Source organism: Populus alba, chromosome 8 (genome assembly GCF_005239225.2).
Source record: "Populus alba chromosome 8, ASM523922v2, whole genome shotgun sequence".
NCBI lineage: Eukaryota > Viridiplantae > Streptophyta > Magnoliopsida > Malpighiales > Salicaceae > Populus > Populus alba.
Genome location: NC_133291.1, coordinates 13,798,558 through 13,859,505, shown reverse-complemented (window position 1 = coordinate 13,859,505; position 60,948 = coordinate 13,798,558). Strand labels below are relative to the sequence as shown.

General features: G+C 32.5%; 6 protein-coding genes across 10 annotated transcripts in view; 2 read left to right on the top strand and 4 right to left on the bottom strand.

The window, feature by feature from the left end:
• Positions 1 to 8,070: 8,070 nt before the first annotated feature.
• On the bottom strand, positions 8,071 to 14,500 carry LOC118061025 (chaperone protein dnaJ 16). Of its 3 annotated transcripts, none has more exons than XM_035074370.2 (12): positions 14,079 to 14,500; positions 13,399 to 13,522; positions 13,106 to 13,188; positions 12,863 to 12,974; positions 12,676 to 12,780; positions 9,906 to 9,956; positions 9,403 to 9,492; positions 9,190 to 9,298; positions 8,941 to 9,089; positions 8,808 to 8,861; positions 8,489 to 8,712; positions 8,071 to 8,388 (listed from the first exon to the last, which is right to left on the bottom strand). In XM_035074370.2, the coding sequence occupies exons 1-11, from the start codon at positions 14,207 to 14,209 to the stop codon at positions 8,494 to 8,496; spliced, it is 1,227 nt and encodes a 408-aa protein (XP_034930261.1). In that variant the 5' UTR covers positions 14,210 to 14,500; the 3' UTR covers positions 8,071 to 8,388; positions 8,489 to 8,493. The 3 variants fall into 3 exon arrangements, with proteins under 3 accessions (XP_034930261.1, XP_034930263.1, XP_034930260.1); XM_035074372.2 differs by adding an exon at positions 13,629 to 13,974 and having other exon boundaries at positions 8,071 to 8,712; positions 14,079 to 14,220; XM_035074369.2 differs by having other exon boundaries at positions 8,071 to 8,712.
• Positions 14,501 to 17,288: 2,788 nt separating this feature from the next.
• Positions 17,289 to 18,732, bottom strand: LOC118061134 (zinc finger protein 5). The gene has a single exon (XM_035074530.2). It carries the CDS (start codon positions 18,444 to 18,446, stop codon positions 17,676 to 17,678), a length of 771 nt encoding a protein of 256 aa, XP_034930421.1. The 5' UTR covers positions 18,447 to 18,732; the 3' UTR covers positions 17,289 to 17,675.
• Positions 18,733 to 24,459: 5,727 nt separating this feature from the next.
• LOC118061024 (uncharacterized) lies at positions 24,460 to 29,707 on the bottom strand. Of its 2 annotated transcripts, XM_035074367.2 has the most exons (8): positions 29,599 to 29,671; positions 29,357 to 29,434; positions 28,937 to 29,076; positions 28,776 to 28,825; positions 28,104 to 28,684; positions 26,949 to 27,029; positions 26,273 to 26,335; positions 24,460 to 24,743 (listed from the first exon to the last, which is right to left on the bottom strand). In XM_035074367.2, exons 2-8 carry the CDS (start codon positions 29,408 to 29,410, stop codon positions 24,687 to 24,689), a joined length of 1,026 nt encoding a protein of 341 aa, XP_034930258.1. In that variant the 5' UTR covers positions 29,411 to 29,434; positions 29,599 to 29,671; the 3' UTR covers positions 24,460 to 24,686. The 2 variants fall into 2 exon arrangements, with proteins under 2 accessions (XP_034930258.1, XP_034930255.1); XM_035074364.2 differs by having other exon boundaries at positions 29,357 to 29,707.
• Positions 29,708 to 33,172: 3,465 nt separating this feature from the next.
• Positions 33,173 to 39,812, bottom strand: LOC118061116 (mitochondrial-processing peptidase subunit alpha). Of its 2 annotated transcripts, none has more exons than XM_035074517.2 (13): positions 39,595 to 39,812; positions 39,093 to 39,332; positions 38,693 to 38,989; positions 38,428 to 38,589; positions 38,149 to 38,316; positions 37,970 to 38,056; positions 37,740 to 37,806; positions 37,380 to 37,477; positions 36,360 to 36,432; positions 36,192 to 36,262; positions 36,017 to 36,066; positions 33,648 to 33,760; positions 33,173 to 33,561 (listed from the first exon to the last, which is right to left on the bottom strand). In XM_035074517.2, the coding sequence occupies exons 1-13, from the start codon at positions 39,631 to 39,633 to the stop codon at positions 33,509 to 33,511; spliced, it is 1,518 nt and encodes a 505-aa protein (XP_034930408.1). In that variant the 5' UTR covers positions 39,634 to 39,812; the 3' UTR covers positions 33,173 to 33,508. The 2 variants fall into 2 exon arrangements, with proteins under 2 accessions (XP_034930408.1, XP_034930407.1); XM_035074516.2 differs by having other exon boundaries at positions 38,428 to 38,595; positions 39,595 to 39,811.
• Positions 39,813 to 51,578: 11,766 nt separating this feature from the next.
• Positions 51,579 to 52,866, top strand: LOC118061133 (non-functional NADPH-dependent codeinone reductase 2). The gene is made up of 4 exons (XM_035074529.2): positions 51,579 to 51,907; positions 51,987 to 52,230; positions 52,338 to 52,517; positions 52,642 to 52,866. Exons 1-4 carry the CDS (start codon positions 51,579 to 51,581, stop codon positions 52,864 to 52,866), a joined length of 978 nt encoding a protein of 325 aa, XP_034930420.2.
• A 7,507-nt stretch (positions 52,867 to 60,373) lies between these two features.
• LOC118061132 (two-component response regulator ARR5) overlaps positions 60,374 to 60,948 on the top strand; it is a 1,496-nt gene continuing 921 nt past the window's right edge. The window contains exons 1-2 of the mRNA XM_035074528.2: positions 60,374 to 60,653; positions 60,743 to 60,870. Of these exons, the coding sequence (XP_034930419.1) occupies positions 60,476 to 60,653; positions 60,743 to 60,870 (306 nt within the window). The 5' untranslated portion in view covers positions 60,374 to 60,475. The remainder of the gene's footprint in view (positions 60,654 to 60,742; positions 60,871 to 60,948) is intronic.

The following is a 60,948-nucleotide window of genomic DNA, read 5'->3' as shown; positions in this document are numbered from 1 at the left end:
TTTTTCTCGGGTAGGTCACCCATACAATGAGACCATCTTTTTTCTTGGGTAGGTCACCCATACAATGAGACCATCATTTTTCTTGGGTTCGTCACCCATACAATGAGACCATCATTTTTCTTGGGTTCGTCACCCATACAATGAGACCATCATTTTTCTTGGGTTCGTCACCCATACAATGAGACCATCTTTTTTCTCGGGTTCGTCACCCATACAATGAGACCATCACTTTTTCTTGGGTTCGTCACCCATACAATGAGACCATCTTTTTTCTCGGGTTCGTCACCCATACAATGAGACCATCACTTTTCTTGGGTTCGTCACCCATACAATGAGACCATCATTTTTCTCGGGTTCGTCACCCATACAATGAGACCATCATTTTTCCTGGGTAGGTCACCCATACAATGAGACCATCATTTTTCCTGGGTAGGTCACCCATACAATGAGACCATCATTTTTCTTGGGTTCGTCACCCATACAATGAGACCATCATTTTTCTTGGGTTCGTCACCCATACAATGAGACCATCTTTTTTCCTGGGTAGGTCACCCATACAATGAGACCATCATTTTTCTTGGGTTCGTCACCCATACAATGAGACCATCTTTTTTCCTGGGTAGGTCACCCATACAATGAGACCATCATTTTTCTTGGGTTCGTCACCCATACAATGAGACCATCTTTTTTCTTGGGTTCGTCACCCATACAATGAGACCATCATTTTTCTGGGTAGGTCACCCATACAATGAGACCATCATTTTTCTGGGTAGGTCACCCATACAATGAGACCATCATTTTTCTTGGGAAGGTCACCCATACAATGAGACCATCATTTTTCCTGGGTAGGTCACCCATACAATGAGACCATCATTTTTCTTGGGAAGGTCACCCATACAATGAGACCATCATTTTTCCTGGGTAGGTCACCCATACAATGAGACCATTATTTTTCTGGGTAGGTCACCCATACAATGAGACCATTATTTTTCTTGGGTAGGTCACCCATCACAATGAGACCATTATCTTTTCTGGGTAGGTCACCCATAAGAATGAGACCATTCTCCATCTTTTTTTACCTGGGTAGGTCACCCATAAGAATAAGGCCATTCCTTCCCCTGGGTAGGTCACCCAAAGAATGAGACCACTCTTCCTTTTTCCTTGGGTAGGTCACCCATAAAAATGAGACCATTCTCCATTTTTTTTACCTGGGTAGGTCACCCATAAGAATGAGGCCATTCCTCCCCCTGGGTAGGTCACCCAAAGAATGAGACCACTCTTCCTTTTTCCACTTGGGTAGGTCACCCATCACAATGAGACCATTATCTTTTCTGGGTAGGTCACCCATAAGAATGAGACCATTCTCCATTTTTTTTTTTTTTTTACCTGGGTAGGTCACCCATAAGAATGAGGCCATTCCTTCCCCTGGGTAGGTCACCCAAAGAATGAGACCACTCTTCCTTTTTTCCTTGGGTAGGTCACCCATCACAATGAGACCATTATTTTTTCTGGGTAGGTCACCCATAAGAATGAGACCATTCTCCATTTTTTTTACTTGGGTAGGTCACCCAAAGAATGAGACCACTCTTTCCCTTTTCCATCGGGCAGGTCACCCATCATAATGAGACATACACACATTTTTTGTATTGATTATGGGTAAAGGAATCGCCAGATGGGGTTCCAGGTTAAAGGAGATCACCAGATGGGATCTCGGATGGATTTCCATATTGATCAAACTAAAGTAAGAATTCAGAGGATCGCTGGATAAGGATCTCGAGATGACTAAGTTTTGATCATAGTTTTTGGGCTAAGGAGGATTGTTATAAAGGACAAAGTTTCAGATCAATCAAGCTTCGACCAGATCAGTTTCAGGAGTTCCGTTTTGGGTTTATCTTTATAAACACTTACTGCGCAAAACCCATGCTCCGTAAGTATTATAAAGAGGGGGCATCTGTTGTAACCCATTTTTGGGTCCCCCTGAAAAAATAAAAAATAAATAGCCAAAAGAGGTTAGAAAAATAACCGGAGGCAGAAGCGCCCAGAAAACAGTCAGAAAAATGGTCAAGGAATTTAAAAAATACAAGGATTAAATTTTTTGACAGTATATTCTTGAAGGATGAAAGCCCTATTGAGAAGGAAAATTTGAAATTTTGAGGAGAAAAGCCCAAATTTGGATTTTTTTATGGGCTTAATTGGATTTTTATTTGAATTTATAGAAGATTTGATTCCAAGAAAAATTGATTTTTAAGTCAATTTGGGCTTTAATTAGAAGAAATTAAAGTTCTGGGGCCAAATTATGATTTTTAGGAATTTATTAAGTCAAATCAGGGGCTTAATTGCATAAATATTGAAGTTTAATGGCCAATTAGGGACTTAATTGAGAAAATCCGAAACCAGGGACCAAATTGGAAGAGGCGCGTAAATGGAGGGGCTGCTAATTTTTCGGTTCAGGGGCCTAATTGAAGAAATTGAAAGTTTATTGATCAATTAGGGGCTCAATTGCTTAAATCAGAGGCCAAGGACCAAAGTGAAAAAGGCGGCCAACAAGAGGGGCGGGGACCAAATTTGGGGGACTGATTTGAAGTTTGGCCATTTAAATGAAACGGCGCGTTTTATCCAAAACGACGCCGTTTCATATATTAAAAAAAAAAAAAAAAAAAAAAAAAAAAAAAAGAGGACCGGAACGGTGTCGTTTTGAACGACACTGTTCCTCTTCTTCTTTTCCCCCCCGAACCTGCAACAGAAGAAGAAAACCGTTTTCAAAAACCATCCCGCGCCTCTCTCTCTCCTCGCCCCCACCACCTTTAGATGTTGGCCGACCATCCGTTACACCCGATGGTCCCCCACGGTTCTGCCCCTATAAAAAGAGAAGAAAACCGAAGAGAAAAAAGGAGGAAGAGACCCCGAGAGGAATAGAGAGAGAGACCCCGAGAGGAATAGAGAGAGAGAGACCCGAAGGGAGGAGAGAGAGAGAAAACCGCCTGAACCGCCGTCCGTAAGCCAAGCTGCCACCGTCTCCGCAGCAGCACCGCCACCAAGCCGTCGTCTCCGCCGTGCCAGGTACGCTTCTCTCTCCCCTGCACATTTTTTTTCTTTTTGTTTCTTAAATTTCGTCTCCTGCATGCAGAGGCGTTCTGCATGCAGGGGACGAGGGGGGGAAATAATTCCCCCCCCTGCGTTTTTTAATTGCTCTGGGCCAGATGTTGTCTGGCCCAGAATTATGTGGACCGGGCCAGAGAGATCTGGCCCAGTCCGGAGGTCTGGGCCGGGTCCGGCCCAGACCGAGGTTAATTATTTTTTGGGCCGAGTTCGGCCCAGTACTTTTGGGCCGAGGTCGGCCCGGTACTTGTTGGGCCGAGGTCGGCCCAACGACTGTGGGCTGGGTCCGGCCCAGTTTAGTTTGGGCCGGCCCACCCCTTTTAATATATAAATATATTATAATTATATTTTATTATTATTATTATTATTATTATTATTATTATTATTATTATTATTATTATTATTATATATGTGTATATATGTTATATATATAAAAAATGTATTTATATATATAAAAAAAAAAAATATTTCGAAAAAAAATAAAAATAAAAATATTGTTGATTTTTCTGCATATGTTTGTCAAAAATGTTTTAATTCTGGTTTGTATTTTTTATACTGTAAAGATACAAAACCAGTGTTATAAATACCCGGTTTTCGTCAAAAACATCAAAGATTTTCAGAATAAAAAATGTTTTTGCTTTCAAAAAAATTCTAAAAAGTCCCTAAAAATGTTGTTGATTTTTCTGCATATTTTTTATCAAAAATGGATTAATATTGGGTTGTATTTTTATACCGTAAGGATACAAGCTCAGTATTAAAATACCTGATTTTCGCCAAAGCATAAAAAAAATAATATTTTCCAAAAATTGTTTTTGTTTTAAAATACGGCCTAGTCTCTCCAATATATACATATAAATATTATAACATCATATTTTCATACAACAAAGAAAATTTTCAAAACAATATATGTATTAACATGCATTTTGGCTTTAATAACCAGTTTATTCAAGCCATGAGAACTAGGCCAATATTTCAAAAATTCTAAAAAAATCTTTTTGTTTTATTTTAATATTTGGGATTACGAATTTATACGTAAAACGTATTCCTAAGTATTATTAATAAAATTTTGGTATGGACGTTAGAACGGTTAGGATTTTTACCCGATAAGATAAAAGACCTTCTTACCGAGGAGGATTTTTCTTGAACCATAAACAGACCAACGACTAGAAGTATAATAACACCTTAGTTTTTATCAGACAATAAAACAATGCAGCTTACCTTAGGTAGGGCGTATTTGGGGTGCTAATACCTTCCCTTTACGCAACCAGTCCCCGTACCCGATCTCTGAGACCAGTTAGGTTCCTAGTGACCAAAATACTAGGTGGCGACTCCAAAGAACCAAAAATAAAACAAATTCGCCAGTCGAACCCGCATTTGATGAATATGATTTTTTTTTTTGGGGTGCGACATTGTTGATGATAAGTAGTTTCTTGCTGAATTTCAAATATGCATGGTGCATTACTTTGAGAGAATTGTTCACGAAGATCTTCCTAAACTTTATAAGTTGTAACATAATAAATCACACTGTCTGAGATTTCTAGATCGAAGGTGTTGATGATCCATGAGGGGACCATATCATTGTAACACGACCAAGTTGCATAACCATTAGGATCGATTTCTTTTGAGGGGGCTTTGATTGTGCCATTGACAAAACTTAACTTGTTCTTGAAATTCAAAGTCATAGTTATAACCCTTTTTCCAAACTAAATAGTTGTGATCCACTTTAAGGTTGTAACCTTTATATTTATGAGCTCTTAAAGTGATTCATTCTAAAGTTGTAACTGCCCATGATATACGAAATATGTGGGACATATAGCCATTAAAGCTTGATGGAATCTTTGGCTATAAATACTGTTATTTGATCCTTGTACTCACTAACTCAATTCCCTTTAGTTTTTACACCATCTACATAGAGTGAGTAGAGTTTGGAAGTGCCAAATATATATCAGAGAGAGCAAAAAAAAAAAAAAAAATCATGAGGAACATCAATGATTAGAGGTATTTAAAATTCCAATGTAATTTCTTCATTCGGTTTTGTAGAAAACGTTATGGATCAATGTATATACCACAAGATTAGTGGGAGTACAATTTGTTTTCTTGTTTTATATGTGGATGACATTTTGCTAGCAATCAATAATAAGGGCTTACTGCATGAGGTTAAACAATTCATCTTTAAAACTTTTTGATATGAAGGATATGTGTGAGGCATTTTATATTATTGGCATTAAAATCCATAGAGACAGATTTTGAGGTATCTTAGGTCTATCTCAGGAAACCTATATTAATAAAGTTTTAGAGAGATTTCAGATGAAGAATTATTCTCTAAGTGTAGCTCCTATTATGAATGGAGATAGGTTCAATTTGAATTAATGTTCGAAGAACGACCTTGAAAGGGAACAAATGAAGAACATTCCATATGCTTCTGCTATCGGAAGCCTTATGTATGCTTAAGTCTGTACAAGACCTTACATTGCATTTGTTGTATGAATGTTATGACAATATCAAAGTAATCCATGTTTAGACCACTGGAGAGCTACAAAAGAAAGTGATAAGGTACCTTCAAGGAACCAAAGACTATATGCTTATGTATAGACGAACAGACAATCTGGAAGTAATTGGCTACTCAGATTCTGACTTTGTTGGTTGTATTGATTCATGTAAATCAACATCAGGATATATATTTTTGATGATTGGTGGAGCTATATCATGGAGGAGTGCTAAGTATACTTTGACTGCCATTTCCACTATGAAAGGTGAGTTCGTCTTTTGTTTTAAGGCTACTTCACATGGTGTATGGCTTAAGAGTTTTATTTTTGGGCTTAGAATTATGGATTCTATCTATAGGACATTGAGAATGTTTTGCAATAATTTAGCTGCTGTTTTTATGGCTAAGATAAACAAAAATGAAAGTCAAAATAAACACATGGACATTACGTATTTAGCCATAAGAAAACGTATTAAAGAAAAGAAAGTGGTCATAGAGCACATTAACACTGAACTAATGATCGTGGATCCTTTGACTAAGGGTATGCCACCGTTGAAATTCAAGGATCATTTAGTGGATGTGGGACTTGATTCCATCATGTAATTTTTTTCATTGTTTGAACAATGTTATTTTCTTGAATATTCTGATATTTTTCTCATATTGATGTGCACCTTAATTTGATTTTGAGAAAAATTCATATATGTTAGACCAAGAATAAACATAACTTGTTGCCACTTAAATTATAATGTATAAGGAAATAAATACATAGTAACATATGGAAGATAATACTCATTAATTAGAGGACCTATCGCCATGATTCATTATTACTAAAACAGATTATCGATGGGTTTAAGATAAAATATTAGATAAAAAATGTGGACAAAGTGCGAGAATGTTGACCGTTTCTCACATAACCGTTTATAAGAATAGCTCTCCAACTCTTCTTTATATTTATGAGCTCTTAAAGTGATCCACTCTAAAGTTGTAACTACCATGATATACTAAATACATGGGACATGTAGTTATTAAAGTTTAATGGAAGCTTTGGCTATAAATACTGTTATTTGATCCTCATACTCACTAACTCAATTTTCTTCTATTTTTACACTATCTAAATAGAATAAGTAGAGTTTAGAAGTGCCAAATATATATAAGAGAGAGCAGCAAAAAAACATGAGGAACATCAATAGGTAGAGGTATTGTTTCCTTGTCATTAAGCCTTACGATTTTATTATAAACATTTTTATTCTGTATTATAGAATCGAATGATAATAATAACATTTTGCACCTTGGCATTGTTCTTCAGCAGGCTGGAGGATAAGCACGACAGTTCCCTGCATTTATAGTTCTTAAATTTCGTGGTTGTTAGTAATATTAATATAAATCAACAAGATACCACAAAATCACACCTTACCTGCAATGTGCCTTGCAATTGTTTTAGGATCCTTGCAGCTCCGAGGAGCATTGTAGCTTAAAAAGTTCTACGATCTTAAGCAATTTTGCCTTGTGTATCACATGGCTCAAAAATATTTTATAATGCCCACCACCATTTACATCTTATTCAAGCTCCATTCATTTTTGCAGGATTGCCCTAAGGGCTGTGAGGATGTGCTATGTTTTTATTAATATTATTATTAGAATTTAAATTTTGAATCAAATTATTAGAAGTAAAACGTTGATATTCCATGTTTGACCAGACCTGAAAACTGGCCTTAGTTTAACGTACGAAGCTTAGCTCAAAAATACGTATGGTTATGGAAACTGATATATTTTCCAAATTACGACCAATATTTAATATAAAATCTTCTATATTACATGTGCTCCATACATATTTATCATTTAATACATTTTATGCACATAGAAATCATTTTAAATTATTCACAAAGAAATAGATTTATTTGTTTGTTTAATTAAGCTTTTTTCTATTTAAAAATTGAACGATTTTACATAGAGTTTGATTAAAATAAAATTTAAATGATTGTGCTGAAATTAGGAATATAAAACACAGGAGCATCTGCCCTTGTTTTGCTTTCTTGAGATGAGTTCTTTCAATTTCTAATATTTGTATTACGTTTTTTTTTATCATTTGCTATTGATCATTGAAAACCACCATGGCATGCAAGTCCTTGATCATCACTGTCGCTAGAGGAGAAAAGGGCAACCTGGATTTTTATTATTTATTTACTTAATTATAGGTAATTACAGGGCAATCTGAAAAAAAAAAAAAAAAAAAAAAGAGCTTTTCTGTTTCTTCTATATTTGCCCTATCTATCCCAGCAATACGCTACACTCACGATCAACCTAGTATTCAAAAAAAGGAGGATCATTCAGTAGTTGCCACTGCCTATGATTGCACTATTAGCAACAACAGATTTTGACCAAGGAAAAACAGAAAAGGAGGGGAAATTACTGTTCCCACTTGAGCAGTACAAAGTCCATAAAGTGGTAGTGTTCTTCCATTTTAAAAACAGAAGCGCTGCCACCAGTTGATGAAAGGATCTTATGAATAAATGTTGCAATTTACAGGAATGCGTTCTTACAATGTGCGGGAAAGAACAGTAGAATGACCAAATGACTGAAAAATGGAATTTTACAATATCAATGAGATGTTTTCTTTCTTTGACAAGCTGCCAGAACATTGCAGCAAAGCAAAACAACCATCTGCATTTAACTTTGACACATGGTCAACAAATTGCTTGACCTCTTACTTCTCTTGCACGAGTGCCAGAACACGAGCAAATTAACGAGTGCATACGGGTTAATTCATTAGCACAAGCACATCAGATTCAGCTTCTCATGTACAGCTAGGATTTAGGGTTTCGCATTCGCAGTAGTAGTACAATTAGACTAATGTGAAAGGCAAGGACACAATATGCAACAAGAAAAAGCAAATGCTGATCTTACCATAATTAGCAAGGCTTTCTTTTGTCTACTTTTAAGTGGATGTTGAACCATTTCTTCTTCTTAGGTCTATCCCTTGTAGAAGGTTTCTTATCTCTTACTTGTGCGTCTTCTTTGGTCTCCCTGATGGAACCCTTATTCCTCCATTTACTTGAACTCTGCTTCATTGGCGGAGCAGTGGTGTAGGAGGCATGAATTTCATTCCTTTGTCTAAGGAACTCATCAATCTGCAAAACCAATATCAATAGTGTAATGTCAGAAACCATCAATGTATTCACACCTCATCCTCAGAGATATCAGCAACAAATTTTGACAAACTCACTGCTTGCATCTCTTGTGCATATCTACTGCTCATCTCGGTAAATTGTGCCAATACCTGTCAAAAGACCACACAAAAATTAGTAAAAAAGAGAGCAAGGGTATACAAATATAGACTGCTGAAGTTAAGTGCAGACCTCTCTATATTCAGTCTCAAACTTGGATATTTCTGCCCTCTTTGCAAGAATCTCAGCTTCAACAGCTCTAAGATTTGCCTTCTCTTCCATAAAAGGTGCAGCACAGAGAGCTTCTATTGAGTAACTTGCGCTTTTAAAAAAATTGTCACCTGGAAGAAAAGGCCAGAACCAGAAGGTTGCTGTCAGCCCATTCAAACATGTTTAATCAAAGAAGCATGGTGCCATAAACAAGAAAATTGTAGAACTGACCATAGACAGCAAAAACATGGGTGCCAGCCTTCAGTTCAGTTATTTCATATGGCTGAAACCCATCCAGTTTTTTGAAGAAGGCAGCATCAGCATCTTTTGCGGCTGCAATCTGAAACCACAACAATTCCAAAACCAAAATGAATAAGAATGAGCCAACTAAAAGACAAATATTAAGGCTGACACTTGACAATGATCTCTTAAATCACAGCTTACAGAGTTGACAGTGTGATCCAGCCGGTAAACAGGAAAACAAAGAAAGTACATTCCAGCAGATTTAACCTTTCCTGTTTTAGCACTGTCCTCCTACGCAAAAACACAAACCAGTAAAAATGGGTTAAAAGTAATGAAATTAAATGTGTTTACAGAATAATAGTAAATTAGATTCTATTGAGCTAGAAATTTGTCAAACATGCAAGGAACATGTTAAGGCAGATGAATTTCACAGATAACTTCCTTAGTAGTTGCTCCTGTTTTGACCAAGTAGTGTCCATCTTAATTAGGGATCTAGTCATCTATACTTCACTTGAGAGAAGTATAAATTCTCTTATGTGGGAAAATATCCAGTCTGCTGGTCGTGATATAATAAATAAAATCATGATGTTCTTTAAGATCCATCTAGGACTAGAATCAAAGCAAGAATATAGAAACTGTTGGATATGATTTTTACAAGATCAACATGAAAAGAAGAAAAAAAAACAGGGGAAAGTGCATCATACCTGCAGAGCAAGGCTTAATCCACCACTTTCTTCCTGATCAAAATACAACAACTGTACAAATGATAACCAATCAGTCAGCCTAATGATCATTTTTCATGCATAAATAAGTTATAGTAAGAGAAAATTGAATACTTGATGTCACTTGAGAACTCACTACTTGAGATAAACTGCTACAAATGGAATAAAAAATATGTGGACATCTGAAGATTGTTGGGAAACAGCAATTAGGAAGGTATGAGAAATTTATGGACTGGTTATAAATTCATTCAAACATATAAGTAAGTGTTTTGCCCCTCAAGGGTTTTTTTAACATAATTCCCATGAGAAACAGTTTCAAGTTACATAAACTGTATAAACCCATAAATCTGTTCCTACAACACAAAACCATAGAAGGCCCAAGCAATTAAAGGCAACATTGAACCATTTGGTGTATAATATGTTTCCCTTAAAGGCCAGGACATCTTATTTTCTCCTTAAAATAAAACTGATGGAGATGATTGAAGATTTTTTTTTTATGCCTCTAGTTATTCTAGTGAGTTGTATTTTCCATTTAGTTTCATCTACTTATTTTGTACTTTTGAGATTGAGACAACCCACCCCCACCACCCTCCCTCCATTTATCAAGGAGCAGATTTCCATGCCCCAAAATGAAACCAACAAATTCTAAATTCAGTGGTGTCTCAAAAGTGAAGGTCCCTGTGATTCTCTGTCACTAAAGAAAGGAGTAAAGAAAAACAAATGCAAAAACAACAGAACGTTTCAAACAGAGGTAAAGAAAATCAATTTTGATGATCAAGGAAAATGCAAAGCCATACAGGTAAAAGAAAAATGTTTACAGGAAACTCTCAGCATCAAATTAGGAACCAAATATCTTCTTCCATTTCTTATCAAAAATGAAAATTAACAAGACTCCACCAGTGGGGTTGTCATCTCCATTTCAGTATTTATTCAGCACCCACAAAGGCGATCAGAAAGCTCCTCTCTTGAAGAGCATCAAAATGCCCAAATAGACTGAGCAGTCAAGAATCCAGTAATATGGCAATTACTCGTTATTTTCCTATAGGAAAAATAAATCACGCACCTCCCACAAATCAATAAATTCACAATCAACTAAAGTTAAAGCCTAAACAGATTTTTTACCCGTGCTTCCAAACCATGAAAAGTTCCACTAACAGCGAGGAAGAAATAAAACGCTGGACTTTGAGTAGAAATGCTGTCTATTATTCATCAAAAACTACAGAGTACCAATCTACCAAAAATATACCTCTCCCCACAGTGTTACATATGCAATGTGCCTGTCTGCTTCAAAGAAAATTTGGGAAAATAAAAAGAGTAATCTGTGGATTCGCCCATCTGCACTTCGGTGACCACATTTTTGGCACTTCAGTGACTTGTGGTTCTCTGTTAGCGTGTCTTTTTTTGTCATTTAAGTCACTAAATTTAAATCCTCCAACTTTTAAATTATTTTAAAACTACATAACAATCCTTTTTTACAAACAAATGAATGTTCAGTTCACCACTGACACTTTTCGTACATGAAATCAATCAATATCTATACATTTTATAATCCAGTTACCTAACTGCACAACAAAAAAAGTGAAATATATTCATAAAAACAAGAAATACACTGCTTTTTATAATACAAAGAAAATCGTCCATGGCATAGAATACGTACATAACTGAGAAAACCATGCGAGTATTGATACATATTCGAGTTTGAGTTGATAGCATAAAATTGATCAATTGATAAAATTATAGCAATTAGAGAAAAATAAAAAAGTTGGACGACTGGTTTTAGCACACTTAACCAACGGAAAAGGGCAAATGCAAAAAAGGAAACCACAAGTGAATGAAGTTCAAAAAATTGAAACTCGATAACTTGAAATGGGCCAACCATGTGATTTTTTTACACTTTTCCCTAGAAAATTATAATACGTGCCATTATCCGATGCAATTCACAACTGACCAATTACTATACAAACTTAAATGCACCAAAAACCTGAATCAAGAGCACACAATCCTTGAACCAACTTCCTTTACTTGCTTCAGGTCAAAAACATGAGCACCCCTGCTAAGGAACATTCAATCACAAATGGCATTTCCGGAACTCCAATCTAAAACAAACATTCAGCATGCTCTTTTGACCTTTTCAGGCCGCTTTGCAGCACCATAATCTGTAACTTTTACACCATTTCTTTGAAAAGTCTCTTTCTCACCTCTTGTTTGGTATTGATGTGCAGTGGCTGCATGGCAGCTTTTGGGCCACTACAAAGTGTTCCACAATGAGTCAGTGTTTGAAGAAAGCATTGTTTTATCTAAAAAAACACTATTTTTCTAAAGGAAATAAGTAGGGGAGTGATTTTGCCAACAATCTCATTTTTGCTCTCTGATGGTAACAAGAGACATGCCTTTCATCAGAAGTTCTTCCCTGTATCTTGCTAATGGAAGATGATAATTACTCCTTGACTCCATTCAAAAGTTCTCATGCAAACTTAAAAGGGTGACATAAAATATGTTAAATGATTGCCAAGTTTAATGCTAGCAATATGTTCCTTTCTCGCACAAACTTTAACTTCATTCTCTCACACAAAGATGCTAGCACTATGTTCCCTTCTAGCACGAACCTTAACCTCATTCCCTCACACAAAGATGTTAGAAGTAGGCTCCGGAAGAATACAGTTTGGCATGGAAAAATTGTGAGAAAAATACACCGTACATATCCAACTTAAATAACAAAGGATTTGTGCCAAAGGGTTATGATAATTCAAACCTTGAACTTGCTTTTGTCAGATGATTGAACTCGACAGACAAATCCATCCCTTGCCTCCTCTTCTGTTATCGTGACAGAATAGAAGTGGGCACATTGCTTTTCAACCTGTTCAAAAATGTAGAATTTTACAATGAGCCCTAGTACAATCGCTAAAATTGACACATAAACCAGAAAAGAAATACCTCACCTTCCGACAAATAGGCAACCCAAGTGGAAGTGGATGAATATCAACAGCACCATTAAGCGCCTCCTCCAAGACAGTTGCTGATACAGTGGTCTTAATTGGTACTCCAAGTTTACTGTCATGCAAGAAACACTAAAATTAGAAATCAATACAAAACCATCACCATCATCATGATTCATGAGAATTATTCCAGAAATTAAAAAAAATAATAATAATTAACGTTACATGAATTCATTATAAACTTGCCTAAAGAGTGCCGCAAACATAGTATTTACAGCTCCCAAGCTTGAAAGATCTAGTTCAAGTTCTTGACTTTCCAATTCAACAGCCTGATCATAGAACAACAAGATCATGCTTCATATTACATCATCATATAAAAAATGTATAAAACTAAATGATTATAATTCTAACAGAAATTGAAGTGGCTGGTCAGATAGCCCAGAAACTGCAGAATGACCGCATTAAGCCAGAAGAAAGAAGATAATCTATGTTAACATTTGAATTTGATTTGTGTTTTATCTGCCACCAACACTTCTCACCTCAAAACCAGCTGAATCATATTGGCGCCGCTTGTCTGGATCAGACAATATATTATATGAAAATGTAACCTCTTTAAACATATCAGCTGCTTCAGGGTCATTTGAATTTTTGTCAGGATGGTATCTGAAATAGCATGTGAAAGAGAATTTCCACACCTTGATCAGCAATGGAAGAAACAAGGAGAAAAAAAGTAGAGGGTATTTTAAACAAAGCCAACCCATGATGCTACCTAACTATTCCGAGCCTGCCAAATCAAACCTTGCTTTCCAAACAAGTGATAAATTCCACTACCCGCTTGCTCGCTGGTCTCTTTGGAATCACCATAAACCAAATAGTGTCGCAAAAAGTCCTTCACTTACCTCTATATTTTGCTTAAACAATAAATTTTCATCTTGTAAAACCTCAACCTCAACCCAAATCCCAGATCCTTAACTGACGGTAGTAATGCAAATATTAAACCATCTCACAGAGATTAAATTAGGAAACAAACTCAAAATCTTTTGTAATTCCTCCCATTCTCACTCAAAACAGAATCATGCTCTGTTTCACTCCCCTCCTCTTACGGCTGACACACTCTGAGGATGAAATCAGATTCAGTAACAAAAGCTCTCAAAATCACCATAAATAAATAAAAATAAATGAATTTTCATCGCATCTAAAATAATAATAATAAACATACTTGAGAGCCATTTTACGGTAGGCGGACTTAATTTCCTGGTCAGTGGAGTTCCTGGAGATGGCAAGGACTTCATACGGGTCCCGCCGCACCGGCCCTGCTGCTGCATCCTGCTTCGATAGATGAGACGGCATTACGCTATTCTATTTATATGCAACAATAACCAACAAACCCTAAAAAATCACTACAGCAACCAAAGAAACAGCTAGATGCTTTTCTACATGCTCTCTCGACTTGTGTTGGGTAGAGAAAGTTGAGCGTGTAAGGAAACCCTATAGAGAGAAAGAATCCATGGATTGGGACCTCTCCTGAGTTGTAGCTTGGCGAGAGATAGCGATGGAGACAAACGAGCATAAGTTAGTCCCCTGTTTTTTCTAGCTTCTACTGTTTTAAAATAAAGCATCAAAAAATTAGTTAGTTAGAACTTAGAATCTTGAAAATCAGTTGTTTGAGAGTGAAAAATGATTTTTATAAAAAGTTGTTTAAAGATATATTAATTTTCAATTAAAAAAGTACGGGAAATGACTTTTTTTTTAGAAGAAATTCTGCTTGTTTTATTTTAAAGATAAAAAATAACCATACATATTTTAAAATTAACTGAATATAAATAATTTTTATTTTATTCATATTAATTAACTAATAGTTAATTATATAGTTAATAACTTTAAATATTTTAAAATTAACTAACCCCAATTATTATGTTTCAAGTATATTAGCTCTGTGAATCTTAATTAAAAATGTTCTGAGTATTGTTTCTTTTTTATTTATGTTTTTTATTATATTTATGTGTTTTTCAAAGAAAAATTCATTTTTTATTTTTTTTAAATATGTGATTCAAGTTATATATTTTATGATAATTTTAATTTAATTAACATCACTAGCAATATAGAACAATAGTTCATTATCAAACAATTTAATATGTTTAATGACACAACACAATATAGACTAAACAACTTAATATTTTATAAATACAAAGCAGTTAAATTGACATTGAAAATTAAGGTACAAAAAAAATATAAAAATAGATTTCTCGTAAAATAAATACACTAAGTAATTACTTCAATAAAAATATAGGGCCAAATAAAATAGTTCACTCCCTTTCCTAGTAATTTTTAAAAAAATATGGATTTTTTTTTAAACAACGTCATTAACAACATGCTACGTTGTTCTATTTCTAATAATATATTTTGGAACTCTCGAAATCAAATTCAATTAAAAGCTTTTAATAAAATCTTAAATTTAAAATTATTTGAGTATTAAAAATCAAGTTTTAAATTAAATTTAATCTCTAAAAATTATATAAAAATAAATTATAGATCAACCCTTCTGATTTACAATTTTAAATAGAAAAAATTTAATGTTAAAACAAGTTTTTCTAAAATACATTTTTACCAAATTGTTTTAGAAAACTTTGAAGAAATAAAATGAAGATAGCAAGAATAATATAAAAAATATTTCTTCTAAACATATAAACAAATTAAATTGAATTTAAATTAAATATTATAATCAGATTCAAGAATTAATTCCAATCAACCATCAATCCATTCCTTTTTCTTAATGTCTTGTGTTAGGTGTGTATGAATAAAAGTATCTAGAGGTGTGTAATACATTTTCTATGTAAGATATTGTTGGTTTTTTTTAAAAAAAAAAAAAAATTAAAAATAATTATTTTTTTTGTTTTAGATTAATAATTTTTAAATTAAAATAAGGAAAAGCGAAGAAGGAAAGGAAGGGAAATCATTTTATTTGTTTTATTTAAGAGAAATAAAAGATGGAGTTTTATTTTATTTATGTTTGTTGATAAAAAAGAAAAAAAAACAACATGTTTAATTAGTGTTTTGAATAAAGATGATAAATATAAAAAAATATTATGATATTCAAATAAAGAAAAGTGGCTTAATGTACTTTGCATTACTTCTTTTTTTATTCATTTCCATTTAATTAGCGTTTTAGGATATATATATATGAATTGGTGTATTTTCACATCTTTTCCTTTCCCTTAGAGCGTGTTTGGCAGTGTGGTAACGGTTGCTTTTTAAATAGCTTTTCGTGCCGAAATACATGTCAATGATTTTTTTTATTTTTTAAAAATTATTTTTGACATCAGCACATCAAAACGATCCAAAAGGTACAAACCGCACTCAATTTTAGCCCAAAAAAAAAATCAAAATTTTACAAAACACAGGTAGAAACATAGCCCAAACACTACCTTAATTTCTTCTCTATATGTAACTATAGATCAATCCAAATAAAGGAAAGTGACATAATTCACTTTGCATTACTCTTCTTTCTATTTATTAATTTCCATTTAATTAGTGTTTCATTATAAAAAAGAAAAATATAAAAAATATAATTTTTTTTGTGTTTTCTCCCTTTTCCTCTTCCTTTACTTTATTTTCTATCTGTAATTATAATATTCAAATAAAGAAGAGTGACTTAATTTACTTTATATTACTCTCTTTTTTATTCCTTTTTGTTTGATTAATGATTAAAAAAAAAGACAGATACAAAAGGATATGTTTTTGTGTATTTTGCCTCTTTCCCTTTACTTTGCATTATTCTTCTTTCTAATATTCCTTTTTTCTTATAATTATATATTAGTGTTTTAGAATAAAAAAATATAGAAAATATGTTTTTCTTTTGTATTTTCTCCTCTTTTCCTTCCCTCTTCTTTCTTTTCCATATGTAATTATAATATTCAAAAAAAGGGAAATGACTTAATTTGCTTTGCATCACTCTTCTTTATATTCTATTCCTATCCTTTAGAACATTCACACTAATAATTCTATACGATAAAAAAATTTATCATCACTTTAATTATTTTATCAATTTCTTTTTTTCATTCTACTACTAAGGAAAAATATTCGCAAGAAGGAATGTTTTGAACCCTTTTTTTATTTTCTCTAGAAAGACTAGACGGAAATCATTTTTTATTATTTACAATTAGAGTGGATAATTGGTTGATTAGTTGACAAAAAGGGAGGAAATAAATTTTTTTGTTAAAAAGAAATGGAATTACGGGAATATTGAAAATGATATTTTATTCCAAATTTATAAGTGTTTTGGCTAAAATGAATGAAAATAAAAATAAAAATTAGATATAGTTTCCCTCTCATAGAAAAAAAAAGTGGAAATTAAAAAAAATGAAAATGAATATTTTAATGCTATATCAAAAGAATCATTTTTTTAAAACTATAAATTAATTTTAATAAAAAAAAAACGAGAAAAATAAAATTTAAACTCACGAGGGACTTGTATTGTATAAAGATGTCCCATTTACATCACCGTGGATACGTATACATGCAAGTGCAGATACTGTTGAACTGAGAATTTCTGATCAGTCAAAACACATGAGTGAAATCTTGGCGCCTGGCCGGACCAAATTCTGAGAAGCTTTTACTATCCTCAAAAACCCTTCCAACCTGAAAATGTTTCACTACACAGTCAATCTAGGAGCTATTCTTCACCATTTTCCAGAATACAAATACATCGTGTGATCGTAGGCTATTTCATCGTCCGGTGAAACTGAGTTGTAGATGCTTGAGCTATCTTCTAAGCCACACGCCTGTGATGGGTTTTTCTCTCTCATTGATCGAGAGTTCAAGAAGGCAAAGGGCTATTGCCAGTACTGAGGCCTAACTGAAGATCCAAAGATTTACGACAAGCTTTCTTGGAAGCAAGCAAAGGAGAAGGCTTATCTCTGGATCTCTGATCAGCAAGATTGAAAGTGAAGCTCTTACGAGTGTGTTGCTGGAAAGGAACCCGATCAGCTGGAACGGCATCCCACTTTGAAATCTGAGAATCATTCCGATGGGAATCTTGGTATGGATTGAAACTAATCTGAGACTGGTCCTGATCATGGAGCGTGAACTCGGGAGTAGGAGAGCAGGAGGGATCGAAGATTAACCATGGAGCAGTCCAAGTTGAGTGGTATTGATAATTGTAGCTGAGGTTATCGTGGTAAGGTTGAAGGTAACCGCCGAGGCTCGCCTTCCGAGCTTGAAGCTGCAATAATCTCTTCTTCATTCTCTCTTTCTTATGGGCATTTTGGTGCCCCCCCAGTGCTTGTGAATTTGCAAACTCCTTGACACAATACTGGCACCCGAACTTCTTATCACCAGGCCCCCGACCAGCACTTGAGCTTTTCTCCTCGACAGGTTTTTCCCTTTCAGACGACGCAGTATTTGACGAATTCACACTCTCGTGATCTCCTTCGGTCGACCCTTTCATGCTTCTCTCGTTGTGCTTATATGGATTCAGCTCGAATCCAAATAATCTGAGCTTCCTCTCGACTGTACAGGACTCGGCAGAATAACCATTTTGATCTCCGTCCAGTATGGAAGAAAGGGTGTTGGATGCTTCCTTTTCCATCTCCCTTGGATTATTGTAAAAGAGAAAGGAAAAGGAAACAAAGAGGAATGGATTCTGGGAACCGATGCACCGACCGGTAAAGAGTTCTCAGGCTTCTGATCTTCCTTGCATAGCAGCAAACTCTACCCTACGGTTTCCAACGATGGGTTGCATCTCACGAGTCAGGATTAGTTTTATAAGAATCACGGCTGCCATGAACATGCAATTAAAAAACAGATGCAGAAAGAAAAGTCAGATTAGAGAAGCCTTCTAGCTCATGCAATATATAGATAAAGTATATTTTTGCATTGTATAACAGATACACTTCATACTTTCTTTATCAAAGAGGATTCAGTGTGCTTCAACGAGGAATTTCATGGCCTGGAAACAGTTTTAAATAGAGAATAACATATAATTGTAACACCTCTTGGACATTTAAAACTTATATTCCTTCATTGATTATAAGTTATTATTTATTATATTTACAAAAGTCAAAGAAAGATAATGTAATCACGTGGTACGTAGGAAGCGTCTCTAACTTTGATTTATTATGATTATTATTATTATTATTATTATTATTATTATTATTATATCTATAAAATTTAATTCGAATACTGACATAAAAAAGAGTTTGGGTTATTGAATCACCATATTAATTCATGAGTTATACCGGGCTATTTTTTTAGGGGTTAATAATGTAATATATTAAAAATTAATTTATCATGTGAAATTTAAACATATCACAAATTCAACACAACTTCCAACTTTAAAATCAATACATTTTTTAATTAATTAACAAAATAATTCAAATATTTAAAGCAAAAATCAAATTTAAAGTCTCAAACTTCAATTATTAAAATAACATCCACCACCTATAATTAAAAACAACACATGCACACAAACTCTTTTAAGAAGAACTTGGTTGAATTAACATATTAAATTATTGAAAATTGAAAGAAGAGGGTTTTTTTTTTTAGCATTTAGGTAACTCAGTTAAATTTGAACAAACTATTTAATTATAAAAAAACTGGACTAGATTAAATATATAGATTTCATTGAATCAAAATCTTGAACGATTCTCAACTAATAATTTAACCCCAAATCACATTCCAGATCATAGGTTTCTATAGCCAACCCATCTGATCAAGTTAGGTTTTACATCAACGAGTATTATACTTAACAACTAAAGAGTCAGTGGATTCATGCATCGTCCTCTACCGAAGCTTATCATATATATATATATATATATATATATATATATATATAGCTCTAAGTATTATATAATAGCTGTGGGTGTCGAATCCCATCAACATGGTATTTAAAAAACGTTGAGGTCTGTAGAAATGGGATTTCAGAGCACCAAACGAAGCCTCTTTCTAACTATTTTTCCACCCACACAAATTATTTTTTAGAAAAAACATCGCTTAAATTAATAAGTTAATCTTGAGCATGTCTTGCAGATGCTTTTAGAATAGTGACGAGGGAGAGTAGTTGGTTGCAGAACAAATTAAGGAATGTAAGAAGTGGTTAATGAGGCAAGCAAGTAATATTGGTCTTCGATGAGATCTTAGCAAATCTTCCCAAGAGCAAGCAAACCTTATATTATATGCCCCCAAAATTAAGCGTATGTTTTCAGGTGAATCAAGTAATTAATTAATGTTGTTTTCTAGAAAGTCAAGACATTTGTGTTGGACAGTTGTTCGAACCCACTAGCTTTTGTAGCTTTTTTGGGACATGTTTGAAACTGCTAGATTGTGTTCTTGTGTCCATTGTCTCTGCCCAGATCTTCCATTGGTGGACTTCTTCCACCAATCGATCTCCCATGTTCACAATCTCCACCCCCTTTTCCTGTCTGTTCGGATTACTTTCCGGCCTCGGGAGAAGAATTCCAAGTCGGCATGCTGTCATCAAGCATCTCAGCATCCTCCATGTAGATAAAATGACGCCTCGAGAAGGAAGATTGGCTCAATGTGGGTGGGTGGGTGGGTGGGTTGGGTGATTTTAGCTCTCTTTTTTTTTCATTTTATTTATCCATGGATTGATGCATGATTAGGGGTTTTTTTTCTTAAAAGTGGGGCGAGTTTGTTTTCAAAATCTTTTTTGTTTGAAAATATATCACAATATATTTTTTTAAAAAAATAAAATTTATTTTTAATATCAAGACATAAAAACAGTTTAAAAAATTATAAAATTAATTTGAAGCAATTTTTAAAAAAAAAATTTAAGAAAAAAAACAAGTTGCACTGCAACCTACAAACACGTTCTACGACCCTGTTTGTTTTTACATTTTAAAAGTATTTTTTTAAAAAAATAATTTTTTTTAATTTTATATTAATTTTTTTATTTCAAATTATTTTGATATACTAATATAAAAAATAATTTTTAAAAAATATATTATTTTAATATATTTTCAAACATTAAATACTTTAAAAAATAATAATTGGATAAATTTTGCCAACAACAAGTCACCGATATCCAATCTAATTTCACTTCTTTTGTCAATCAAAAGATTTCATCCAAAGTGCGTAATGAGACCACGTAGAATGCAAAGATTGACCAGCCACAAAAATGGAGAATAATTCAAGATCTCATCAATCTAAAAGGGAACGCATTACACTTATAATTCCTTTTCGCAGATTTTTTTTTCTCTCCAAATCTTTACAAGATTCTGTAAAACATTCACAGCATGTTTTGATTAAATGTAGTTGATCATATATTATAATAATCTATTTTATCTTTATATTTGATGATGTAATTTTTAAAATTATAATGTAATGGATGATTGCAATTATACCATTTACATCAGAAACATTAATGGAATTATTCCCACTGAATTGTTCTTTGATATATATCTAGTCATTGACAAGACTGTTGCATGTTTTTGTTTTTGATATAAACATATTAAAAAAACAAAAAATATTAATTTAATATTTTTTTTAAAGCAAATACAATTTTAAAAAAGCATTAAAAACACAATAGGTATTAAAGAGACTAGCTGCAAGATACAAAATAAAGCAAACCTTACATGATATGATTTCGTGGACAGATGTATGTTGTTGTAGCCATGTTAGTGCTTTTCTTCTTATTAAGTTTTTAGTTGTGCAGTAACTTATATATCTGATTGTGTTGTAAAAATATATTTTATTTAAAAAATATTAATTAATAATTTTTAATGATTTTAATTTACTAATATAAAAAAATATTTATTTTTAATATATTTTTAGATAAAATATATTTTAAAAAAAATGCTTCACACCAAGAACACCCGCCACAGCCTTGAAGTCAACGAAAACGGGTGTTTTTTCTATGAAAAGAAAACTTTAGGTCATGCAATTGGACAATATATTAAAATAAATTTTATTTATTTATTTTTCATAAAATAGATTTCATTTGAAAATATATTCAAATAATATTTTTTTTATTTTTAAAAATTTATTTTTAATATTAGCACATTAAAATAATTCAAAAACATAAAAAAAATTAAATTGAGTAAAAAAAATAAAAAAAAATTATTTTTTAAAAATTATTTTTAAAACACAAAAATAAACAAACTATTTTATTTGTTTATGTGCTATGATGTGGTGTGATATATGACATATATAATTAATTTACATAAATTTCATTAAAAACTATCTTGAAATCATAGTTAGAAAAAAAAACTATAATCTATAGGTTTTTTTAAAAATTTATTTTCAAAACAGCAACACGAAAACTACTAAAATGCTATCTAGACACACTCAATCACATAGTGCCCCCAAGCAATACTTACAACCCGCTGCTGTATGGCCTCAAACACATTTCACACCAGCAGGAAACAGAAACAATGACTCATTTCACAGTCTTCCCCCCCCCCCCCCCTCTTTTTTCTATTAATCAATGGACCTAAACTGTCCAAGACATTTATGAAGAGTCGAGCATGAAATCTGTGATTTTTTGCTCTGTAATTTCTCAATCTGACACCAAATCTTCCTCCCTGGAGGACGCGACATGTTACAACAAAAGGAACCGGTATTATTATTATTATTATTTTAACATGAAATTTCGGATCAGCTTATACTCACTTTAACTAATCTCACATGCTGCTGTGAAGTTAATGATCATGTAGATTTCTAATGACTTTCATATTAACAATCACAAGACTCAAACTTAAAATCATAAAAAAATAAATTTTTTAATCTTAAAATTTTATTACCGAACCACTTACTAGATAATTGGAACCAGAATTTTTTAAAGAGCTAGGTAGATGAAACTCTTGAATCAAAAGAGCACTAAACCAGCATGGACGTTCAAATCTTCGAGTCAATATGACCAGGACTTAAACAATACTGGTTTTGCAAACAAGGAGAAATTATTAGAAAGATTTATAGAATGTTTGATAATAGTTGTTTTTTAAAATGTCTTTTTGTTTAAAAATATATCAAAATATATATATATATTTTTTTTAATTTTTAACATCAAAATAATTTAAAAATACTAAAAAAACATTAATTTCAAACATAAAATATAATAAAAAAAAAATTTAAAGCTTGGTGTATCAAGCTACTCATAAACTAAACTATTAACACAAAATACATTTCACATGGAATGCATATATCATTTGGCAGAGATCTCTATATTTTATTTGTATATCTTGTGTTTGCTTGCTTCGTCTAAAGAAGATGTGGCATATTAAATCTATCTAAAAACTTTTTAGTGACAAGAAGGGATAAAGATGACAGTTAATTAATTCATTTTGGAAACTCTTAAAACTTGGGAGCACCTTCGCCACTCGTCTCTTGCCTTAATATAATGAATTTAAAAATAATGAGCAGGTAAATTATATATAAAAAATTATTAACACTAATTAAAGAATAAAAAGTAAAGTTAAACAATTAGTTATATAAAAAAATTAAACCAAACAAGAGAGGATATTAATGAAAAATAAATCTAGAAGAATCAAAATTAAAAAATATCAAAAAATAATATTTTTTAATTTTTTTAATTAATTATAGTTAATTTAAATTACCTCAACTAACATATCACCCACAAAGCCTATTTTTATAACTATAGTTATGGTGACTCTTGCTGTCCTATGTGGCGACCTTGAGGGTCCTGCGTGAATCCCTAGTCAAATCATAAACCAGGAAAAAATCCATGGCATGGAATATAAAACGAATCGAATTCGACTACAGTCCACTCTTTTATACTTTTATTCCTCCTTTTTCTTTTTTTATAACCCAGAATATGCGGAAGAGCTTACACACTACAACTACTCTTTAAATTTATTGAATATTCTACAAGTCTAATAAACAAATAAAACATCATAGGAATAATAAGCATAAACAAAAGAAATAAAAAAATCAAACCTGAATGTCGAGAAAAAAAAAATCCCTTCACCTCGTTAGACCACGACCTCAAATGCTTTATACTCTTATTCCTTTTCTTTTTTTAACGTAAATATCCGGGCTAACTTACACACATCATGACTTATTTCACGGCCCACTGAATATTTTACAAACTCAATAAACATGTAAAGCACCGTGAAAATAACAGGCATGCACAATAAAATTTAAACCCTGATACAACAAAAAAAGAACAAACCCCATCCACATCGAGGACAACAACTAAGTGCTTTATACTCTTATTCCTTAAATCTATGGGTTGCTGCCTTGGTTCTCCCATTATCATCTCAGTCTTGAAGATGCATCACACGGATTGGCTAAGAACGGGGTATTTAATTATTATTTAGAGCATTTGGCAAAAAGTAAACAGCGGGCGTGGAAAGTTCTCACCGAGTGGCGAGTGGTGCCCACGGGCCTGATAGATGGCAAACAAAAGCTCGAGTCAAACTTGAAAAACACCAGTCTATCTTGACCACGGAGAAGCCTTCTGCTTATAAAGCGCATGCCTAATTATGTGACACAATCCATATAGCATTCATACATATCCAAGCAAGTTAGTTCTAGACAAGAGCTAACTAAGAGTGCATCCCCATTACATTAAAATAGAACTACATGAAAATTAAGAACCATGTTTATGGGAAATAAAAATCGCATCTCAAAATTCTCCTCTATATATATAAATAATAATAAATAAAAACTAACCAATGGAGTTATATCTTGGAAGCAAATATTTGACAATCAATTCACGGGTCATTCCTAGCCTAAAATGAGGAGAAACGCGCAGGATAACATTCCACAAAAAGATTGTTCTACAAGAGCTTCTCATTTTAGATTACAACCTAAATAATCCAAGCATAACTAGAATTTCAAGGTGCAACTGTCAAGGTTGCCTTTTAGAACGAGGTAGGAGTGCAAGAAGAATCTTCTTTCTTGGCCCCTGCATTAAAGAAAACGTTCAAAAGAAACCAACATTAATGTTAATGATCACTGACGTGCAAATTTAAGAATAATTATGAGTATGGGCATCCCAAGCATGGTTATAAGACTTGCTGCTGGTCAACTCGGTGACCAGCAACCTGGAGTCTGGCCTATCTCGAGTTTTACATCGAACAGGTCTTTTTTGACAAAACAATGTCTTTTAAGGATTTTTCTTAAAAAACATTACTTGTGTTGACCCGCAGGCAGATCAACCGTGACTTGAGCCTTGGGCCAAGTCAACCCTGGTTAGGCTTTTGTTTTGATAAGCAAAAGGAAGAACATCTGATGTTTTTCTAAACGAATGGAACAATGATCATTCATTATGTGGAACACAACTTGGTACTTCAAGGTACCATGAATCTACAAACCTCATTTTGCTCAATATTTTCCAAAAAAATTTGACATAAATATTGTTCACTTTAGACCAACAATATTTATTCAAAAGATGAGAAATCCACCAAGCCCTCTCCCATTAATAGTTTTTGAAGTGCAAAAGCTCTCTTCATCTCTGAATGTGATGCAGAGAGCAAAACATGCAAAATTTATCTCTTTCTGTAGACAAAGGGCATTTTTATAATTGGAAAATTTGCTGGAAAATTATCCTAGTCTAGGTTATTTTCTATTTAGTATTCTATTACTTCAAAAGAAAGTAACTTTATTAGGTTTTTCCGATTCTAAATAGATTTTTATATAGGAAAATGAGTCCTTGTTGGACCAGCAGCACTAGCATCTCTTTATAAAATATATGGTCATTCAATATTTTAATGGAAGTTGATTAATAAAATTCCAACAACTTGCCTTTGATTGTGATTCAATCTACCTTAGATGCGACTTCTAAGAATCCTAGGTATGAAGGCTTAGGTTTTTTCTATCCTTCCTAGAAACCCTGTTAGTGTGACTAATATTTTCTACTATTCCAGCAGAAAACTCACATCAATATCCTCTCACATATACCTAATCAACCCTACATCAATTACCCATCAAATATTCAGCCTAACATTTCCTAAAATACTGCTCATGACACTGTTCATAGCCCTAAACAGCCTCTAAAAGTTGGATCCAAAACAGCCCTCTAAGCTGTGCCGCATCAGAATGACCAACACGACAAACTTACATTAAATTGAAAAGCCATCACTAGTTGTGATAACGACAATGACAACGACGAGTGTACAAGACTGCTAAGATAAGATATCATAAAAAAGGGCTTTCGTTTTCTTTTCTTTTTTTATTTACAAAGGAGAGGCTCAAACTTGAAACCTCTTCAGTGGAGGGATATATAGATACCAGCTGAGTTTGTACAATAAAGCAATTCATCGAAACAAATAATAGATTAATCATGCATGCTTCAAAAAAATTTGCATCAACATTTTAAATATCATAAGAAAGAAAAATTCTTGAGATGGAGAAGAAATGAGCATGAAACAGAATTGGAAATCATATGCGTTGCAAACTAACAGCAAAGATAGCAGACAGATAAAGGAAAATTACCATAGGTATCCCCAGCTCTTTAAGGTCTCTTTCCCCCATCTGCTTCAATGCAGTCATATCTATCTGTTTAATAGATTAAACAAATCTTAAATTAGGTGACTAGGAAAAATAAAAGTTCCAGTACGTTATATGTTCTTTTCCTTGTTGCTTCAAACAGACTGTAAAAACTTCAGAAATTGTGAGTAGCAATCACAAAGTTCACAAGAGATAAGCACGCAAACAGCCAATCAGTAAACTTTCTGTTTTGCTTGAATACACAAACTAGAGAAGCCCTCACCAGCACATAAGGACCCTAAAAAACCCAATTCATAACTGTCACAACAGCAACAATCATCTCTGGCTTCTCAAAACATAGATCTGACCATACAAGAATACAAACATATGTATAATTACATGTCACCCAGAAATTTCTTCGGTATAGACATGTCATGCAGGTGTGAATAAAATAACATGACATGTAGATGACAATCCTAACAAAAAATAATAATACAATTGCAATGTAGTTCCACTTATTTTTTTGTCCTTGCTCCATGGCATGAAGCCCCATAGCAGTCAAATTGCACACATCTATTAACCTTCATGTTATACATAAAATAGAGTGCATTTATAGGACCAATAAGATGACAGCATCTATATTCTAAGCAATTTTTATTAAAACAAGGAATATTTGACATACTTCCTCAGCCTTGAAAAGAACAACGTATTTCCCTAATCCCAATGAATGCAGTAAGCCTTCAACAGTTTGTTGTTCTTCTGCCTACATAGAAACCAGAAATAGATAAGAAGTTAATAGATGTTTAAGAGTGAAAGGTGATATATTAAGAAAATCTGGGTTGTCCTTAAAGAGTCAGTTAGCTCCATAAGTTACGAATGACTTGCACTGCACTCGGCTCACTTGAACACAAAGGAAACTATCACCCCCTCTGATCCTACAAGAGTGTCTTGTTTAACTTTGCACGCATTTTAACAGAACTCAATATATGTAGAGCAACTCTATATTTTCACACACCTTTTTAAGAGTTATTATTGAGTAATTATTATTCAAAATGAGGGTATTGTAGAAAAATAAAGCAACTATTCTCTAACTAGACATATATTTCAGGACAGAAAATCAGAGAAAAATAAAGCAACTATTCTCTAACTAGTCCCATTTTCAGAATCAATAGCAAGCCAGAAGTACATCTGGAAATCTGACTGAGAAGTAAATTTTCAGCAAAAGTGGAGCCATGCTATTGGCTTAGGCCACCTGTCCTCCACAATTTCAATTCAACCAGTCTTTAGACTCTGAATAGGCCAATCAAATTAGCTATCAAGACTTCCTGGTTCAGCAAAAGTCTCTTGTGCCTGGTCATAAGGATCCAAATAATGTCATGTTATATAGCTGGCCTAGCTCACTGATCCCAACCAGAATTTTCCCTTAATCTTTCCATTTCCTCTTATATTTGCGTTTGCAATTATTGTCTTTTCTTCCTTTTGTCAGGTAGATATGCTGGAAATTTTTTCAACATATAGGTATATGCCCAGCTCCCCCTCACATTCATTATTCGCAAGCATAAGAATTAAACTGCCAGACCAGCACATGAATTAGTCATAGCAGGGATGAAATGGTTAAAGCTAGCACAGCTAAACTAGCTAAATATTTTAGTGTAAGCATAGGAACACAAATCTTCCCTTTTCTGTAATCTAATATTGCACACAACCACAACTAGTATAAAGCAAGTCAAGATAGGTTATACAATAAGCAACAAATCAGTCAAAGTAACCAGCTGCATCATGTGCTTTGAGTGTGCAATGCAGGTGCTAGTAAAATCAGAAGACAACGAACTAGTACCACATATGAACTCTTCTGCACAATGCCACTTGGAGGAAGTTGGCCCATGAGCGGTACCACAGACTTTGCAGGCACTGTAGGTGATGGCGATAGAGGCAGCATGGCAGATTTTGCAATGAAAGTAGCGGAGCTACTCACTGACCTCGGTGTATCAAGAACATCTTTATTCATATATGGAACTGTTCTAACATCATCATATGTCCTGTTCAAAGGCCTTCGCTGTAGATTATCCATGTTTCTGGGTGGTGATAAACCCCTGGAAGAACTCATAACTCTATCTGGAGATCTTCGTCTTATATGATCCAAAGTCCAAGGAGAAAAGGAATTTCTAGAGGAATCCATGTGGTGTAAAACATCTGCACTTCTTGTGGGAGGAATTCTCCCTAAGATGCTAGTGTCCTTTGGGTCAGGCAGGCGGTGCCGTGCATCAAGATTACTGAGCAGAGGGCCTGGAGACCGGACTGTCCTAGAAAGCTTTTCACGAAGGTCCCTGGTTTTCTGGTCATCGTCACTTTGAGTTCTACTAAATACATTTTTTTGCATGAGTTTGTAACGTAGGTCATCTTTACCAATGTGAGCATCTTTGTTATTCAAAATCACACACAAAGGTCGGTCAGTTATCAGGAAACATGTACAAAAATATTCAATGCAGTAGAATAAGGCTACTAGTACCTTTCACACCATTAGCACCTAAACTTGTCAAACTGTTGTCCCATCTTTGCCTGCACCAAGGAAAAAAAAAATCACAACATCCTCCACCTAAGAATTGCGAAGTATAATACTGTCCATTAACATCAAACCGCAGAAAAACAAAAGACAAACACCAAACACACCGTTTGTTGCTAAGTTGGTTTCCATGCAATGACAAAATGTCTGAATTACTTCCTAATCTTTCCATAACAGACCGCTTACTCCCAGCACCTTGCTGGGAATTAGAATAATCATCCGATACCGTTGCAGCTCTCTTCACCACCTGTAAGGTTACTCAAACCTATGAGTCAAATCAATTATACAATACCCGCAAGGCATCTTCTTATCATGGAAGCATTATTACCAGTATTTTTTTAAAAAAATAATTTCTATTTCTACAATTTTTCTCCAATACTACACAAACAATAAAAATCAAATTCCTCTCCAAGCAACAATAAAGCCTTCCATTAAAACAAATCATGACTTCATTTTTTAATATAAAAAGAAAAGGAAAGGAAAAAACCCTAATTTTTCAGATTGAAGAAAAAGAAAAAGAAAAATACCTGACCACCGCGCCCAAGTGTAATAGTTACGCGAGCTTTGGAAGTTTCTGACATGTCAAAATCCCCAAATACAAAACCCTAGCCAATCAAGCTCAAATTATATTAATACTCAACTGGTATGTATGGACGGATGGTATAAATATGATTACACAACCATTGTTTAACATGACTAACATCCAAACCCTAATCTCGAAATTGGCATTAGAAAGATTGGCTTGTCTCAGAAATTTTGGACGACGTACTTGAGAGGGATAGGAGAGGAAAGAAGCGGAGACGTCTCCCTCGCAACCAGTACTAGTACTTTATCAATTTCATTTTCTTCCTTTATTGAACAAAAATGTAAGGGGAGGAGGAACCTATTTGTGTTTTCAGTAATATCTTACTATTAATTATAATATTAGTCCTTCTACTATTAGATATTATTAAATTGTTCCCTTACTGTTAAATGACTAACAGATCAATGTCCAAACTATTGCTTGATGCATGGATAATTAATTGTTAATGAATGGAGTTTGAAACTATAAGGATTTAATTGTAACATTGTGACATTTTAAGGATTTAATTGCAATACATGCGAAACTATTAAAACTCAATATAACTTTTGCTAAAAACCCCATGTCTTTCTTATTCTTATGGTTGTTCGAGATTGCAGTTAAAATATATTTTTTTAAAATAATTTTTTTAGTTTTAACTTTATTTTTTTATTTTTTTGAAACATTTTAATGTGTTAATACTAAAAATAAATATTAAAAAATAAATAAAATTTATTAGCTTGAAGTATTTTAAAAAATATACTTTAAAAAATAATATTTATTATACTCTCAAACATGTATGTTATTTATCCCCAACCCTACATCTCAAAACTATAATTATTAATCCTGTTATAATTTAGAACCTAACCTAGTTGTATTTTCTCTTGAATCGATTTGAAAGTTAACAAGCTTAAACTTAAAATGATTTAATAAATCAACTAGTAATGCGATTTATATGTATAAGATTGATTAAGATTTGATTAAGTTAACTTCAATATATTTTTTTAATTTTTAAAATAATATTATTTTTTAAAAAAAAAATTCACAAAAATAACATTGTTTAAGTTGTTTTTTTAAAATTGAAACAAAGTTATTTTTTAATAGATCTATATTGACTCTAAAATTAATCTAATAAACTCGCTTAAAGTCATACTCAATAAGTATGCTCAAAACCATTTGAAATAATCATGAAACCAATTATTTATATCTTCTGAACAACATTACAGAATTAAAAAATATTTAAAATTCAAAATTTAACTTTAATATAAAAAAAATCAAGTTTTAGAAAACCTGAATCAAATAGTGTATAGGTCCAATTTTGGTATCAACTTTTAAAGATGGCTAGTTTCATATGATTGTTGTTTTGCTACCGATAGGTGGCTGGACAACGTTTCTCCACATTTTCTCTTTCTTTTATCTTTCAACTTCGATTTTTTTTTTTTTTTTTTTTTTTTTTTTTTTGTAGTGGGTCGTTGCAATGATAGAGCAAAAGGAAAAGCGACCGTAAGAGACGGTGGTGGGGAGGAAAGGAAAGAAAGAGGCGGAGAAAAAGGTGAAGGGAAAAGAAAGCAGAGAAAGAAGAGTGGAGGAGAGAGTATGCGAGAAGAAAATTTAGAAAAAATAAAAATAAAATTTGGAAAACAAACAATTAAATTAAGGACATCTCAATTTAATAATGAATAATTGACAGAGAAACTATATATATTGATGAAATAGAAAAAACTATAAAATTATTTCATAATTTTTCATAGTAAAGGGAATAATTAATTTGTCTCATAAAATAAAAGAATTAATTCATAATCAACTCCCACATAAATTTGTGAGAGTAGAACCTCAGATTACGAGCTTTATACGCAGCATATATAATAATAATAATAATAATAATTTAGGTGGAAATCATGACACATTCATTAAATCGTCCATGTATTTGTATTAATTAAACAATTAAATATTTGTAAAACAAATGGTTAACTCATACCTTATTTTTATAAAAATATAGTTCATTCAAATCAATTAAAATAAATCGAATTAAATTATAAATGACTACCAATTAAAATTTTGAAAATCTTCTTGACTTATTTTTAGATTTTAAGAAATAAAAAAATAGTTTTTTTAAACCATAAAGTTTCAACAATATTTAAGAAATATATAAAATTGGAAATAGTCAACCTGAAATTTTTTAAAACTGTAGTCTTTCGATAAAGATCTTTTTAATTAGTTAAACATTTTTTTTAATTTTAGTTGGAAAAAAAATTCTTGTTTCTTAAATATATATTTTTTAAAATTAATCAGTATAATAATTAGGTTGACTAAATTTTGCAAACAAAGGTAAGATTTGACCAAAACTTTTTCCCATGGTCTGAATTATAACGAACACACGAGTGATTTTCAGGCTCCGTTTGTTTGCAGGAAAGTGAATTCCTTTTGGAAAGTGAATTCCGAGAAAAGTGAATTCCTGGAAAGTGAATTCCGAGAAAGTATTTTCTGATGTTTGGTAGTGTTATGAAAAATGAACTGGAAAACACTTTCCAGTGTTTGGTTATGTCATGGAAAATGAGCTGGAAAATAACTTATTAATATTTTATTTTTCTCAAGTTTATTAAAATAATGAGGAACAAATCTTACAAATTAAAAAGTTAAATGAGAATGAAATTGAAATTTTTTTTTTCATAAATTATCTCAAATAAAACAAATAATAATTAAAATAATAGGGATCAAATCTAAAAAATTAAAAAAAAAATGAAAAATAAAGAAATTAAAATAATAATAATCAACATTTCATAAATTATTTCAAATAAAATAAGTAACAATCAAAAGAATGAGGATCAAATTTGATAAATAAAAAATTTCAATAAAAAAATGATAAGGAAAAAGCAAATAGCAATTATAAAAATAAGGACCAAAGTTAATATAAAAATAAAATTTTAAGAGATGAAATTGAAAAATAAATATTCAAAACAAAATATATATAGCAATCAAAAGTTTGAGGATCAAATTTGATATAATCAGCAAATAATGACATTTCTAAATTTTTCACAACTTCCGGAAAGTGTTTTCCCCTCAAATTTTTCAGGAAAACACTTTCCTGAAAACCAAGCCAAATTTTCCTTTTACTGGAAAGTGTTTTCCATTGACCAACTTTCCTACTAGCAAACAAACACAAGAAAGTTTGGAAAGTGATTTCCCGGAAACCACTTTCCGGAAAACAAACACAACTAAAGGAAAACACTTTCCTGAAAACCAAGTCAAAATTTTTTTTGACTAAAATTGACTGGAAAGTATTTTCCGTTGACCGGAAAGTGTTTTCCGTTGACTAGAAAGTGTTTTTCGCTGACCGGAAATTGTTTTCCGTTGACCAACTTTCCTAATGACAAACAAACACAGGAAAGTTTGGAAAATGGTTTCCCGGAAACTACTTTCCGGGAAACAAACAAGGCCTCAGTTTTTCCTCTTCAAAATGTGATTGGTGTTTTTCTGTTTTTAATTGTTTTACATCATATTAAAGTAAGTTCAATCTTATTATATAGCTGGTTTATGGGACGTATGCAAGGATCGATAGTTCAATTTTGAAGCTTTTAAAAAATATTTTTTATTTAAAAATTTATTAAAATATTTTTTTAATATCAAAACATTAAAACCAATAAAAAAAAACACTAAAAAACCATCAATTTAAAATCATTTCAAGTGAAATATATTTTTAAAATCGTAATCTAAGATTTGATACTTCATGTTCATGCCTCTTTATTTATTTATTTTGATGATAAAATTCAATTCCTGCTCAAGATTGTGATGGAATTATTTGTATAAATCAATATCGTTAGTACAAAAATCGAATAAATCAACAACATGAGACATCCCTTCATCAATAAAATGTCACTAAAAAGAATATGATTTTCTTTTTCCACGATGACTGGGAAGATATAGATTACAAAGCCAGTATGGAAAGAAAACACTGTAGGGCAACGTCAGGAACATCAAATGCTGCTGACCAAAGATTCACCGATTTATTGATAAAGAAAGGAAAGGGAACATTGAAGATGAACTCCAACTCAAAATTGGCTGTAACAAAAAATGTAGGTTTGTCGCAGATCCTCCCCCCGATTTGCTGTGAGAGGAAGGATCATTTGGACTTGAACATGCTGCTGACTGCATCATAGGTTGGGACATTGATAACTGCAGAAAAGGAGTCGAAAGAAAATGTAAATAATCAAAGAACTCACCAACATACGAAGCAGAGAATTCATAGTGATTGCGAATACCTTCTCCATATGATGCCATTGTGAGAGGAGAAGAAACAAGCTTTTGGGAAATTTCCGTAATATCCTGCAATGTAACCTCATCTACAGCCTTCAAGAAATCCTCCAAAGGTTTCCTAAACATGGCAAATGTTGCAGGTAAATAAAAGATCATACAACTTTGAGATGATTAACTAGAACATTATATGCAATCAAGAAATCATTGCGCACTGTTTTGCTAATTTGGCTGAGATCATGAATCGGCGAGTTCAACCTCCAAGGAAATTCGTGAAGTCAAGTTGGAGTTACCAAAATTATGGAGATAAATTAACAACTATATTAACTGACATAAAAATCTGCAAGGCATTCAGGAACTGAACTTCAGAATGTCAGCTTGACATCCAAAACTCACATGGAAGTATGGAAGGGCATTTCTATAGCAGACCTTACTGTCTAGGAGGAGTAAAAGTAAACAGAAATAAAGGGGGAGCAAAGAACACGTGAGATGATGAAATTTGCCTTGATTGGAAATGAGATAAGAGAAGGTGTATAAGGTAGAAACTTCACCTCCAGGCCCGAAATTTCCCAACCTTTCCACTGGCAATCCCACTATCCAACATGGAAATAATAAGGAAAGTTTTGAATGATAGAACTGATTATTTAAAATATATTCCATCCAAACCGAAGAAAAAAAATATTGTTAGAAGCACTTCTCACCTAAAAAAGCATTGAAAACCCTGATTAATTGAAATTAGAACTGTAAAAGAAAATAGCAGCTCTCCTTGATGGACCCTCCACCAGTGAAGGATAACAACCTCAAATTTGTAGTGTTGAAAAATGAAACTCACTTTAATTTTGAATGTCTCTCGCAATGTGTGACAGGGCGAGCTGCTAGTTTCCCATAAATTTTCATTTCAAAGTTTTCATAACCAATACTTTCAACCTCAAAACAAAAACGGACAGGGTATAATAACCAAAATCAAATAGCTGATATTATGGGTTTTGGTTTAACAATTTTATGATAGATAGCATGCTGAAGTTACTTCATTCTTTTTTCTTTTGTTGGCAAAATCCAATATAAACACAACCAGATTTTTTAAATGAATAGCACCATAAAACTAGAAAGGCATTTAAAAATTAGAGAAGGAGGGAGGCTGGGGATTTCAACTGTGGCATAGGGTGGGAAGAGAAACAATTCAAAACAGAAATTACAGCAAACGAATGGTAGAATGTGAATAACATCGAAGCTGAAATGAGATATCATGATTTCACTTCATCAAGAAAGCTCTTAAATCTTGAATAAATTGATAGAGAGAACAGAAAATGTCTTGTGAAGTACCTCTATTAGCTGATTTATACTTATTAAGAACCTTTAAACCTAATCCTCTTAGGAAAAATAAACGCCAGTATTGATCATCAGAACATGCAAAACTTGGCCTCCAGTAAACATTTTAAAGGTTGCATGCTAATCACACGACTCCTAACTAAGTAAATGAACATAATTTCAGAAATAAATAAATTTATTTTGAAGAAATCTCATGTCATTCTCCCTGAGTTGGAAAAAGCTCTTGCAATTAGTTTTGTCAATCTGTAATTGATCGAACATGTCTCACACTGGCTTGGATGTACCTCTAAGCTAATGCATACCAATGCATGAAATATGTCCCAAGCATAAGTTGTGAATGGCTTTCAGATGAAAAAAAAAAAACCCAAAAGACCTGATGACACCATAAGATCCAGTTACAGAGAAGAACTTCACAGAGCTGGTGCTTTGCTATACTGGTGACAGACTTCAAAATTGTGTGATCTCCAATGGGTTAAAACAAGGGCAGTGACATGGTCTTCTGGGCAATTAAGGATGGCAGTGGATCAGGTTTGGAGCCCATTTTTGCTCCACCCAATTCTGACCTGGAATATCTAAATCCATCACCCAACTCCGAATCCAACCTGGTCATTTCAGGTCAGGTGGAGGACTTTCTCCACCCAGCAGGTACCTAGCAATTAAATGCTCATCTTTCCATCTTAACACTAATTTCCTACGCACACCAAAGACTAAGCAATTGTTTTCAAGTGGTTTTCATTGAAATAGCCAAACATTGATCAATAACATATATTTCCAAGATTCAAACATTTTCCAAGAATTTTTGTTTACAGGAAAATCATTGATTAAATGTTATTTTGATTTAAATCCTTATATAGACAATCCAGTATTTTAGGTTATTATGATACTTAGTTTTAATTGTTTTGTTTATGAATTTATTCTATTCTCTATTTTGGTTTTAGCTTTTGTTAGGGTTTTAATACTTGTAGTATAAAAAGATCACAAATGTTCTGAAACAATTGATGAAAATGGGTGTCCATAGGGCACTGGATAGTAGGGAACAAGATCGTACCTCTTGTTATATGTCAATATTTGTCTACCTATATCTTCTGAAACAACCATCTGCAAAATATACCTTAAAGGTAAGCAAATAAATTCAAGAAAACCTAGATACAGTAACAATCCACTGGAAGCACTGCTCTAATATATATGATTGTTACCAAGAACAGAAAGAAAATGTTACTTACTCTAGATTCCAGATTCATCAAAATGGCAGACTTTGTGGACTGTTTAGCACGTTGTAGCTGCACTGGGTCAACTTCAAAAACCAGAAGAGAAACATGTTTGCACAGGATAAAGTCAGATTTTGCACAGCAAAAAGAATAATAGCAACGGATAAAGACATGATGACAAACCTGCACCAGACGAAGCAACTTCAGTTAGCTCTCTAACCACTAGCTCAATGGCCGATGATGCAAAATCTGCATCCTGCATCCAGAAACATCAAGGGCAATGACATATGCAGTAGTAACGATTATAATCCACAAAGGAACACACTCAGCTATGCCGCTGCTTCTATAGTTCTAACATATGCCTCAAGTAATAAATCAGCAAAGGTTGGCCACCTCGGCTATATGATGGGATGGCATAATGAGGGCTTGATCCAAGAGCACCAAAGCAGACATAAATGGTGTTTCCGGAACACAAGTTGCATATGTCCAGTCAAATCAGTATGATAATGATGTGCTCACCATCGTAGTGCACGCAAACATACCCACACACACAAGTTTGATAACGATGTGCTCATCATCATAGAGCAAAACTTGCACGAAGAAAAAGTATGGCGTGGAGAAAGGGGAGTTTGATCAGCCATGCCTTCAATTTTAAACCAACCAAGTTTCCGCGAAACTTTCATGCTTGATTTGCATGATGATTTCATTGGCATTTTTATAGTGATTATGTCCTTGGTTTCATATTCTTAAATTCACTCTTATCTTTGCCAGTTAAATGAGAGTCATTGAAGACATTGATACATAACAGAGAGTGGAATTAATGATACAATATGATGATCCATACAAGGAAGCTATTAAATGGAAAAGGAACTGAATAGATTTAGTTTGCTTATAAATGATCAGTGAACTTTCTAATATGTAGTTAAACTACTTTCTTTTAAATATTAATCTAGCATTCTTGGAATAAATTACTTCAGTAAATTTACTTTAATTTTTATAACTGTTTTGTAGTCAAGTTAGTCTATTATCGATACATAATAATACATGTTAATGTGTGCATGTGCTTGTGTGTGCATGTGCTTGTGCAACTATAATCATATTTTCTCATCATTCCTCCTCCTCCTCCTCTTTTTTTTTTTTTTTTTTTTTTGAGAATTTGCGTGTTAAAAGATACAAGGAGTGTGTTAAAAGATACAAGCTTACCGTGGTAGCTTCGATGCCAAATACGGCAGTGTGATTGTAAATGTTGTTGAATGCTGAAAACAATTGAATTTTGTGATACCGATTCAAGACACGTTGATCTGCTCATCATATCAAACAAATACAATTATGCCAAAATAATAATAAAAAAAATCAAATATTATAACATTAGAATAAAGTACATTCCATGATAACAGACCTCGCAATTCAAGAATGTGAATCCAAGAACTACAAGCATAATGAACAATAAACTTTGGGTGGTCATAGCACAATGAAGAAATGGTAACACGATCTTGTATCTATGTATATATTTAGGATCAATTCATAGGTCCATTACAGATCAGGCACAGGCATTGAACTTACATAACCTTGAATACATTCCTTTCCCAGGGCCACCAGCTGAGAATGATCCACCACCTCCCATTAGAACCTAAAGTATGATTAAACATATGACTTAATTGTTTCCATCAAATCATATTTGATAATGCTTAAAAAGAAACCACATGAAAATTCATGATGCGGGTAGAAATAACCTACCATAATTCAACTACATAGAGTTAATACAAAAAACACATAAATCAAATTTTAAAAACCTGAAGAACTGTCAAGGTAATAGCCTCCTTCACATCATGCCAGCCACCTTTTAGTCCAAATGCAAGAGCAAAATGGGTTTTCTGGTCCTATGATCGAGAGTCAGTGTTGAGAACTCCTATGAGATGCTTAGAAAATAGTACAAAAAACTTTTGTTCTTCAGAAACATCTTAATACATACCCCTGAATCAGCTTGGCAACGAAAATCACCTCCAGTATAATAAGATTCTGGCTCTCCAGGACTCTTTTTATCAGGCAGGTCAGATAAAAGGGGCTCTGCAATGGCTACCAATTCCTCATGTTCAACACCAGAAGCTGCAAGCACCATACGAGGAGCAGTATAATTTTCCTGAAAAACTCAAAGAAAACTTCAACTTAGGAATGCAAGACTCATTGAAACAAAGCAATAATCTCATTTAAAAAACATGATGCTAGAAAAGAAATTTTCACTTGTACGTACAACTACAAATTCCTCCAAGAGTGAACCATTCAATCTATCTATTGAAGATTCTGGGGCTAAAAGAGGATTAGCCAAACCACCAGAAAAACCAGCAGAGTGAATCGCCTCTAAAAGCACACCTTGAGGGTTCTTTGAAGCTTCACTGATCTCAGCTTTCACCTTCTGAAGCTGCATGAGGCAGAACATCGCATGTATAAGCACCACCTATCTGCAATTTCATAAAGATGAGTGGCAGATGCATAATGGCACCACAATGTTGATTTACCTGTTCATTGACCTCCCAATCAAGGAAGACAGGGTTCCTCACACAATCGATAAGTAGCTCAACCATCTCTGGAAGATATGTCTTCAGAGCATCATATGTGTATCCCATCTGCTCCCGGGATGCTGAGGATTGCACAGCGCCCCCAATTGCTTCCACTTCTCGTACAACTCGCAAGTGGCTGCGGTTTCTTGTGCTTTTGAATGCCATTCGTTCCAGCAAGTGAGTGGTCCCAAATGTTGCTGGTGACTCATACACTGAGCCACAGTCAACATATAACCCTATTGACGCCACAGGGCTCTGGTATACAAGTGCATTAAATGATAAACAATAAGCTAAAAACAACAACTATAAAAACAGACCTGCAAGAAAAGAGAAATGAAAAGGATACAAGCATAAATACCGGTGATGTTTCAGATGCAATTCGCAAGCCATTACCAAGTGTTGTAATCTTAGTTACCCCGGGTTCAACATAATCAGGCAAAGTGGAAGGGAGTTCAACTCCTTGAAGTGGAAAGTCTAGAGGTGACAAAGACTTGGACTTTCCCCCGGTAAGCCAGCTGAATAAACCACTGGAAGAGGACGATTGCAAGGCTGCTGCAGCACTCGAACTTGCAAATCTTGTAGGATATCTACGGCCGCCCTAATCACACGAAAGTATCTCTCTTGGTCACATTAGGCCCACCAACCCAAGGGGTGGCATCCCGGTAAAATAACATGCAGGAGCTCAGCCACGCCAAATTACGATTGCATGTTTAATGGGTTTTCAGTAAAGACTTTAAAAAATCATAGCTTTTAATGAAATTTTCTCAGAAACCAGGCAGAAAAGGTCTTTGAATAGATCTGGGGCATAAAAAAAAATCATGGCAGATTTAGGAAATAGAGATTTAGGAGACGAAACTGACCTTGAGAGCACTGAGACGCGAAACTGCAGTTCTGTACATGATGATGCCTTGCTACTGATTTGATGATGATAGCTGCTATCAGAGATCAAACCCAGATTGATTATATTTGTTTGCTTTGATTATATATTTATTTAAAAAATAAATAAACAAAAGAAAACTTTAATGTATTTGTATTCGTCAATCGTCACTCTAGAAAAATAATAAAATGTTTTTGTGTTTAATAAACAGTTTCCAATTTCCTTATCGGATATTTATTGATATTTTAAAAATTATTTCTATTAAGAAAATTATGAAATTCTTTTACTAAAATAGAAATAAATATCCATCTTTCAGATTTAAAATAACAGATGATAAAAGTAATTAGTTTGAAAATAAAAAAAATATTCTCTAAATATGTGAGTGAGATTAGTAGTGATTATTTTTTAAAAATATTTTTTATTTAAAATATATTAAAATAATATTTTTATTTTTTAAAAAAATTATTTTTTACTTTATTAAATTAAAATAATTCAAAAATAAAAAATTAATTTTAAATGAGAAAAAAATTCAATATTTAAAAATGATGTTTGGAACCAATTTCAAATGGCCTAATTCTTCTTCTTTTTTGTTAATAATTTTTAGAGCACATCATTTACATTAACTTTAATATATTTAAAAAATCTAATAAATTATCTTGAACATTAATCTAACTAAATATATTCATTACAAATATTTGATTAATATTTTTGGACTTCTATTTTATAGAATACGAGAAATAGAAAACATGGGTTTTAAAAAAATGATAAATAGTAAACATGTTTTTTTATATAATTATTTATTTCTACAAAATTGAAAAATTCTCCACGATTAAATTGGAGTTGTTGATAGAGCCATGATCGAGAATGCCGGGAGGAACCTTAACCGTCAACTTGTCAAAAGGAAGGCTGCTCACAAAAGTGCCTATAAGCAGCTGGCTAATACATACAGAGGCAATGGATGCCACCATGAGATTTTGCCGGAGATTACAAAAATTTAAAGGTGCGCCGGCGAATGATGATCGATGAAACGATTGACAGCCTTTTAACATCCAAAAGTGATGGTTGATGATCGATCAATTGTAAGTTAGGTGCCCTGTGCAAAGAGAAAACTCTCCAAGTGATCGATCAACGTGCTGGAGGTTGTTGATAATATAGAACAAAGAATGCATGGACTTGTTTTCTTTTAATCGGATAATGCACAATTTAATGAGAATAAGCAATGCAAAAGCACAAATGAATCTCCTTAATTATCACCGGTAAGTAAACTATAGAAACAGGCAAGCCAGAGGAGGCAGGTCAAAAAAAGGATCGGAGGGCCATAGAGGGGAAGCTATAGATTTAACCTAACACAAAGTGCAAGCCAGAGGAGGCAAATGCATGGAATATAAAAAGGCAACAAAATCTCATGATGATCTTGTGCAACAACTAAATAGAAGCAGGTGTAGCAAGCGTGTGGCTCTGTCAAGGAAAGCAATCAAAATGGAAAAAATAATGTATCATCTGCCGTGTGGAATGGAGCGCGGATTCAATGACGGAGGTATCAAGAAGTGGCGGCGATGAAAAGCAAAGATAAAGAATTTGATCCATGGTTATTAACGAGGGGATGTTAGGTAGAGAGAGTTCAGAATCAGAAGTGAGCGAGAGGTCATAGTGTAGGAAGTCACCTGTGGAGGGGAATGCGACGTGATCCGCTGTCGCTTCGCAGCTGGTTCTGTTGGGTTGTCATCTGCAGGTGAGGTATTTTGCTCTGGATCATTTTCATCTCCTGCAAATGGTACTTGCATGTGGAAGATGGCCGCAGTTCTGAGAAAAATACATGGTTACTAAGTTTGAAGAGGCGAGAGGCTATAGAAAAAAGCTTAACCAAACGCATGGCTGCTTGAATTTCAGCTGCAACAGCCATGTTTGAGAAGGCAGAGAATTAATAAGCAGAAGAACAACAACAAACAACGACCAGGTGAAGCAATGGCAGAGAATTACCCAAACCAAAAAAGAAAATGTTGCAGACCTAAAAGAGAAGAACGAAAGGAAATGGCAACCCGAAAATGACCCCAAAACAACGTGCTCTTACAGGCTCAAAAGAAAAGACTTGAAGAAAATTATTAACAGAAGAGACCAGCAAACCAGAGGAGAACAGTAGAAAAACAAACTGACCAATGGCCCTCCCGACAACATAGGAAGGCTAATGAGAGGCAAAGGAACTGAATTTTCCAAACCAAAAGCAAACACCGTAAAGAACGTCCAATCCAACTGAGAAAGCAGCAGCTCTCCCAATACTGTTAAAGGGCAAAGGGCCTAAGCAATTGGGTTTTTCATTTAGCCCCGTTTATTTGGAGGAAAGTTGTTTTCTTTTGGAAAGTAAATTCCAGGGAAAGTGAATTCCAGAAAAGTATTTTCCGATGTTTTGTAGTATTATGGAAAATAAACTGGAAAACACTTTCTAGTGTTTGGTTATGCTATAGAAAATGAACTGGAAAATAATTTATTAATGAATTAATTTTTTTTTCAAGTTTATCTAATATATATAAAATATTTAATATAAAATATTTAATCACTTACAATAAAAAAAATGAAATCTAAAAAGTATAATGATGAATTTTTTTTATTATATCCTATATTCATACATAGCTTATTTTATAAAATATAATTATATATGTCATATCATAGAGAAATAAGCTTGTGAAATATTTTTTACGTAAAACCTATTAATATATTTTTTTTTCAATTTTAAAAAGCTTAAAAATAACTTTTTTTTTTCATATGAAGAAAGCCAAATTAGTTTATGGTATTAAAGTAAGAGTTAGGCATTTATAAATAAGCATTTATAAATAAAAATAAATATCTTACATAAAACAAAAGCATGCATAAATATTAAGTTTTGGTTCAAATTCACAAACATAAACATACTAGACCGAATTAAACAAGTAAACATACTTGCCAAAAAACAAACATAAACTTTCTTATCATAGTGAAATCATCTAGCAATTAGGCATGTAGTAGTGTTGGTTCACAAAATTATAAACCCAAATTTTCCTCAAATTAGCATTTTTTACCAAAAATGCTTTTGCCAACATTTTATTTTGGACCAAGTGATCAAAAGCATCACCAAGAACGATCTCCTCAAAGCCTTCAACTTTCATCACTTCTGTATATAGCTCATTAACATCAAGTTGATTTTTGCTTAGGCTTTGAATTGCAAGCGCTACATCTCCAATCTTTTTAGACAACTTTTCAACACTATCATCTTCATCCGTTCGATATCTCTTCTTATGTTGCCTCTTTTGGGTATTAGATGAAGATGTCTTTTTACCTTTTGAAGTTTCTTCATATTCTCCTTCATTTTCAATTGAAATAGATTGCACTTCAATGTTCTCTTCCAGGTTGATATTAGCATATGATTTGGCATAATTTCCGGTTGTCATGTCTTTCCCAACAACAATTATCATTGCTTCATACATATCAAGTTTTTTGTTGAGATACTTGTCATGATTCGAATGTGCCTGTTCATAAAAATTAGAATATATAATTTTCAGTTTCTTGTATAAATTTTTGGAAACAAAAATAAATGTAAAAATTACATAGAATACACTATTTATCATACATTTACTTCTTCATCATATACATCTTTTGAAACCGTAATCATCTTCAAATAATCATCCCAACCAAAACCATTTTTATTTTTAAGTTGGGTTATTATTCCCCATTCTTTTTTCACAGTTTTGAGATGATTCTCCACATGCTTCTGCTCGCATGGCACGTTGAACTTTTGACTAATTTCTGTAGCTACCTTTGCAAAAGATTCCGCTTTGAAGGTGGAAGAAGGCTTGTTTCCTTTAAGTGCCTCCTCGACTAATATCTCAAGTAGCATGTGAGACATAGGCTTAGACCATGTGAAGTGTTTACCTTTGCATTTTTCATTCTTCGCAGTATTCATTTCTACAAAAAAAATTCACAAATTTATACAAAATAAAATTATATAATATTTAGATTGAACTAATTTTATACAAAAAAAAAAATGCAACTACTATTTAAAGAAGAAACACATGAAATACATAATAAATTATAATGAATTTAACAAACAATACAAATATATAACAAAGACAATACAAACTCAAAAAAGACATAATAAAAACAAACACATAATTAAAACTCAATTACTAGTTTTTTTAGTGTTATAATCATTTCACGTGGTTGATGCAATCATTTCTCTTTTTGTTAGTCACTCATTCTCTTCCCTCTCCTCTCGTTGGCTTAAGCTGATTGTTCTTCTAATTGGTTCACTTTCCGAACATATTTCTTCCATAAGAAAGTCATAGGGATCAAGTCCTATTATATGATTATGAATAATACAGCATGCAAGTACAACATTCACATGTGTTTCATAAGACCAAAAAGGTTTTCCATCAATTAATCTAAACCGACTCTTCAAAATACCAAACTCTCGCTCAATAGCGGTTCATAATAAAGAATGTCGAAGATTAAATAACTCTTTTTCATTTTTCGGTGAATGTTCTGTAAACTCATTCAAGTGGTATCGAACTCCACGAAAAGGAGTAATGATTCCTTTTCGAATATCATAACCAGCATCATCAAGATAATATTTCCCTACAAATAAAAAATAAAACCTATTATTATCTTTATCTAATTAGACAATTTACATGTTTATTGCATATTGTAAATATTTAATTTATACCTTCTGGAATTTTTAGTCCATTAGGTCTTGATAGTGCATCACCTAAAACCCAGGAATCATGTGCACTTCCTTCCCATTCAGCTAAAACATATATAAACTTCAAATCAAAAGTTATAGCTGCTAAAACATTTTGTGTTGTTCCCTCTTTTCGACCTTGAAACTTTCCTTGAATGTCAACAAGAACATTTGCAGGAACATAGGTACCATCAATTGCTCCCACACAATCCTATATAAACATGGAAAAAAAATTATAACCATTTCTTCTATATGTAATTAATTAATGTATAAAAATATTGATATTGTTATCATACCTTAAAATAAGGATAGAATCTGCAATTATTCATTATCTCAGCGGGAACTGTATCCCCTAGTCTTTGATAAGGTGTTTGTATAACTTAAGAACTGCTTTTAATACAATTCTAAAGTAACGATGGATAGTTTCAACAGACCTATAGTATATACCACTAATAAAACAAAATCTTTGGTTTTGACCTATAATTTGTAAGAACACAATTACTTGCTCCCTAATAGACACATTTTGAGTTGATCGTAATAGGTTACGACTTGTGAGAACATCACACAAATTATAAAACACAATTGGTTTCATACGAATTTGTTCGACGCAATGTCTATCACCTCGATTCAAAATGCTATCAATATAGAATTCTCGTTGAGCAATTGCATTTATACGTGGTTCTCTTGGTATATAAATTCTACTTTTTTCTCGTTCAATAATAGCTACTCCTGCAGCTATGACAGTTATAGTTGCTCCCATACATGTTGCATGATTAATCTTACTATCCATGATAAGAAAGTGAAGTTTTCTGATAATGAAACCTAAAAAGTATGGAGAAATAAACATTCAAAAAGCATATCAAATATTTACACAATCAATATAAGAAATTATGATCAAACTAACACAATCAATATATTTGGATAGTGATCAAACTAACACAATCAATATATATTCAGATGTCATTGAAAATAAAAGCAGAAACAATTACAAACAAAAAATGGAACCCAGAGCTGACAGGTCAGAGAAAGAAACAAAGGGATCGACATACATGCATTACATAAATGATAGAATAAATGCAAAAAATGGCAAAGAAAAGAGTGTTTGCACGGTGACAACTTCCCAAGCAAGTTCTGCCAACAACAAATTAGTCAAAATATTCTTTAGAGAAAAACATGGCTGATTATGTCACCAACATCGACTTTCTTGCTTTTTTCCCTGGGATATTGCACTACAAATATATATCTCGTTTCTAAGTGAAGGGAGAATCTAAAAGTGGGATATTGCACCGAGCAAGATGACAATGACACATTTAGCAAGAAAAGTGAGGCCACCGTGGCCTCTAGCAACAGGATGAGGGTGGCACGTAAGCACAAGAAAAAGGAGAAAAGAAGAAGGCATTGCAGACCATGCAAAACATATTTTGAGGAGATGATCGATGAACACAGTAGGCTGCTGGTATGAAACGAAGGCAGGCATTGGATTAGGCAAAGAAAACCATCTGGCACGACATCAAAAGAAATTTTGACTTCAATTGCAACTAAAACACCTACTATCCGGGGCCTGATATATTGTCTTGCCTCACTCTCACTGGTAACGCCAAGACTGGCTTTCTCACAGATAGGATTGTTACCAAGATTTGACTCAAAGGAGATTATTAAAGGCTTTCTTACTCACTGCCTTACTGAAAAGACTTGTTATTTTCTTTTTTGTTTTTTCAACGCACACTTCGAAAACACTGGCTGGGATTACTCCTGGTTTAGTCCCTTATGAGGAATTGGTGCGCAATATAGGCTATCCACTGTGGTCTCACCTGGTTCGTTATCTATACGACCAGACGAATGACTTACTTAGTTGAGTCGTGGTTCTCCAGGTCGCCTAGCTTATTCCACGGATGCGAGGGCTGGGAAGAGGAGGTCCCATCCCATAGGCAATTATCTAAGTCAGCGCCTTCTTAAGCCTCTTCATAACTTCCATAACGTTGGATCAAGTCCTATAACGAGGGCTCATTAAGGGTCGGGTTTCTATTCAATCTAAGAGTCAATTATCACGATGCTTTATCGCTTATAATACCGAAACGAACTTAGTTTCTCTAATTCCAACCGGAGCGATGTTGGGAACTTGCACTCCTGATAATAAAAGCTGGATTCTATCTCTTCCTTCTGTGAAGCATATCTATTTGTTGGTTGATTGGCTTGTGGTGCTATTCTAACCACGTCGTGGAGTTGAACCACAATTCTTCCTTACCTTTCGTGGTGAAATTCCACTTCCCGGAGCAGTAGCCAAAAAACCCATCCCCGCCGCCCAGTTTTTACCCACCATCTTTATCTTTCCCCCCTACCCCTCCTGTTATAAATAAATGTCTTTCACCAATTTTAGCTTTGATTTGACCCCTTCTTGGTGGGAGATCTAGAGCATGCATATAAAGCCACACTCTCTCTTCTTAGACGAATACCCAAAAACCAATACCCAGAAAAAATGAAGAAGTGTGGTGGAGTAGAAATGTGGCGATGAGAAAAGTTAAAGATTGATATGAGATTATCAAACACACACATTAAACAAGCAAGATCTGAGATCCTATGTAAAACAGAGCATATAATTGTTTTGATTTTTTTCCCCAAGAATTAACAAGCTCACAAGATTTCACAATCACAATTAATATAGAACAGGGAAAAAAAAAGATAGATAATAATAGAAATATTTGAGGAAAATAATTACTTAAAGATGAAGATGATTCTTTGTTCCAGCAATGAGATATGAGAAAGGGAGATTTAACAGCCACACTAATTTTTTGAAGAGATCAGTTGTAAGAGAGAAGGAGTGATTTGTTTATGTAAATGAAAAAGGAAAGGAAAGTGTTTTCCAAGAATAAAAAGCGGAAAACACTTTCCTGATATTAAAGTTAACATTTTCCTTTGACTGGAATTTAAATTCCTTTGATTAACTTTCCATGTATTTGCCAAACATGGGAAAGTGAGGAAAATGGTTTCCAGGAAACAAACATGGCCTTAATGCACGATTATGATTACACGCCATTTTCTATAAGCCAAGACCAGCAACACAATAAAGTCGGTGCAGCCAGAAACAAACCATCAGCCGCTTGCAGCAGGAAGCCGACGTCAGAGAAACCGAAGCAAGTGAGGAGAAATCTAGAAGCAAAGAAGCCCATTGCAGCTAAAACACATCGACACACAGCTGAGAAGACGAAGAGGCAAGACCAAGCCCGCATACCAACAAGCAGGCTTGATTCACAACAGCAAAATGTGTGCTCTCCAATGTTTCTTTTCCTAGCAATGTCTCCAAGAAAAAAGGAAACGAAAACCCAAAACAACCCTACGTAATCTGCTCTCAATCACTCAATGCCCAAGAACACTTTCGCCAGCACACAACCGTTGTAAATCCCGGTCAAATTTTTATTGGATAAGTGAATTATTAAAATTACTAATCAAACTATAAATTTAAAAGGATACAAATGAATAAATGAAATTAATTAAAAGGGGTGAAATTGATTAATATCAATTGATGATAAAAAGATTTGAATCAATAGGAGATAAAAGAGTAGGGTTAAAAAAGGAATTTAGGGAACTTGAGGGACTACTATAGACATAGAAAATAACGAGGGGTATAAATCCATGAATGGCTTTCTTAGGACGCAATTCATGGCCGACTAGAAGGTGAAGAAAAAGAGAGTGTTTGTGTGATTTGTTTTTTGTTTTTCCACCTCAAATTACACCAACTTAAACACTAGATATAAGAGAAGAAGAGATTAAAAGGGGTTTCAAAGGATTTGATTTAGGAATCAAGAAAACTCTCGGAGGAAATTAGGGTTGTTGTTGCTGGTTTTGGTGAAGATAGAAGAGGAGAAAGTTTGGTTCTGGATATAAACTTTGTGTAAATATAAAATTGAAAGGAGTAAGAGTGAGGAAAGAATAGATAAATAACGATAATAACAATAATTGTGATATGTATAATAGAGGGGATACTCTCTATAAAATAAATTTTGTTTAGAATTCATAATTCAAACAATAATAACCTAATAAATAAATAAATATGGAAAATTTAAAATAAATATATTTCAAAATAATAGAATAACCCTAAGGTTTTATAAGAATAATTGATATGATTTATATAAGGATTGAAAAAAAAATTGGATTGTTAATGAAAAGTCATGAACTGACTAATTTTTCCCTAAAGAGCAGAGCTTACAATCGAACCATTGGATAGGGGTACAATTTTGCATGAAGTATTAATATGTTGTCCTACCTTGGTTTAAGATCTATGCTCAATCGGAGTTCAATAAAGACTAATGATTCAAGTAGAAAAACTCAATAGTTTATGTGAAAAAATAAAATAAAATATATAAAGGCATAAGTGAGGGATACAATTGTAATTAATGATAAAATTGCCTTTAAAACAAAAAATAGGCCAACCATTCCATAAAAAAGGGTAAAAGGATAGACAAGGAAGAAAATTTGGCTAAAGAAAGAAATGTAGAATTTAAAGGAGTCAATCCATAGGAGATAGTAGGCTCCAACGGTTATATCTCCAACATTAATCGTTGGATCGTGCTACTTTTTGGATATATTATTCTTCTCATCAGCCTCTATCATCTCACCAGAGGAATTTGCAAAACCATTTTTCATTTGACAGAAATTGCCATTGGCAATATCCTTACAAGATAGTTTTGGTCATCGGCCAATTCCTCTCTTTTCCATCATTGAATTATGTCTATTTTTATATAAGTGGTAAGCCTGGATGTTTTATTAACTAGGACGACGGAGATTGTAAACAAACTCCTCAACAAGATTTTGTTCATGTTGAACAGTAGCTTGCTAATTTTCAAGGGAGGCTATAGGGACTGGACAACAACATGGAATGATAGCACGTGCACATACACCAAGTGGGTGCTCGACATCTTGTCTTTTTCTAAATTTAATATAATTTTTAATTATAAAATTCAGAATTGCTATGTTAAAATGTGATTGTGAGTTGATATTACATTTGATAGGATTATATGCTAATGAGATTGTAAGTTAGATTAAATATAATGAAACTATGTGTTAATGTAGTTTCCATGAAAGGTAAAAGCAAAGCCAAATGAAAGGGGTAAGAGAAGTTCGGCCATGACATAAGAAGAGGGACAAGTAGTAGTACCATTAGCCTAAACGTTTTGTATCCTTTGCAGCTGCCAATAGTTCTAAGTCCTTCGCTATTGGAACTATGACTCCCTGGTATCATCTGTGGTATAGATAGAGTTTCCTGTCTCCCGTCACAAATCTAGAAAAGGGTAGCTAGTGTCCCTATAATTTGAAACATTATGAGTTCATTTGGATACAATAAGACAATATATGTAAATTGTATGTGCATGGTAAATGTTTGGGATGAAATAAGATTGGAAGTGGGAAACATGATGAAACAATTAAATTAAGTGTGTGATAAATATGGAATGGTACGAACTAGTAACCTGGTAATGAAACTAGTGTCTGGTAATGGGCTAGTGATATTAGTTCATTTGAAGGCTTAAAAAAATTATTTTACGTGTATAAATTATAGGGTGTTATTCTGGGGCTTTTCATCTTCATTTTTCTTTGTAAATAAGTGGTATAATGATTTGATCTATGCATTTTATGCATCACTAATGATATATTAATGATTTTTTCCCTATAAAAAGCAATATATTTGGAATTGTGTTGAACATGTGAATGTCTAAGTTAGTGTTTTGTGACGGATTAATGTTAATGTACATGAAAAGGAAAAAATACGTTGATGAATAATTAAAGAAATTGTTGAATGTGATTTATTAAATTATGAAACTTATAGGTGAAATGTTATGGTTATTTGAATTTGATTTGAATAATTATAAGGGTAAATGTGTTAATTAGAATATAAAGGTAATTGGATAAAGATTTCATTATAAAACAAGTTCATTAAACGCAATTGGATGACTACATCACTTCGTGTGATTGAATATCTTAATCTAAATTTATCTTTTATTTTTTTTAATTTCTTTTTTAGTTATTATTAATGACTTATTTATTTATTTATTTATTTAAATGAATAGTTATCAATTTATTTTATTAGATGCTTGCATAGGCTTTTTGATACCTAATATATATTTTAAAAAAAAATCACAACTTGCAGCAGCAGAATACAAGTTATATAGCTAGTGTGTGCGCGCATCTTGTAAAAGAAGATGTAATAAGAATAGATAATAGAAAAGAAGAAGAAGAAGAAGATGATGATGATGGTATGCTTATCTTATAATGCCCAATTGAAAAAATGAAAAATAGAAAAAGAAGAGATAATAAAAAAAATACATTCATGGGATCAAAGAATTTGGCATTAAAGCCCCGATTAACATTGTAATCTAACCATGTTTTTGAAAAAAAGTTATTTTTAACTTTAAATTAATTTTTTTTTTTGGTATTTTTGGATTGTTTTATTGTCCTAATATCAAAAATAAATTTAAAAAATTTAAAAAAATTATTGAAAGAAATATTTTAAAAAACAACATTTATCACACTTCCAAACAGAACTTAAGTACTATATCAAAGCTCCAATGGTGTCTCTTTGTTCATGTTAAAAATCATGCAATCTAGTATGGACTCATATTATTAAATTTAGTTTTGCCTAATAAGTTGATCTAGAATCTATCCAAGGTTGGGTTTTAAGAAAACCAGTTAAGAGTTGATTCGGTAAAACTTGAACGGTTAATTTAATTTGGCTTTTGATTTTTTTAAAATAATATTATTTTAATATATATATATATATATATATATATATATATATATATATATATATCACTTTTATTTATCCAGATTAATTTACCCAACCTCCGACCTCTTATCTTGGCCTTAATCCATGTTATGGGTGAAACAAATTTTAAGGCTGTACCCAAAAGAAGTTAGAAGAAGGCCTCCTAATTTTGCCAGAATGAATGGCATTACTATCATCTCGGAAACTACCACAAAAATAAAATCGGTGGCATCAGCAGCTTCACACACCAGTCAACCAAACCTAGATTTCATCTTAACCACATGGTTCTCCTATGCATCATTTTTGGGATCATTGAGTGGTTTATTATGAGATTAATTGTAGAGTATTAGACAAATAAGCTTGCATGCGAAAAAAATCGACAAAAAGATTTCTTAACCAAAGTTTGATATGCCTTTCTTGAAGGCTTAAACAGAAGCTGAAATTAACTTGTGATTGTTAAATTTAACATTTCAGATAACATAGATCGCGTGTGTCTGTTGCAGAGATGGATAACGATTTGGTGAGAATTCCAGAAGTCGTTCTAGTTAGTTCCGATGGCCGAAACATGCCGGTGTTGGGGATGGGCACATCAGCTTCTCCACTAGAGGGATCTGACGAAACAAAAACAGCCATTCTTCAAGCAATCGAGATTGGTCACAGACACTTCGATACAGCCACGTTATACCTAACAGAGGAGCCACTTGGAGAAGCAATTTCTGAAGCCTTATCTCGCGGGCTGATCAGATCACGAGATGAGCTCTTCATCACCTCGAAGCTATGGTGCAGTGATGCTCATGGTGATCTTGTCCTCCCAGCCCTTAAGAAGAGTCTACGGTATAACAATATTCGTTTGATGCTTATCCTATGATGTTCCTCCTGATGATCAATTAATTTACGCCATGCATGCATGCAGGAATCTTCAGCTGGAATACCTTGATCTTTATCTAATTCATTGGCCTGTGAGCTCGAGATCAGGGACCTATGAGTTCCCTATAAACAAAGGAGACCTTTTACCTATGGATTTCAAATCCGTATGGGAAGCTATGCAAGAATGTCAAGATCTAGGTCTCACGAAATCCATTGGTGTCAGCAATTTCTCTTGTAAAAAGCTTTCAGACATCCTTGCCTTTGCAAAGATCCCTCCGGCAGTTAATCAAGTAAGTCTGCAATATGACTTTTGGCTCTATCATTAACCATCACTTCCTTGATTTCAAGAAATGAATATATATGTATTAAAAGTGAAAATGTGGGAACTAATTGAAAGGTAGAGATCAATCCATTATGGCAACAAAAGAAGCTGAGGGAATTCTGCGAGGCCAAAGGAATCGTTTTGACAGCTTATGCTCCATTGGGAACCAGAGGAACCATTTGGGGAAGCAACAGGGTTATGGAGAACGAAGTACTGAGAGAGATTGCAACTGCTAAAGGAAAGAGTGTTGCTCAGGTATATATGTTCATACTCTTTTCTTGACATTTAACACTTGTACTCGTACAATTACATTTGGATGGATGAACACACATGCACGCGCACACAAGAACAGGACTGAATTCATGGGTTTTAAAAACAGGTGTGCCTCAGGTGGGCGTTTGAGCAAGGGGTCTGTGTGGTGCTGAAGAGTTTCAACAAAGGAAGGATGAAGGAGAACCTTGAGATACTCAACTGGACATTGAGCGAGGAAGAATCCAGGATGATCGGTGACATACCCCAAAGCAGAGGATGTCGCGGAGAAGATTACATCTCAGAAAAGGGGCCTATCAAGACAATTGAGGAGCTTTGGGATGGAGAAATTTGATTTAGTTGTTAGCTAGATCCTTAGGTACAAACAAAAACTTAACGTCTCCTGTTCATCTTTGTCGCACTCTTCCATTTCTGCCAGTATCATAAACGAATAAATTACCCTCGTCCAAACTCCAAACTAAACATAACGGTTAAAAGGGAATAATTAAAAAGTGGTGTAATATATACAGAGAGAAAGTTATTGAAACTTACAGGAATCTGGGAAAGCAATAACACATTACTTCTCCTACTGGTTTTGCTTCTAATCTACAAATTGTTAGGTTCAAAAAGATTTATTAATTCTCTTACAATCCCTACCGTGACGCATCATTTTATCCCTAACTCGAGCAAACCACGACTCGATTCCGAGGCAATTGAGAGCCTCAGGCCAGGGTCTCCCCTGAAAGCTATAACTGGTGTCGGACCGAATACTACAGTAAATCAATGCCACATGCAAACCCTCAGCCAATGCCTCCTATCATTTCCATCCATCACGGGGTCCGTAGTCCGTGCAACAAAACAATGGAAAGAAAGCTCAACAGACATCAAATTTCCCATGCCAAATCTTCCAACATGTTGCTACAGTAGTACTTGAAAATATTCAAGATATTCTTAGAGCATTTAAAGGAGAGACTAAAGAGAAAAAAAAAACCCTAGGTTGAGAGTTCTTTCTCATCCTATAAATATTAATCCAGCAAGCAGAACGGATCCAAACCAACGAGATTGGCATGGGGGAGGAGTTTGCTGCAATAAGACACAGTGTGTTCAGATGCAATTAAGAGTGAACTGCTATCGACAAATTAAAACAAGAATATGAAGTGGCATACTGATGTGTCCGAATTTCTTTTATGGAAGGAGACATTAAAAACAATGAATCCAGCGTAAAGTAATAATGTCTTTGTTTTACTAGAATAATGCTCACGGAGTAGGAAAGAACAAGCTGAGCTTACATGCATGCTCTACAACTGTTGTTTGAAGGCCTGTCTTTGAAGCTTCAAAGATGACGGACAGCAACAAATTTGAAGCACCTAAGTTAAACTGAAACTAGAAACGAACGGCTCTATGGTGTTATACACAGGCAACTCCATCGGAGACCAAGAATCGGGCGAACAGGAGCTGACCGTCCTCATTGCTGCACCAGCTTGGCAGACGTGTTAATTCGGTTGCTTTCAAAAATCTAAAGAATGCATGCATCGCGAACTTTTCAAGAGTAATGATCCACACCATTTAATATAGTGGAAGTTAAATCTTATTGTTTCTGCTATCAATAAAAGAATGCCATAAAGATTTTTGGTTGCAGTTTCAAAGAATAGCTCCCGAACAAGATGAAGCAACTTCTCGATGAGATTAATTGTAGAAGTTTTGCAGTAGTGGACAGCATATATAAATAAACACAATTAATTGTTTTCCACCAATGAATTAATTCATAACATTAGCCATTTCACCAGATTTGCTGTTGGCTTAAAACACTACCATAGTAATTAAGATGATAGGTTTATCTGGGATAATTATTAATCCCACAAATAATTGAAGAAATAAGCACAAGAAGTCAAGAACAGTACCTCATTCCCTAGCTAGCCGTTTATTTAAAGCTTCATTTCACATATTCGCAGCATGTGCTGGCTCCACACGAGTCCACATAGAAATGCTTTTGCTGTTCTAAACTAAAGCAATATTATTATGCCTTTAATATTATAGTATATCATTTAGCCGTCCCTCCCTCCTTCCATTATCGTCTAATCTTTGGGTGGGTGAAAAATGTGTCTTTTCCTGCTCGGTAAAGACAGGAAGGACAGAGGCACCTATGATTTTGCTGAACAGGAAAGATGCCCCATATCATATCCAGGTTTAGGGGAATAAGAGATTCCAGAATTAAAAACATCATTCGCACGGCCATTGATCCTTTTCAAGCTTAAAGTTCTTGAAAGATGAATTTAGCTGTCCAACTTTCATACTAGTCTTCGATTCTCCATGAACCCTCATCATGATCAAATCCAATCCATACAGTTAATTCAGTTGGTCGGCCATATCTTGTGTGTGTGTGTGTGTGTGTGTGTATGCGCTACAAAGAAGCCATGCCCATCTTGGCAACAGAAAAGGACTTCATCAATGGTGTAAGAGGAGAGAAACTGGACGGTGACGACCTTGCAGATGTTCTGATAACCATTTAAAAGTAAATGGAGACAGGTTAATTTGTGGGTCCTGATGCGCCCGTCAGAGATCCGGTTTGACTAAAGTAAATTTGCCACTTTATTTACTTAGATCTCTTCGTACTAAGCTTTTGGTTTCTTTAGATTTGCCTTTCACGATTATCAAGTCAACCACTTCTTGGAACAGGTTGATTTTTTTTTTTTTGGTTTAGTTTTTATTTATAAAAATAATTATATTAAATTTTTTAAAAATATATATATAAAAATTAAAAATTAGTTTCAACTACTGATTTTGATTTGATTTAATTAAGTTATTTTAATCGTTTTTAATTTAATTTAATTCAGTTTGATTTGATTGGAGTTTGATTTTATTATTTTGATATTAAAAATCTTTTTTGCTCACCCCTTTATTTCAATTTACTGTCAAATTGTGTCAAGCATTTATTAAATACGGAATGAATGTTGGATACTACCTTTATACGTATGGTATACATAGAGATGTAAGAAAAAAAAAGTTTTGATACATTTTGAACAATCATGAAAACAAGCAAAAAGATATAGCGAGGTATAATGATATTGTTAAAAATATTATTTTGATTGATATAATTTTATTTTATTTTTTTGATTTAGTAAATTATTCGCTGATAAGAATTGAAAATTAAAGAATTTGTTCCTTTTATGATCTCAGGTTAAAGTCTTGTAGTTGTCAATATTAATAGTATCATAGGCTTACTTGATCATTAATTTTAGAACCTGATAAAATTAGTTGAGATGCATGCAAATTAGTTTAAATATTCTATGTAAATAAATAAATAAATAATTTATATATTATACTCGTTGTATTTGAAGAATTAGAATAGTGAGTGGTTACAATTCTATACCCATGAAAGATGCTTATGACCCAAATTATAAAGTTTGTATATAAAAATATTAATTATTTAAATTATTTTATAAATAGCTTAAAACATTTTTAATATTACATGTATCGAATCCATGCGCCTAATTCATCAATTGATGTTGGTTCAAAAGAATTAGAAAAAAAAATATTATCACAGAAAACAAAGAAAATCATTTTAGGATATATGCACGTAGCATATTCCACATTCTAAATGTATGTTAAATTTTTAAAATATTATATAGTTGTACATGATTCCATGATTTTATTAGTAAAAGGTTCAATTAAAAAACAATAAGGATGTAAATGATATATAATTTAAATATTATACCACCACGAACTTTTAAATAATTTAAGAGGCTTTTAGTAAAGAATGATCTAGAATGGAAACATCTTGTCTTTTTCTTTCTAGTTTTACTTATTAACAAAAAATTATTAAATGTACAAAATTATTAAGTATCTTATGTGTTAATAAATACGGTTTAAACACTTTAAAATTTCATGAATTAGCAAATAGTTAACTTGTTTGTTTTGACACTTTAAAAATATTTTAAAAAAAAATAATTTTTTTTTATTTCAAAGTAATATATTTGTTTAGTGTTTTTAAGTCATTTTAATGTATTGATATCAAAAATAATTTTTTAAAAATAAAATAAAAATATTATTTTAATATATTTTTAAATAAAAAACATTTTAAAAAATAATCATAACTACCCCTCCAAACAATCTTAAAGTAATTACTGCATTTGTTTATAGAATGCTGCCATGAACGTCGTCAACCTCTTGTTGAAAAAAATATATAGGTTATTGCATGCACATCTTAAATTTTCTTTATCTTTTTTTTACCTAAAAAAATGTTAGTTTTTTAATGTGTCATGTTAAGTGTGTGTTTAGTAGTGAAAGGTATTTTTACAAAAATATTTTTTAATAAAAAATATATAATTTTTTTTTATATTTTTAATTATATTTTTAACATCAACACATAAAAATATAAAATATATCTAAAAAAATTAATTTGATATCATTTCAAACAAAAACATTTTAAAATAGACTAAAATGCTTTAGGAAAGGTTGGGAACGTGGTACAAACATGTTCCCTTAATTTTTATTATTTTATTTAAAATTAATATTTTTTTGGTGTTTTTATATTGTTTTGATACGCTGATATCAAAAATTATTTTTAAAAAAAAATATATTATTTTAATACATTTCCGAACAAAATCATTTTAAAAAAGAATCACAACCACACTCCCAAAAGTAAAAAAAAAAACTAGTGTAAGTTTGTTTGACAATGTGATTATGGTTGTTTTTCAAATAACTTTTCGTGTCAAAATACATGTCAATGATTTTTTTAAAAAAATTATTTTTAACATCAGCACATCAAAATAATTTAAAATCGCTAAAATCATATTAATTTGAAATTAATAAAAAAAATTTAGATTTTTTCAAAAATATTTTTAAAACATAGAAACAAATAGGTGTGTATGATGAAAAGTGTTTTCTAAAAGTTTTTTAATTAAAAATACATTAAAATAATATTTTTAATATTAATATATTAAAATATTAAAAAAATAATTTAAACCACAAAATAGAACAAGAAATGATAAGCTATGCAATGATACAAACAGTAGGAAAAAAAAATATCAAACAATCTTTTTTTGAGAAGATAATTCAAGCCACATTGAGATTTGAAGTATATTTACAATAACGGTGCAACTAGAATTTTATAAAATTTTAAATTTTTATTTAAATTAATATTTTTTATTTTTTTTTATCATTTTCACATATTAATAATAACAATAAATTTTTAAAAATATCAATTCAATAAAATTTTAAATAAAAAAACTCTAAAAAAACAAACAAACTTACTTACCACACATGCTTGGATTTTTTTTAGGATTGAGATTCAACCTGTTTTTGGAAAAAAAATTTTAAAAAAAAATTTTTTGTTAAAATTAAGTGCGATTTATATTTTTAAAATCGTTTTAATATGCTGATATCAAAATAATTTTTAAAAAAAATAAAAAAATATTTTTAACATACTTTTCAATACAAAAATTTATTTAAAAAGTAACCGCTATCACATTCCAAAACAGACTTTAGCGCAGTTGCGGTGGTGTGTGAAAGATTTGAAAACGCAGGAAAAGTCCAAGCATGAAAAAGGTAGTATGGGCCCACCACTAGATCTCTTTGGGACTCCCGAATCTCCTCGTTCTCACTCTTGTCGCGTCTGCTGCTGGCAAAATAAATTCACGATGTTTTGTCTCCATAATTTCACATCACTCCTACTCATGCTCCGTTCACCATTGTTCCGTGACAAGGACAACATTCAAGTTATAGATTTTTCTAAAATATTTTTAATGTGTTGGTATAAAAATTAAAAATAAATAATATTTTTTATAAAAATATTTTACGTTATATTAGAAAACATATACTAAAAATCACTCGTTGCATCTTGATTATTATTTTTTATTTACTTACATCACCAATTCAGTTTCACATTTAAGATTGTCTAAAAGTTCAAGATTATTATGTTACTTAACCAATTTATAAATAATCAAATCAAATTAACTATTTTTTATCATGCTTGATTAAATTAATTAAATTTTATTAAATGAATATTTTATATCTTATATAATTCAATTAAAAATTCAAATTACATTTGTATTTCAAATTTTTAAGTTGAACACATAGTATTTTTTTAAATAGATTTTTATTTAAAACATATTAAAATTATTTTTTTATGTTTTTTTAAGTTTTAATTTAAAAATATTATTGTTTAATAAAAAAAAAAGATATATTAAACAACTTTTTATAATAACTACATTACGTAGTCTAATAAGTTCAACAAAACTCAATGATTAATGATTTGGGAAGGCTGATTAGCTTGTTCAGTGGTTATGGTTACTTATTAAATAATTTTTCATATTAAAATATATGTTAATGATTTTTTTTAAAAAAAATTATTTTTAATATCAACACATCAAAATAATTTGAAAATATTAAAAACATATTAATTTGAAGTTAATAAAAAAATATAAAAAATTTAAATTTTTTTAAAAATACTTTTAAAACACAAAAACAAATAATTATTAATTTTTTTATGGTGTTGATTAAGAATCCGTAATGATCATTTCTTTACATGGAGATAAGGGTTTTTCATGCGTGTTAAAGATTATAGTACATATTTTTTTTTATTTAAAAATATATTAAAATAATATTTTTTATTTTTTAAATTAATTTTTAATATAGATAAAATCAAAATCAAAATTTAAACTAAAAAAACAATTCAAATGCACAGTATACTTGCAAAAACTCATTCAATATGACGCATCTGTAAACATGAACCAATATCTCACGATACGAATATATAGGGTTAGCTTTCATGCTGATTTGGAGATCTCACCTAAGGGGATTTCAGAATTTGAGCTTTGTCAAGGAGGGAGAGAAATTAAAGATTGAAAGGGATACACACCAAAACGTCAGTTGACAAGATTTGTTAGAGGGAGAAACTAAAGATTTGATTTTGAGAGAAATAGAAAGAGATAAAGAGAAATAAGAATAAAAAAACAAAGAGACAACCATTGAAAGAGACAGGGAGGCATCACAGACATACATAATAATTTATTATTTATTGATATACTGTTAGAACGAAATACTGACTTTATATAAAAATTAATTGGATAAAGTACACTAATCCGAATATAGATATATAATTGATTTTTATTTATTTGTACGGTGATAGACGAAAATAATGAGATTATTTTTATTTAAAGCAATGTTTAGTTTATTGTTAGGAAAGATAGTGAAGACATGAAGAATATATCTCTCTTGAATTGAAATTTTTTATAATAATGAGTGATGTTTTTATTAATTATATTTTTGATTTTTTTTAAATGAAAATATTAAACAAGACAAGTTTGACCTGTCATTTAAGAAATTAAGGATCTAGTATGATACATGTTTCAATAAAAAAAATATAAAAATAATTAACTCGAGTTAACTTAGATTTGATTAATCCTAAAAAAACCAGTTAAAATCTATTAATTTTTTTAACTAATATTATTTTTTATTTTTTTATAAAATAAAATCAATTCAAATAAACTCATATACCTACTATCTATCCAGTTAAATTCATGTATAGGTTTAAAAACTATAAGTGATACAATATTTATAGACCTTCCTTAAAATAGTTATGTTGACTTCTTTTCTTTTCTTTTTTTGAGAATAAATATATAATAATAATTAATAAAATATTATTAATTATTTTTTCAGCACACAATTATATCATACTTTAACAATACAGATTCATCTCTAAAAACATAATAAATTTATATTTTTATTCCCTTCAAACCGAACATATTTTTATTTTTTAAGAACCAATCTTTCAATTCTAAAATTTCTAACCTCATGCAACATAAAAACCAGAATATATATATATATATATATATAGCAATGTTGGGACCTTTGTCAATTATGCCATTGCCACAAGCAGGGCAGAGCATATACAAAAAGCAAAGGGCACGAGACGTTTAGAGCCCTGTTTCTGCATCCTCTCTCCTCTCGAAGGAAAATCGGGTATGGGTTCTAACAGTATTGTTTCAAATCGTTGGATGTCAGAGAAGATGAACTGCCTCGATCTCTCACCCAACTCTAACTCAGATAATGAAGAGGAAGAAGTTCATGTACTGGCAGTGGATGATAGTCTTATTGACCGCAAAGTCATCGAGCGTTTGCTCAAAATTTCTTCTTGTAAAGGTAAGCTTTGTCCGTGTCTTTGATACGATTACGAGTGATTAAGTATTCTTAATTTGAGGTTGAAGTTTTGGTTTGGATTTTGTTCGCAGTGACAGCGGTGGACAGTGGATGGGGAGCTCTAAAACTGCTTGGATTGTTAGACGACGACGAAGAAGACAAGAGCAGCTCCTCCTCCTCCTCCTCCTCCTCCTCCTCCTCCTCATCTGCTGGTTTTGAGGTCAGTGAAAGAATAACATATCATATCAATTATTTTGAGTGACTATGTCACAACCGGTATTTCTCCTCCTGGAATGAT

Coding starts and splice junctions, on each gene's coding strand:
- LOC118061025 (XM_035074369.2), bottom strand. CDS start 14,209: ATGCCGTCTCATCTATCGAAGCAGGATGCAGCAGCAGGGCCGGTGCGG. Junction 13,189..13,398: donor ATGATTCAGCTGGTTTTGAG/GTGAGAAGTGTT, acceptor TTCTATGATCAG/GCTGTTGAATTGGAAAGTCA. Junction 12,781..12,862: donor GGTTGCCTATTTGTCGGAAG/GTGAGGTATTTC, acceptor ATTTTTGAACAG/GTTGAAAAGCAATGTGCCCA.
- LOC118061134 (XM_035074530.2), bottom strand. CDS start 18,446: ATGGAAAAGGAAGCATCCAACACCCTTTCTTCCATACTGGACGGAGAT.
- LOC118061024 (XM_035074364.2), bottom strand. CDS start 29,410: ATGTCAGAAACTTCCAAAGCTCGCGTAACTATTACACTTGGGCGCGGT. Junction 28,685..28,775: donor AGGTGCTAATGGTGTGAAAG/GTACTAGTAGCC, acceptor TGAATAACAAAG/ATGCTCACATTGGTAAAGAT. Junction 24,744..26,272: donor AAGAGCTGGGGATACCTATG/GTAATTTTCCTT, acceptor TCTTTAATGCAG/GGGCCAAGAAAGAAGATTCT.
- LOC118061116 (XM_035074516.2), bottom strand. CDS start 39,633: ATGTACAGAACTGCAGTTTCGCGTCTCAGTGCTCTCAAG. Junction 39,333..39,594: donor CGCGTCTCAGTGCTCTCAAG/GTCAGTTTCGTC, acceptor TCGTGTGATTAG/GGCGGCCGTAGATATCCTAC. Junction 38,990..39,092: donor TTGCATCTGAAACATCACCG/GTATTTATGCTT, acceptor CTTGTATACCAG/AGCCCTGTGGCGTCAATAGG.
- LOC118061133 (XM_035074529.2), top strand. CDS start 51,579: ATGGATAACGATTTGGTGAGAATTCCAGAAGTCGTTCTAGTTAGTTCC. Junction 52,231..52,337: donor TCCCTCCGGCAGTTAATCAA/GTAAGTCTGCAA, acceptor ACTAATTGAAAG/GTAGAGATCAATCCATTATG. Junction 52,518..52,641: donor AAGGAAAGAGTGTTGCTCAG/GTATATATGTTC, acceptor TTTTAAAAACAG/GTGTGCCTCAGGTGGGCGTT.